The sequence below is a fragment of the Salvelinus namaycush genome, unplaced genomic scaffold (genome assembly GCF_016432855.1).
Source record: "Salvelinus namaycush isolate Seneca unplaced genomic scaffold, SaNama_1.0 Scaffold742, whole genome shotgun sequence".
In the NCBI taxonomy this organism is placed as follows: domain Eukaryota; kingdom Metazoa; phylum Chordata; class Actinopteri; order Salmoniformes; family Salmonidae; genus Salvelinus; species Salvelinus namaycush.
The window spans coordinates 1-71358 of record NW_024061467.1 but is presented as its reverse complement, the minus strand read 5'-3'; the positions used below and the strand labels follow the sequence as shown (position 1 = coordinate 71358).

General features: G+C 43.7%; 19 non-coding genes and 5 pseudogenes across 19 annotated transcripts; all 24 read right to left on the bottom strand.

The window, feature by feature from the left end:
- Positions 1 to 44582: 44582 nt before the first annotated feature.
- On the bottom strand, positions 44583 to 44732 carry LOC120042683 (annotated as a pseudogene).
- Positions 44733 to 45425: 693 nt separating this feature from the next.
- Positions 45426 to 45544, bottom strand: LOC120042662. Its single transcript, XR_005476197.1, has one exon. It is a non-coding gene; the product is annotated as a 5S ribosomal RNA (ribosomal RNA).
- Positions 45545 to 46241: 697 nt separating this feature from the next.
- Positions 46242 to 46399, bottom strand: LOC120042676. Its single transcript, XR_005476211.1, has one exon. It is a non-coding gene; the product is annotated as a U1 spliceosomal RNA (small nuclear RNA).
- A 693-nt stretch (positions 46400 to 47092) lies between these two features.
- Positions 47093 to 47211, bottom strand: LOC120042665. The gene has a single exon (XR_005476200.1). It is a non-coding gene; the product is annotated as a 5S ribosomal RNA (ribosomal RNA).
- Positions 47212 to 47908: 697 nt separating this feature from the next.
- On the bottom strand, positions 47909 to 48065 carry LOC120042681. Its single transcript, XR_005476212.1, has one exon. It is a non-coding gene; the product is annotated as a U1 spliceosomal RNA (small nuclear RNA).
- A 694-nt stretch (positions 48066 to 48759) lies between these two features.
- Positions 48760 to 48879, bottom strand: LOC120042668. Its single transcript, XR_005476203.1, has one exon. It is a non-coding gene; the product is annotated as a 5S ribosomal RNA (ribosomal RNA).
- Positions 48880 to 49576: 697 nt separating this feature from the next.
- Positions 49577 to 49734, bottom strand: LOC120042675. Its single transcript, XR_005476210.1, has one exon. It is a non-coding gene; the product is annotated as a U1 spliceosomal RNA (small nuclear RNA).
- A 693-nt stretch (positions 49735 to 50427) lies between these two features.
- Positions 50428 to 50546, bottom strand: LOC120042664. The gene has a single exon (XR_005476199.1). It is a non-coding gene; the product is annotated as a 5S ribosomal RNA (ribosomal RNA).
- A 697-nt stretch (positions 50547 to 51243) lies between these two features.
- Positions 51244 to 51401, bottom strand: LOC120042674. Its single transcript, XR_005476209.1, has one exon. It is a non-coding gene; the product is annotated as a U1 spliceosomal RNA (small nuclear RNA).
- Positions 51402 to 52094: 693 nt separating this feature from the next.
- LOC120042667 lies at positions 52095 to 52213 on the bottom strand. Its single transcript, XR_005476202.1, has one exon. It is a non-coding gene; the product is annotated as a 5S ribosomal RNA (ribosomal RNA).
- Positions 52214 to 52910: 697 nt separating this feature from the next.
- Positions 52911 to 53068, bottom strand: LOC120042672. The gene has a single exon (XR_005476207.1). It is a non-coding gene; the product is annotated as a U1 spliceosomal RNA (small nuclear RNA).
- Positions 53069 to 53761: 693 nt separating this feature from the next.
- Positions 53762 to 53880, bottom strand: LOC120042666. The gene has a single exon (XR_005476201.1). It is a non-coding gene; the product is annotated as a 5S ribosomal RNA (ribosomal RNA).
- Positions 53881 to 54577: 697 nt separating this feature from the next.
- LOC120042671 lies at positions 54578 to 54735 on the bottom strand. The gene has a single exon (XR_005476206.1). It is a non-coding gene; the product is annotated as a U1 spliceosomal RNA (small nuclear RNA).
- Positions 54736 to 55428: 693 nt separating this feature from the next.
- Positions 55429 to 55547, bottom strand: LOC120042669. The gene has a single exon (XR_005476204.1). It is a non-coding gene; the product is annotated as a 5S ribosomal RNA (ribosomal RNA).
- A 697-nt stretch (positions 55548 to 56244) lies between these two features.
- On the bottom strand, positions 56245 to 56402 carry LOC120042670. Its single transcript, XR_005476205.1, has one exon. It is a non-coding gene; the product is annotated as a U1 spliceosomal RNA (small nuclear RNA).
- A 693-nt stretch (positions 56403 to 57095) lies between these two features.
- On the bottom strand, positions 57096 to 57214 carry LOC120042663. Its single transcript, XR_005476198.1, has one exon. It is a non-coding gene; the product is annotated as a 5S ribosomal RNA (ribosomal RNA).
- A 7708-nt stretch (positions 57215 to 64922) lies between these two features.
- LOC120042677 lies at positions 64923 to 65108 on the bottom strand (annotated as a pseudogene).
- A 693-nt stretch (positions 65109 to 65801) lies between these two features.
- On the bottom strand, positions 65802 to 65920 carry LOC120042686. Its single transcript, XR_005476215.1, has one exon. It is a non-coding gene; the product is annotated as a 5S ribosomal RNA (ribosomal RNA).
- A 681-nt stretch (positions 65921 to 66601) lies between these two features.
- On the bottom strand, positions 66602 to 66751 carry LOC120042680 (annotated as a pseudogene).
- A 693-nt stretch (positions 66752 to 67444) lies between these two features.
- LOC120042685 lies at positions 67445 to 67563 on the bottom strand. The gene has a single exon (XR_005476214.1). It is a non-coding gene; the product is annotated as a 5S ribosomal RNA (ribosomal RNA).
- A 681-nt stretch (positions 67564 to 68244) lies between these two features.
- Positions 68245 to 68394, bottom strand: LOC120042679 (annotated as a pseudogene).
- A 693-nt stretch (positions 68395 to 69087) lies between these two features.
- On the bottom strand, positions 69088 to 69206 carry LOC120042684. The gene has a single exon (XR_005476213.1). It is a non-coding gene; the product is annotated as a 5S ribosomal RNA (ribosomal RNA).
- Positions 69207 to 69875: 669 nt separating this feature from the next.
- Positions 69876 to 70025, bottom strand: LOC120042678 (annotated as a pseudogene).
- A 692-nt stretch (positions 70026 to 70717) lies between these two features.
- LOC120042673 lies at positions 70718 to 70836 on the bottom strand. The gene has a single exon (XR_005476208.1). It is a non-coding gene; the product is annotated as a 5S ribosomal RNA (ribosomal RNA).
- Between the last annotated feature and the right edge of the window lie 522 nt (positions 70837 to 71358).

The window sequence follows — 71358 nt, the reverse complement described above, 5'->3', positions numbered from 1 at the left end:
TTGGAAATTGCTCTCAAGGATGAACCAGACTTGTGTGGGTCTACAATTTATTTTCTGAGGTTTTAGGTGATTTCTTTAGATTTTCCCATGAAGTCAAGCAAAGAGGCACTGTTTGAAGGTAGGCCTTGAAATACATCTACAGGTACACCTCCAATTGATTCAAATGATCTCAATTAGCCTATCAGAAGCTTCTAAAGCCATGACATAATTTTCTGGAATTTTCCAAGCTGTTTAACTTCTCTAGGGTGAATGAAAAGAATGAAAAGCATGCCCAAATTAAACTGCCTGCTTCTCGGGCCCAGAAGATATGATATGCATATAACTGGTAGATTTGGATAGAAAACACTCTAAAGTTTCCAAAACTGTTAAAATAGTGTCAGTGAGTGTAACAGAACTGATTTGGATCCATTTGATTTAAAGCATAATTTTTGGGGGTTTTGTAGTTGTTTATTCAATGCCATTACAGTATCCATTGACTTAGGACTCAAATTGCAGTTCCTATGCCTTCCACTAGATGTCAACAGTCTTTAGAAACTGTTTCAGGCTTGTATTCTGAAAAATTAGGAAGTAAGAGCAGTCTGAATGAGTGGACCCTAAAGTGTCACAGAGCTTTTTCATGCGCCCGACCGAGAGAGTGCCTTTCTTGTATACCTTTTATATTGACAAAGTTATTGTCCGGTTGAAATATTATCGATTATTTAGGCTACGAACAACCTGAGGATTGAATATAAACATCGTTTGACATGTTTCTATGAACTTTACGGATACAATTTGGATTTTTTTGTCTGCCTGTTTTGACTGCGTTTGAGCCTGTGGATTACTGAAGAAAACCCGTGAACAAAACGGAGGTTTTTGGATATAAAGAGAATTTATCGAACAAAAGGAACATGTATTGAGTAAATGAATGTCTGCTGAGTGCAACCATATGAAGATCATCAAAGGTAAGGGATTCATTTTATCTCTATTTCTGACTTGTGTAACTCTTCTACTTGGCTGGTTACTGTTTGTAATGATTTGTCTGCTGGACTATGTTCTCAAATTATCGTAAGGTATGCTTTTGCCGTAAAGCATTTTTTTAATCTGACACCGTGGTTGGATTCACAAGAAGTTAATCTTTAAACCTATGTAAAATATGTTTTGTTTTCTGAATTTTTATAATGAGTATTTCTGTATTTGAATTTGGCGCCCAGCAGTTTCACTGGCTGTTGAAGAGGTGGGACGCTAACGTCTCACGTACCCAAGAGAGGTTAAAGACACAGTCAACTTAGTGTGCCTTAGTGTGCCTTAGTGTGCCCTACCCCATCTGGACAAGAGGAATACCTATGTAAGAATGCTGTTCATCGACTACAGCTAAGCATTTAATACCATAGTACCCTCCAAACTCGTCATTAAGATCGAGACCCTGGGTCTCGACCCCTCCCTGTGCAACTGGGTCCTGGACTTCCTGACGGTCTGCCCCCAAGGTGGTGAGGGTAGGTAACAACATCCCCACCCCGCTGATCCTCAACACTGGGTCCCCACAAGGGTGCGTTCTCAGCCCTCTGCTGTACTCCCTGTTCACCCACGACTGTGTGGCCATGCACGCCTCCAACTCAATCATCAAGTTTGCAGACAACACCACAGTGGTAGGCTGATTACCAACAACAACGAGACGGCCTACAGGGAGGAGGTGAGGGCCCTTGGAGTGTGAAGTCAGGAAAATAACCTCACACTCAATGTCAACAAAACAAAGGAGATGATCGTGGACTTCAGGAAACAGCAGATAGAGCAGCCCCCTATCTACATTGACGGGACAGTAGTTGAGAGGGTGGAAAGTTTTACGTTCCTCGGCGTACACATCACGGACAAACTGAAATGGTCCACCCACATAGACAGCGTGGTGAAGAAGGCGCAGCAGCGCCTCTTCAACCTCAGGAGGCTGAAGAAATTTGGCTTGTCACCAAAAACACTCACAAACTTTTACAGATGCACAATCGAGAGCATCCTGTCGTGCTGTATCACCGCCTGGTACGGCAACTGCTCCGCACATTACCGTAAGGCTCTCCAGAGGGTAGTGAGGTCTGCACAATGCATCACCGGGTGCAAACTACCTGCCCTCCATGACACCTACACCACCAGATGTCACAGGAAGGCCAAAAAGATCATCAAGGACAACAACCACCCGAGCCACTGCCTGTTCACCCCGCTATCATCCAGAAGGCGAGGTCAGTACAGGTGCATCAAAGCGGGGACCGAGAGACTGAAAAACAGCTTCTATCTCAAGGCCATCAGACTGTTTATGTCACGCCCTGACCTTAGATATCCTTTTATTTCTCTATTTGGTTAGGTCAGGGTGTGATTGGGGTGGGCATTCTAGTTTTTCGTTTCTATGTTGGTCTGGTATGGTTCCCAATCAGGCAGCTGTCTATCGTGGTCTCTGATTGGGGATCATATTTAGGCAGCCTTTTCCCACCTGTTGTTTGTGGGATCTTGTTTTTGTGTAGTGCCTGTGAACACTGCCTTTACTTCACCTTTCGTTTGTTCTGTATTGTTTTTGTTGTTGTTGTGTTTAATTTATTAAAACATGTGGAACTCTACGCACACGGGAGGATTTATTGGACGGGAAGGGATCCTGGACGTGAGAGGAAATCCTGGCCGGAAAGGATCGCTTTCCATGGGAGGAGATGGAAGCAGCGAGGGAGCAACATCGACGACACCGGTGTTCGCTGCCACGACGGAAGCCAGAGAGGAAGCCTCAATTTATTTTTTGGGGGGCACACGGGGTGGTTGGCGGAGCCAAGTTGGGAACCAGAACCAACTCCCTGTACACACTGTGTGGAGTTGGTCACCGTTCAGGTGCCATGTTTTCCGGTTCTACGCACCTTGTCTCCAGTGCGCCTCCACAGCCCGGTGCGTTCTGTGCCAGCTCCCCGCACTTGTCGTGCTAAAGTGGGTATCTGTCCAGGACGGATGGGCCGGCTCAGCGCTCCTGGTCTCCAGTACGCCTCCACGGCCCAGTACATCCTGTGCCAGCTCCACGCACCAGGCCTCCGGCGACGGTCTGCAGCCCGGAACCTCCAGCAACGGTTCGCGGCCCGAAGCCTCCAGTGATGATCAATGACCCGAAGCCTCCAGTGATGATCCATGGCCCGAAGCCTCCAGTGATGATCCATGGCCCGAAGCCTCCAGTGATGATCCATGGCCCGAAGCCTCCAGTAATGAACCATGGCCCGGAACCTCCAGTGATGATCCATGGCCCGGATCCTCCAGTGATGATCCATGGCCCGGAGCCTCCAGTGATGATCCATGGCCCGGAGCCTCCAGTGATGATCCATGGCCCGGAGCCTCAGTGATGATCCATGGCCCGGAGCCTCCAGTGATGATCCGTGGCCCGGAGCCTCCAGTGATGATCCATGGCCCGGAGCCTCCAGTGATGATCCATGGCCCGGAGCCTCCAGAGAGGATCCAAGGTCTGGAGCCTCCAGCGACGGTTCCCAGTCCGGAGCCTCCAGCAACGGTTCCCAGTCCGGAGCCTCCTGCGAGGGTGCCCAGTCCAGAGCCTCCTGCGAGGGTTCCCAGTCCGGAGCCTCCTGCGAGGGATCCCAGTCCAGAGCCTTCAGCGAGGGTTCCCAATCCGGTGTCCCCGGCGACGAGCCACGGTCTGGAACCTCCGGCGACGATCTACGGTCCGGAGTCCCCGGCGACAATCCACGGTCCGGTTCCTCCGGCGACGATCCATGGTCTGGAGCCTCCGGTGACTCTACGCACGCTGCGCCTTGGTCCATTCATTCTAACAACGATCGTAACAGTTAAACAGCCATCACTAGCTGGCTAACACCCGGTTACTCTCCAGAGGGTGGTGCGGTCTGCCCAACAAATCACCGGGGGTACACTGCCTGCCCTCCAGGACACCTACAGCACCCGATATCACAGGAAGGCAAAAAAGATAATCAAGGACATTACCACCCGAGCCACAGCCTGTTCACCCCGCTAGCATCCAGAAGGTGAGGTCAGTACAGGTGCAAGAAAGCTGGGAACGAGAGACTGAAAAACAGCTTCTATCTCAAGGCCATCAGACTGTTTAACTTTTTATGGCTGCAGGGGCAGTATTGAGTAGCTCTGATTAAAGGTGCCCATTTCAAACGGCCTCGTACTCAATTCTTGCTCGTACAATATGCATATTATTATTACTATTGGATAGAAAACACTCTCTAGTTTCTAAAACCGTTTGAATTATATCTGTGAGTCAAACAGAACTCATTTGGCACAAACTTCCTGACCAGGAAGTGGAAAGTCTGAAATCGAGGCTCTGTTCTTCTTCCTGCCTATAAATGGACATGATACGTAAGAGTCTACGTGCACTTCATAGACCTTCCCCTGGATGTCAAGAGGCTGTGAGAGAAGACATTTAGTGTTTATCTTGGTCTGAAGTGGAATACAAGCTCTTTGTATGACGTGTCCCTCATTTCCGGTACTCTGGGGAGCGCGAGGTGGACAGTGGGATTGCCTTCTGTTTAGCTGCCGTTATGGACGACTACTATCTCCGGCTTTGATTTTATTTGATACATGTGACCATATCATCGTAAAGTATGTTTTTTCAATATAGTTTAATCAGATTATTTAAATTTTTTCGGGAGTTTTGCCGTGTTCCGTTCTCTGACTTTGTTGACGATGGAGAGATCCGTGCCACTTGGCTAGTGCCCATGCTAAATCAAGAGGGAAATTTGCCGTTCCAGATCCAAACAACGATTGTTCTGGACAAAGGACACCTTGTCCAACATTCTGATGAAAGATCAGCAAAAGTAAGAAACATTTTATGATGCTATTTCATATATCTGTCGTACATGTGAACTAGTCGTGGGCGCCCAACGTTTGGGTACTCTAGCTATACCGAAGCTGCATATCGTAATGAAGTTATTTTTAGAATTCTAACACTGCGATTTCATTAAGAACTAATGGATCTATCATTTCCTATACAACATGTATTTTTTAGTTATGTTTATGAATAGCTATTTGGTCAGAATATGTGTGTCAGAAAAAGTGTCAGGAAAAATCCGGACGTAGTGGGAAAAAGTAGCTAAGTTAGCACAATGTGTAACCATTGATTTCAGCTCTAAATATGCACTTTTTCGAACAAAACATAAGTGTATGTATAACCTGATGTTATAGGACTGTCATCTGTGGAGGAAAATCAAGGTTAGTCAAAAATTATATATCTTTTGCTTCTTTGTTACGATCGCTTACTTTTGCTGCTGGGAAATTGCTTGTGTTTTTGGCTATTGTGCTAAGCTAATATAACGCTATATTGTGTTTTCGCTGTAAAACACTTGATAAATCGGAAATATTGTCTGGAATCACAAGATGCCTGTCTTTCAATTGCTGTACACTATGTATTTTTCAGAAATGTTTTATGATGAGTATTTGGTTATTTGGCGTTGGTGTCTGTAATTATTCTGTCTGCTTTCGGTGCAATTTCTGATTGTAGCTGCAATGTAAACTATGATTTATACCTGAAATATGCACATTTTTCGAACAAAACATAGATTTATTGAATAACATGTTATAAGACTGTCATCTGATGAAGTTGTTTGTTGGTTAGTTTGGTTGGTTCTTGGTTAGTTAGGTTGGCTTTGTGCATGCTACCTGTGCTGTGAAAAATGTCTGTCCTTTTTTGTATTTGGTGGTGAGCTAACATAAATATACGTGGTGTTTTCGCTGTAAAACATTTAAAAAAACGGACATGTTGGCTGGGTTCACAAGATGTGTACCTTTCATATGCTGTATTGGACTTGTTAATGTGTGAAAGTTAAATATTTAAAAACTATATCTTTTGAATTTCGCGCCCTGCACTTGAGCTGGCTGTTGTCATAAGTGTACCGACGTCGGGCTGCAGCCATAAGAAGTTAACAGCCATCACTAGCTGGCTACCACCCGGTTACTCAAACCTGCACCTTAGAGGTTGCTGGCCTATACACATAGACATGGAATCACTGGCCACTTTAATAATGGAACACTAGTCACTTTAATAATGTTTACCTGCTGCTTTACTCATCTCATATGTTGTCCCTCCTCTATCACACTGGATCTAATCACCAAACATTTTGCTCCCTGCTTTTATATGACCATCTACTCTGGTCTGGATGTTAGCAATTTTTATTAAGGTTCTGGTTAGCGATTATATCACCAGTCTGGTACAGGTGCCCCCCCCCCCCCCCCCCCCGGTCTCTCTCCCAGTCTTGTACAGGTGCCCCTCCCCCCCCCCCCCCCCGGTCTCTCTCCCAGTCTGGTTCAGGTGCCCCCCCCGGTCTCTCTCCTAGTCTTGTACAGGTGCCCCCGCCCCCGGTCTCTCTCCCAGTCTTGTACAGGTGCCCCCCCCCCGGTCTCTCTCCCAGTCTTGTACAGGCGCCCCCCCCCCCCCGTCTCTCTCCCAGTCTTGTACAGGCGCCCCCCACCCCGTCTCTCTATCCCAGTCTGACAGTCTGGTACAGGCGCCCCCTGCCCTGGTTTGTCTCTCCCAGTCTTGTACAGGTGCCCCCGGTCTCTCTCCCAGTCTGGCTGGGAGAGAGCCCATTGCTCTGTGAATGAGGAAATATATGACTGTTTCTCCCTCCTGTTTTGGGAGAAACCACACGCTTTCTCCGTGAATGCTCGTGAGAACTATGCATTTTTAAATCAACATTCTCTAGATGCAGGCAGTTTATTTTAAAGCTTAAAGGCATGAGCCCCCTGTGAATTTACCTGACACCCCTGGGCACTCCTTCGCTAGGTCCTCCTTCTCATCCTTCTCTGTTTCAGAAGTGTGTTAAGCCCTGAAATAAATTGATAGAAAAAAATCCCCTGGCCCTGATGAACTCGACCCCCACCTCCTACACCTAGCTGCAGACATAATTTCTCCACCTTACATGTATTTTTAACCCTTCACTTGACATTAAGGAAATCCCTAAGTTATGGAAATCTGCTTTGTACTGCCTCTCCTGAAAGGTGGAGATCCTTCGCTACTTGACAACTATCGACCCATATCAACGCTGTCTGTACTGTCTAAGGTACTGGAGTCCTTAGTTAGTAGGCAGCTGAAGGCCTACCTCCAAGAAAACAACATCTTAAATGGAATGCAATCAGGTTTTAGGTCTGGCCACAGCACTGTTTCAGCAACATTGAAGGTTTTAAATGACATTCACTGTGCTCTTTTGTCAAGAAGTTACATTTTATGTCTGTCTTTATTGATTTTTCGAAGGCATTTGACACCGTGGACTATGCTGTGTTAGTGCAAAGGTTAAAATGTTGTGGAATTACTGGTCATGCGCTAGATTGGTTTATAAATTACCTATCAAATCGTACACAATGTGTAATGGCGGATGGTTGTAAATCCATAGAGTTGTGAGTTGTGCTCAGGTGTTCCACAGGGTTCTATTTTGGGCCCACTGTTGTTCATATTGTATATCAACAACATTGGGGATCTTATTGAAACAGCAGATGTTCATTTTTATGCAGATGATACTGTTCTTTGTTCAAGTGGTAGAAGTTTATCTTTAGCTTTTGAAAATGCCAAAAGAGCATTTGACACCATACAACAGAATCTGTGTGATTTGAAGCTGGTTCTGAATTCGGGTAAAAAAAGCGCATAGTATTTTCAAATGCCAAGCATGTTACTAATCATGTCATTGCTACATTGGCTGGACATACTATAGAGCAAGTTAAAGTGTACAAATATTTGGGTGTGTGGGTTGATGATAAGCTGAGCTTCACTGTGCATGTAGAGAACTTGATAAGGAAGCTCAAGCTGAAAATAGGTTTTTATTACCGGCATAAGGCTTGTTTTTCTCTGGAGGCCAGGAAGGAGCTGGTACGATGTACATTACTGTCGGTTTTAGATTGTAGTGATGTTATATATATGCAGGCCTCAACCACTACCCTGAGAGCACTTGATTCAGTGTATCATGCAGCCCTCAGCCACTACCCTGAGAGCACTTGATTCAGTGTATCATGCAGCCCTCAGCCACTACCCTGAGAGCACTTGATTCAGTGTATCATGCAGCCCTCAACCACTACCCTGAGAGCACTTGATTCAGTGTATCATGCAGCCCTCAGCCACTACCCTGAGAGCACTTGATTCAGTGTATCATGCAGCCCTCAGCCACTACCCTGAGAGCACTTGATTCAGTGTATCATGCAGCCCTCAGCCACTACCCTGAGAGCACTTGATTCAGTGTATCATGCAGCCCTCAGCCACTACCCTGAGAGCACTTGATTCAGTATATCATGCAGGCCTCAACCACTACCCTGAGAGCACTTGATTCAGTGTATCATGCAGCCCTCAGCCACTACCCTGAGAGCACTTGATTCAGTGTATCATGCAGCCCTCAACCACTACCCTGAGAGCACTTGATTCAGTGTATCATGCAGCCCTCAGCCACTACCCTGAGAGCACTTGATTCAGTGTATCATGCAGCCCTCAGCCACTACCCTGAGAGCACTTGATTCAGTGTATCATGCAGCCCTCAGCCACTACCCTGAGAGCACTTGATTCAGTGTATCATGCAGCCCTCAGCCACTACCCTGAGAGCACTTGATTCAGTGTATCATGCAGCCCTCAGCCACTACCCTGAGAGCACTTGATTCAGTGTATCATGCAGCCCTCAGCCACTACCCTGAGAGCACTTGATTCAGTATATCATGCAGGCCTCAACCACTACCCTGAGAGCACTTGATTCAGTGTATCATGCAGCCCTCAGCCACTACCCTGAGAGCACTTGATTCAGTGTATCATGCAGCCCTCAACCACTACCCTGAGAGCACTTGATTCAGTGTATCATGCAGCCCTCAGCCACTACCCTGAGAGCACTTGATTCAGTGTATCATGCAGCCCTCAGCCACTACCCTGAGAGCACTTGATTCAGTGTATCATGCAGCCCTCAGCCACTACCCTGAGAGCACTTGATTCAGTGTATCATGCAGCCCTCAGCCACTACCCTGAGAGCACTTGATTCAGTGTATCATGCAGCCCTCAGCCACTACCCTGAGAGCACTTGATTCAGTATATCATGCAGGCCTCAACCACTACCCTGAGAGCACTTGATTCAGTGTATCATGCAGCCCTCAGCCACTACCCTGAGAGCACTTGATTCAGTGTATCATGCAGCCCTCAACCACTACCCTGAGAGCACTTGATTCAGTGTATCATGCAGCCCTCAGCCACTACCCTGAGAGCACTTGATTCAGTGTATCATGCAGCCCTCAGCCACTACCCTGAGAGCACTTGATTCAGTGTATCATGCAGCCCTCAGCCACTACCCTGAGAGCACTTGATTCAGTGTATCATGCAGCCCTCAGGTTCATTACAAATCAGAAACGTCAAACACATCATTGTGATCTCTACAGCGCCGTTGGCTGGTCTTTATTGACGTTGCATAGACTTAACCACTGGTTTACACGGATTTCTAAGGCCATATTGGGTAAAATGCCACTTTATCTCTGTTATTTTTTAATCAGGTCAGTAAATAAATATCAATTATGGTCCCATTCTCATTTGCTTCTAACAGTACCAAAAAGTAGAACAGGTCATGGTAGAAATAGTTTTAGTTACTCAGCTCCGTGGTCCTGGAATTCTCTCCTGAACATTTTAAATGTGATGATCTAGTTTCGTTGGTGGAGTTTAAACACTTGATCGATGTAAATATCATTGAAGAGTTTAATTGTCTTAAGGACAGCTGTTTTTAAGTTATGACATTCGTGGTTTTTTACGTAATATGTCATTGTTGTACTTTATGTGTGTCTATAGTTTTGTTTAATGTTGTGTTAGTGTAAGTTGTTTTGTCTGAAACTTTGTTCCCCCTGATGCTGTTGGACCAGGTCTCTCTTGGAATAGAGATTTTATCTCAATGAGAAAAACCTGTATGAATAAAGGTCAAATCAAATAAAAATATATATACTGTATTCTATTCTACAGTATTTTAGTTAATGCCACCACCCTGTTACTCCACCCTGCACCTTAGAGGCTGCTGCCCAATATACATAGACTTGGAATCACTGGTCACTTTAATAAGGTTTACATACTGCTTTACTCATCTCATATGTATATACTGTATTCTGTTCTACTCTATTCTGTTCTACTGTATTTTAGTCAATGCCACTCCAACATTGCTCGTCCTAATATTTACATTTTTCTTAATAAAGTTATTTTACTTTTAGATGTGTGTGTTGTGAAATGTTAGATATTACTGCTGCACTGTTGGAGCTAGGATCACAAGCATTTTGCTACATCTGCTAAAAATGTGTACGTGACAAATACGATTTGATTTGAAGTTTTCCAGCTCCACAATGGTGGTAGGTCATACCATCGACGACGATGAGACAGCCTATAGGGAGGGAGTCAGAGACCTGGCAGCTGCTACTATGTGCTATCTGACACTTTCTTCCTAGTTATGTAGAGTGCCTTCGGAATGTATTCAGACCCCTTGACTTTGTCCACATTTTGTTATGTTACAGCCTTATTCTAAAGTTGATTCATATTTTCCCCCGTCCCCAATCTACACACATTACACCATAATGACAAAGCAAAAACAGGCTTTTAGAAATTGTTGCTATTTTATAAAAAATAAATAAAAATGAAATATCACATTTATATAAGTATTCAGACTCTTTATTCAGAACTTTGTTGAAGCACCTTTAGCAGCGATTACAGCCTTGAGTCTTCTTGGGTATGATGCTACAAGCTTGGCACACCTGTATTTGGGGAGTTTCTCCCATTCTTCTCTGCAGATCCTCTCAAGCTCTGTCAGGTTGGATGGGGTCTCTCCAGAGATGTTCGATAGGGTTCAAGTCCGGGCTCTGGCTGGGCCACCCACTCCCCAAGCCACTCCTGTGTTCTCTTGGCTGTGTGCATAAGGTAGTTGTCCTGTTGGGAGGAGTGGCTTCCGTCTGGCCACTGTCGTACAGGCCTGATTGGTGTAGTGCTGCAGAGATGGTTGTCCTTCTGGAAGGTTCTCCCATCTCCACAGAGGAGCTCTGGAGCTCTGTCTGAGTGACAATCAGATTCTTGGTCACCTCCCTGACCAAGGTCCTTCTTCCCCGATTGCTCAGTTTGGTCTGGCGGCCAGCTCTAGGAAGAGTCTTGGTGATTCCGAACTTCTTTCATTTAAGAATGATGGAGGCCACCGTGTTCTTGGTGACCTTCAATGCTGCAGACTTTTTTTGGTACCCTTCCCCAGATCTGTGCCTACAACACAATCTGTCTCGGAGCTCTACGGACAATTCCTTTGACCTCATGGCTTGGTTTTTGCTCTGACATGCACAGTCAACTGTGGGACCTTATATAGACAGGTGTGTGACTTTCCAAATCATGTCATCTCATGCTCTCAGAGCTCATCTTTAAATAGCCCATCTAATCCACCTCATCCCCATACTGTATTTATTTATTTATCTTGCTCCTTTGCACCCCAGTATCTCAACTTGCACATCCTACCATTCCAGTGTTTAATTGCTATATTGTAATTACTTTGCCACCATGGCCTATTTATTGCCTTACCTTTCTTATCCTACCTCATTTGCACATGCTGTATATATATTTTTCTACTGTATTATTGACTGTATGTTTGTTTTACTCCATGTGTAACTCTGTGTTGTTGTATGTGTCAAACTGCTTTGCTTTATCTTGGCCAGGTCGCAGTTGTAAATGAGAACTTGTTCTCAACTGGCCTACCTGGTTAAATAAAGGTGAAATAAAATAAAAAAATAAAAATGTCCAATCAATTGAATTTACCACAGTTGGACTCCAGTGAAGTTGTAGAAACATCTCAAGGATGATCAATGGAAACAGGATGCACCTGAGCTCCATTTAGAGTCTCATTGATAAGGGTCTGAATACTTATGTAAATAAGGTATTTTATGTTTTTTATACATTTGCAAACATTTCTAAAAACCTGTTTTCACCATGTCATTATGGGGTATTGTGATGTCATTATGGGGTATTGTGTGTAGATTGCTGAGGATTTTTTATTTATTTAATCCATTTTAGAATATGGCTGTGACGTAACAAAATGTGGAAAAAGTCACGGGGTCTGAATACTTTCCGAAGGCACTGTATACATTTCGACCAATTTCCTCGTACCCCTGCACATTGACTCAGTACTGGTACCCTGTGTATATAAACAAGTTATCGTTACTCAGTACTGGTACCATGTGTATATAAATAAGTTATAGTTACTCATTGTGTATTTATTATTACTTTTCTTATTATGTGTTTTACTTTTCTTAAATTGTTCTATTTTCTAACTCTCTGCATTGTTGGGCCTGTAACCATTTCCCTGTTAGTCCACACCGGTTGTTACCAAGCATGTGACAAATACAATGTGATACTGGTGGAGACAGTCTGATCTAGAGGGAACCTGAGATACTGGTGGAGACAGTCTGATTTAGAGGGAACCTGAAATACTGATGGAGACAGTCTGATCTAGAGGGAACCTGAGATACTGGTGGAGACAGTCTGATTTAGAGGGAACCTGAGATACTGGTGGAGACAGTCTGATTTAGAGGGAACCTGAGATACTGGTGGAGACAGTCTGATTTAGAGGGAACCTGAAATACTGGTGGAGACAGTCTGATTTAGAGGGAACCTGAGATACTGGTGGAGACAGTCTGATTTAGAGGGAACCTGAGATACTGGTGGAGACAGTCTGATTTAGAGGGAACCTGAGATACTGGTGGAGACAGTCTGATTTAGAGGGAACCTGAGATACTGGTGGAGACAGTCTGATTTAGAGGGAACCTGAGATACTGGTGGAGACAGTCTGATTTAGAGGGAACCTGAAATACTGGTGGAGACAGTCTGATCTGGAGGGAACCTGAGATACTGGTGAAGACAGTCTGATCTAGAGGGAACCTGAGATACTGGTGGAGACAGTCTGATTTAGAGGGAACCTGAAATACTGGTGGAGACAGTCTGATTTAGAGGGAACCTGAGATACTGGTGGAGACAGTCTGATTTAGAGGGAACCTGAGATACTGGTGGAGACAGTCTGATTTAGAGGGAACCTGAAATACTGGTGGAGACAGTCTGATTTAGAGGGAACCTGAGATACTGGTGGAGACAGTCTGATTTAGAGGGAACCTGAGATACTGGTGGAGACAGTCTGATTTAGAGGGAACCTGAGATACTGGTGGAGACAGTCTGATTTAGAGGGAACCTGAGATACTGGTGGAGACAGTCTGATTTAGAGGGAACCTGAGATACTGGTGGAGACAGTCTGATTTAGAGGGAACCTGAGATACTGGTGAAGACAGTCTGATCTAGAGGGAACCTGAGATACTGGTGGAGACAGTCTGATTTAGAGGGAACCTGAGATACTGGTGGAGACAGTCTGATTTAGAGGGAACCTGAGATACTGGTGGAGACAGTCTGATTTAGAGGGAACCTGAGATACTGGTGGAGACAGTCTGATTTAGAGGGAACCTGAGATACTGGTGGAGACAGTCTGATTTAGAGGGAACCTGAGATACTGGTGGAGACAGTCTGATTTAGAGGGAACCTGAGATACTGGTGGAGACAGTCTGATTTAGAGGGAACCTGAGATACTGGTGGAGACAGTCTGATTTAGACAGAAGGTGAATCTGCACAAGTTGTGGTTGTGGAAAAATCAACACCAAAATAGAGGTAATACTTGGAATGGAATGTTTTGTTATGCTCGTGATTCAATAATTACTTGGTTGATAATTGACCAAAATAGCTACATGAAGCTATGTTTGCCTGATCAGCACATTGCCTGTATATATGGTATGGCATTGATTCCTACATAGTGTGAACTGCCCCAACTCGAATGTCTGAATGAATATCCAACGTTGTCAGTCAAGTAAACAATAGCTCATCTGCATGACATATTGGTGGATCATGGGTCACCAAGTCATAGGATGGTAACATTAGCATGACACACGTAACACTGGTTACAGCACAACACCACATCCAATTTCTCTTTTGGGGTCGAGTTGATGCTCAGGGCTCAACTAAAGACTCACCTTGCCCAGAAGGCCAGCCCAAAGCGGCTCAGGTCTCAACTAAAGACTCACCTTGCCCAGAAGGCCAGCCCAAAGCGGCTCAGGTCTCAACTAAAGATTCAACTTGCCCAGAAGGCCAGCCCAAAGCGGCACAGGGCTCAACTAAAGACTCACCTTGCCCAGAAGGCCAGCCAAAAGCGGCTCAGGGCTCAACTAAAGACTCACCTTGCCCAGAAGGCCAGCACAAAGCGGCTCAGGGCTCAACTAAAGACTCACCTTGCCCAGAAGGCCAGCCCAAAGCGGCTCAGGTCTCAACTAAAGATTCATCTTGCCCAGAAGGCCAGCCCAAAGCGGCTCAGGGCTCAACTAAAGACTCACCTTGCCGAGAAGGCCAGCCCAAAGCGGCTCAGGGCTCACCTAAAGACTCACCTTGCCCAGAAGGCCAGCCCAAAGCGGCTCAGGTCTCAACTAAAGATTGAACTTGCCCAGAAGGCCAGCCCAAAGCGGCTCAGGGCTCAACTAAAGATTCACCTTGCCCAGAAGGCCAGCCCAAAGCGGCTCAGGGCTCAACTAAAGACTCACCTTGCCCAGAAGGCCAGCCCAAAGCGGCTCAGGGCTCAACTAAAGACTCACCTTGCCCAGAAGGCCAGCCCAAAGCGGCTCAGGGCTCAACTAAAGACTCACCTTGCCCAGAAGTCCAGCCCAAAGCGGCACAGGGCTCAACTAAAGACTCACCTTGCCCAGAAGGCCAGCCCAAAGCGGCACAGGGCTCAACTAAAGACTCACCTTGCCCAGAAGGCCAGCCCAAAGCGGCTCAGGGCTCAACTAAAGACTCACCTTGCCCAGAAGGCCAGCCCAAAGTGGCTCAGGGCTCAACTAAAGACTCACCTTGCCCAGAAGTCCAGCCCAAAGCGGCACAGGGCTCAACTAAAGACTCACCTTGCCCAGAAGGCCAGCCCAAAGCGGCACAGGGCTCAACTAAAGACTCACCTTGCCCAGAAGGCCAGCCCAAAGCGGCTCAGGGCTCAACTAAAGACTCACCTTGCCCAGAAGGCCAGCCCAAAGTGGCTCAGGGCTCAACTAAAGACTCACCTTGCCCAGAAGGCCAGCACAAAGCGGCTCAGGGCTCAACTAAAGACTCACCTTGCCCAGAAGGCCAGCCCAAAGCGGCTCAGGGCTCAACTAAAGACTCACCTTGCCCAGAAGTCCAGCCCAAAGCGGCACAGGGCTCAACTAAAGACTCACCTTGCCCAGAAGGCCAGCCCAAAGCGGCACAGGGCTCAACTAAAGACTCACCTTGCCCAGAAGGCCAGCCCAAAGCGGCTCAGGGCTCAACTAAAGACTCACCTTGCCCAGAAGGCCAGCCCAAAGTGGCTCAGGGCTCAACTAAAGACTCACCTTGCCCAGAAGGCCAGCCCAAAGCGGCTCAGGGCTCAACTAAAGACTCACCTTGCCCAGAAGGCCAGCCCAAAGCGGCTCATGGCTCAACTAAAGACTCACCTTGCCCAGAAGTCCAGCCCAAAGCGGCACAGGGCTCAACTAAAGACTCACCTTGCCCAGAAGGCCAGCCCAAAGCGGCACAGGGCTCAACTAAAGACTCACCTTGCCCAGAAGGCCAGCCCAAAGCGGCTCAGGGCTCAACTAAAGACTCACCTTGCCCAGAAGGCCAGCCCAAAGTGGCTCAGGGCTCAACTAAAGACTCACCTTGCCCAGAAGGCCAGCACAAAGCGGCTCAGGGCTCAACTAAAGACTCACCTTGCCCAGAAGGCCAGCACAAAGCGGCTCAGCGCTCAACTAAAGACTCACCTTGCCCAGAAGTCCAGCCCAAAGGGGCACAGGGCTCAACTAAAGACTCACCTTGCCCAGAAGGCCAGCCCAAAGCGGCACAGGGCTCAACTAAAGATTCAACTTGCCCAGAAGGCCAGCCCAAAGCGGCTCAGGGCTCAACTAAAGACTCACCTTGCCCAGAAGGCCAGCCCAAAGTGGCTCAGGGCTCAACTAAAGACTCACCTTGCCCAGAAGGCCAGCACAAAGCGGCTCAGGGCTCAACTAAAGACTCACCTTGCCCAGAAGGCCAGCACAAAGCGGCTCAGCGCTCAACTAAAGACTCACCTTGCCCAGAAGGCCAGCCCAAAGCGGCTCAGGTCTCAACTAAAGATTGAACTTGCCCAGAAGGCCAGCCCAAAGCGGCTCAGGGCTCAACTAAAGATTCACCTTGCCCAGAAGGCCAGCCCAAAGCGGCTCAGGGCTCAACTAAAGACTCACCTTGCCCAGAAGTCCAGCCCAAAGCGGCAGAGGGCTCAACTAAAGACTCACCTTGCCCAGAAGTCCAGCCCAAAGCGGCAGAGGGCTCAACTAAAGACTCACCTTGCCCAGAAGGCCAGCCCAAAGCGGCTCAGGTCTCAACTAAAGATTGAACTTGCCCAGAAGGCCAGCCCAAAGCGGCTCAGGGCTCAACTAAAGATTCACCTTGCCCAGAAGGCCAGCCCAAAGCGGCTCAGGGCTCAACTAAAGATTGAACTTGCCCAGAAGGCCAGCCCAAAGCGGCACAGGGCTCAACTAAAGACTCACCTTGCCCAGAAGGCCAGCCCAAAGCGGCTCAGGTCTCAACTAAAGATTGAACTTGCCCAGAAGGCCAGCCCAAAGCGGCTCAGGGCTCAACTAAAGATTCACCTTGCCCAGAAGGCCAGCCCAAAGCGGCTCAGGGCTCAACTAAAGACTCACCTTGCCCAGAAGTCCAGCCCAAAGCGGCTCAGGGCTCAACTAAAGATTCACCTTGCCCAGAAGGCCAGCCCAAAGCGGCTCAGGGCTCAACTAAAGATTCACCTTGCCCAGAAGGCCAGCCCAAAGCGGCACAGGGCTCAACTAAAGACTCACCTTGCCCAGAAGGCCAGCCCAAAGAGGCTCAGGTCTCAACTAAAGATTGAACTTGCCCAGAAGGCCAGCCCAAAGCGGCTTAGGGCTCAACTAAAGACTCACCTTGCACAGAAGGCCAGCCCAAAGCGGCACAGGGCTCAACCTCCTTGTTTTCATTCAAAGTTAAAACACAACACAAGAAGTGGGAGGCCTGGAGGGTGCCCAGGCATGCAAATTTGGCCTTAAAATGAATACGAATGAGGTTTTCATTTCAATTACTTCATGATTGTGTGATGGTGTGGATGTGGACCCTTCTCTGGTTTCAAACTGTCAAACATATGCTTACCTCAGCAGCTTCATCTGAAGTGTAATCTGTAAGGGGTTCAACACATACAAACACACCAAATAGTCTGAAGGAGAGGACAGGAGGAGCCGTGAGAGACTAGCTGTAAACAACCTCACCTGACAGCTGGTGCTGGCCAATGGAAACCAACGCTGTGTATCTCAGAGAAGGGTCCATAAAAGGGTCGGATTGGAAGTTACATTTGCATTCCGAGGAGGGATATTAATATTTAATATGCATTCTGTGTCGCCATGGGAACCAGCTAACCAGTAGAGGAGGATTAGTTTTTTTAGTCTGGATGAACAGCGTGAAATACGCTTCCCTGTCTGGTCTGTATGGCCCTTAATAGGCTCTGCTCCACAGCAGTCAGTCAGTCATCAAAACCGAGGTGTATGAAACCATCAAACCATCAAATCACTGCACACGAGTGAGTTAATAGAATTTAGGAAATGATTAGGGTGTCATTGAGCTCCATTTGATTCCTGTGTGATTCTCATGTCTATTGAGAGGACTGTGAGTGTGGTGGGTTTAATAAGTAAACTGAATGGTGGAGAATACATCATGGTGGAGTCAGATTCAGACATTAGAGTGTATCTCAGGGACGGAAGCCCATCTCATATTTTCACTAACAGAGCCATGCTCTGTTAGTGAGAACCTGTTAAGGGCCCTCCATGGGTGATGCAGCAGGAGACAAAATAGTGACCTGCTGAGTCATTCAAACAGGCCAATACATGGTTCTATTCAAACAAATCCCTCCTCCTGTCCTCCTCTCCTCCTGTCCTACTCTCCTCATGTCCTGTCCTCCAGTCCTCCTCCTGTCCTCCTCTCCTCCTCCTGACCTCCTCCTCTCCTCCCCCTGTCCTCCTCCTCCTCCTCTCCTCCCCCTGTCTTCCTCCTCCTTCTATCCTCCATTCCTCTTCCCCCTGTCCACCTCTCCTCCTCCTCTCCTCCTCCTCCTCTCCTCCTCCTCCTCTCCTCCTCCTCCTCTCCTCTCCTCCCCCTGTCCTCCTCCTCCTCCTCCTCCTCCTCCTCCTCCTCTCCTCTTCCCCCTGTCCTCCTCCTCCTCCTCCTCTCCTCCTCCTGTCCTCCTCTCCTCCTCCTGTCCTCCTCCTCCTGTCCTCCTCCTCCTGTCCTCCTCCTCCTCCTGTCCTCCTCCTCCTCCTCCTCCTCTCCTCTTCCCCCTGTCCTCCTCCTCCTCCTCCTCTCCCTGTCCACCTCTCCTCCTCCTGTCCTCCTCCTGTCCTTCTCCTGTCCTCCTCCTCCTCCTCCTCTCCTCCTCCTGTCCTCCTCCTCCTCCTGTCCTCCTCCTCCTGTCCTCCTCCTGTCCTCCTCCTCCTGTCCTCCTCCTGTCCTCCTCCTCCTCCTCTCCTCCTCCTGTCCTCCTCCTCCTCCTGTCCTTCTCCACCTCCTGTCCTCCTCCTCCTCCTCTCCTCCCCCCTTTGTCCTCCTCTCCTCCCCCTCTCCTCCCCCTGTCCTCCTCCTCCTCCTCCTCCTCTCCTCCCCCTGTCCTCCTCCTCCTGTCCTCATCTCCTCCCCCATTTGTCCTCCTCTCCTCCTCTTCCTGTCCTCTTCCTGTCCTCCTCTCCTCCTCCCTCTGTCCTGCGCTCCTCCTCCCCCTGTCCTCCTCCCCCTGTCCTTCCTCTCCTCCTCCTCTCCTCCTCCCTATGTCATGCGCTCCCTCCTCCCCCTGTCCTCCTCCCCCTGTCCTTCCTCTCCTCCTCCCCTTATACTCTTCTCCTCCTGTCCTCCTGTCCTGCCTTCCTCCTCCCCCTGCCCCTCCTCTCCCCTTATCCTTCTCCTCCTGTCCTCCTCCTGTCCTCCTCTCCTCCTCCTCCTGTCTTCCTCCTCCCCCTGTCCCTCTTCTCCTCCTCCCCTTATCCTCTTCTCCTCCTCCTCCTGTCCTCCTCCCCCTGTCCTCCTCTCCTCCTCCTCTTCTCCTCCTCCCGTCTTCCCCCTGTCCTCCTCTTCAAGTCCTCATCTCCTCCTCCTGTCCTCCTCCCCTCCTTCTCCTATTCCTCCTCTTTATCTTACTCATCTGCCGCCACTTCTTCCTCCTCAACCTAATCGTCTTCATCTTCTTCCTCCTCTTCCTCATCCTCCTCATATTCCTCCTCCTTTTTATCTTCCTCCTCCTCCTCTTCCTCCTTCTCCTCTTCCTCCATCCCTCCTCATCCCGTCAATATGAAAGGGGATTTTCAGTGTCATACCAATCACACAGTGTAACCCTCCAGGAGGCAAGCAGTGATCCGTGTCCAAGAGAGGTTGAGTGATAGTATCAGGAGGAGGGTTGAATGTGACCCTAACCCCAGGTATAGGATAAATGTACCCTAGCCGCAATCCTAACCTTAACCATTAGAGGATGAAACAAAATATGACCCTGGATCAGGGGATCAGGACTCTCTCTCACTCTCTCTCTCTTCTCCCTCTACCTCTCCCTCTACCTCTCTCTCTACCTCTCTCTCTACCTCTCTCTCTACCTCTCTCTCTACCTCTCTCTCTACCTCTCTGTCTCTGCCCCATATTCCCTACTGTCGACCTGAGAGATAATGAGCTCACCTCTGACAAAGACTTCAGCCTCAGCAAACACAGTGTCGGCGCTGGTCTGGGCCCGGCAGCTGTATTTCCCAGCATGCTGCAGTAAGATGCTTCTGATCATCAGGTCCACCATGGAGGACTGCTGTGTGACAGGCATAAAGTCAACAACAACATCAAGTTAGAGTGTGTGTGTGTGGGGGGTGGAGGGGTATGTGTGTGTGGGGGGGGTATGTGTGTGTGTGTGTGGGGGGGGGTGGAGGGGTATGTTTGTGTGTGGGGGGGAGGGGTATGTGTGTGTGGGGGGGTATGTTTGTGTGTGTGTGGGGGGGGTGGAGGGGTATGTTTGTGTGTGGGGGGGAGGGGTATGTGTGTGTGGGGGGGGTATGTTTGTGTGTGTATCTGTGTGCACATGTATAATTGTTTAAGTGTGTAACATAAAGTTAGCAGAGAGATATCCAAGTCCGGCCTCTCTGTACTTGGCGCCTGAGAAATGTGATGCTGCTAACATCCTGTACTAATGCAGGCTTAAAAGAGATTCTTGTCAAGTTCAGGTGGTTGCTTGCTGTTGCTTTTCTTCCACTCCTCACTCGTCTTTCTTCACTCTCTCTCTCTCTTGAAATGAGAAATGCCTAAGGCAAGACTGGGGAATCATTCAGACTAAAGACCTGTTTAGCACAAAACCTGATTACAATGACATCCCATGAAGCAGACAGATAGGATTCCTGTGTGCCAGGAGACTGTTGTCACTGCTAGCACCTGAGGTCTCCAGAGGATGGGTGATAGGATGTCTGGCCATCTGGAGACAGGGGAGGTTGGGTGATAGGATGTCTAGCTATCTGGAGACAGGGGAGGATGGGTGATAGGATGTCTGGCTATCTGGAGATAGGGGAGGATGGGTGATAGGATGTCTAGCTATCTGGAGACATGGGCGGATGGGTGATAGGATGTCTGGCTATCTGGAGACATGGGAGGATGGGTGATAGGATGTCTGGCCATCTGGAGACAGGGGAGGATGGGTGATAGGATGTCTGGCCATCTGGAGACAGGGGAGGATGGGTGATAGGATGTCTGGCCATCTGGAGACAGGGGAGGATAGGTGATATGATGTCTGGCTATCTGGAGACAGGGGAGGATGGGTGATAGGATGTCTGGCTATCTGGAGACAGGGGAGGTTGGGTGATAGGATGTCTAGCTATCTGGAGACATGGGAGGATGGGTGATAGGATGTCTGGCTATCTGGAGACAGGGGAGGATGGGTGATAGGATGTCTAGCTATCTGGAGACATGGGAGGATGGGTGATAGGATGTCTGGCTATCTGGAGACAGGGGAGGATGGGTGATAGGATGTCTAGCTATCTGGAGACAGGGGAGCCTCCCGGCCTCCCGGGTGGCGCAGTGGTCTAGGGCACTGCATCGCAGTGCTAGCTGCGCCACCAGAGTCTCTGGGTTCGCGCCCAGGCTGGGCTGGGTTCGCGCCCAGGCTCTGTCGCAGCCGGCCGCAACCGGGAGGTCCGTGGGGCGACGCACAATTGGCATAGCGTCGTCCGGGTTAGGGAGGGTTTGGCCGGTAGGGATATCCTTGTCTCAGTATGTAAAAATGTAATAAAATGTATGCACTCTACTGTAAGTCGCTCTGGATAAGAGCGTCTGCTAAATGACTAAAATGTAAAAATGTAAGGGGAGGATGGGTGATAGGATGCCTAGCTATCTGGAGACATGGGCGGATGGGTGATAGGATGTCTAGCTATCTAGAGACATGGGAGGATGGGTGATAGGATGTCTGGCTATCTGGAGACATGGGCAGTTGGGTGATAGGATGTCTAGCTATCTGGAGACAGGGGAGGATGGGTGATAGGATGTCTAGCTATCTGGAGACATGGGCAGATGGGTGATAGGATGTCTAGCTATCTGGAGACAGGGGAGGATGGGTGATAGGATGTCTGGCTATCTGGAGACATGGGCGGTTGGGTGATAGGATGTCTAGCTATCTGGAGACATGGGAGGATGGGTGATAGGATGTCTAGCTATCTGGAGACAGGGGAGGATGGGTGATAGGCAGGGTTTTGGTCAGGTAGCGGCTCCCATTACCTCACTGAGGCGGACAGGGCTTTTAGTCACCTGACAGGGCTTTTAGTCACCTGTTTACCTCGGCCCCCGTGCTGGCCCATCCGGATCCCTCTTTGGCGTTCATATTGGAGGTGGACGCGTACGAGGCTGGGATAGGAGCTGTGCTCTCTCAGCGCTCGGGTACGCCACCGAAGCACCACCCTTGTGCCTTCTTCTCGAAGAAGCTCAGTCCGGCGGAGCGAAACTATGACGTGGGGGACCGGGAGTTGTTGGCTGTCGTCAAGGCCTTGAAGGGGTGGAGACATTGGCTTGAGGGGGCTAGACACCCTTTTCTCATCTGAACTGACCACCGCAATCTGGAGTACACCCGGGCGGTGAGGAGACTGAACCATCGCCAGGCAAGGTGGGCCATGTTTTGTCACCCGTTTTGTGTTTACCCTTTCCTACAGACCATGCTCCCAGAACGTTAAGGCAGACGCATTGTCCTGGCTGTATGACACAGAGGAGCGGTCCATGGATCCCACTCCCATACTCCCCGCCTCTTGCCTGGTGGCGCCGGTAGTGTGGGAGCTGGACGCAGACATTGAGCAGGCGTTGCATACAGAGCCCGCTCCCCTTCAGTGTCCGGCTGGGCGTATGTACGTTCCGTCTGCTGTCCGCGACCGGCTGATGTATTAGGCCCATACGTCACCCTCCTCTGGTTATCCTGGTATCGGTCGGACGGTGCGCTGTCTTAGTGGGAAGTACTGGTGGCCCACTTTAGCTAAGGACGTGAGGGTTTATGTTTCCTCCTGCTCTGTGTGCGCCAAGTGCAAGGTTCCTAGACACCTGCCCAGAGGTAAGTTACCCGTTCCACAACGGCCATGGTCGCACCTGCCAGTGGATTTCCTGACTGATCTTCCTCGCTCACAGGGTAACACCACGATGCTGGTCGTTGTGGATTGTTTTTCTAAGTCCTGTTGTCTCCTCTCATTGCCCGGTCTCCCTACGGCCCTACAGACTGCGAAGGCTCTATTTACACACGTCTTCCGGCACTACGGGGTGCCTGAGGATATCGTGTCTGATCGGGGTCCCCAGTTCACGTCGAGGGTCTGGAAGGTGTTCATGGAACGTCTGGGGGTCTCGGTCAGCCTTACCTCAGGTTTTCACCCCGAGAATAAGGGGCAGGTGGAGAGAGTTATTCAGGATGTAGGTAGGTTTCTGAGGTCTTATTGCCAGGACCGGCCAGGGGAGTGGGCAGCGTTCGTGCCCTGGGCAGAGATGGCCCAGAACTCGCTCCGCCAATCCTCAACTAACCTTTCTCCCTTCCAGTGTGTATTGGGGTATCAGCCGGTTCTGGCTCCGTGGCATCAGAGTCAGACCGAGCTCCTGCGGTGGACGACTGGTTCCGGCGCGCGGAGGAGACATGGGAGGCTGCCCATGTCCACCTTCAGCGTGCCGTACTGCGCCAGAAAGTGGGCGCAGACCGTCACCGCAGTGAGTCCCCGGTGTTCGCACTGGGGGATCGGGTCTGGCTCTCGACCCGAAACCTGCCCCTCCGCCTGCCCTGCCGGAAGCTGGGTCCGCGGTTTGTGGGGCCATTTAAAGTCCTGTGGAGAGTGAACGAGGTATGTTACATCTTCCCCCAGATTACTGCATTAACCCCTCGTTCCATGTTTCTCTCCTCAGGCCGGTGGTGGCTGGCCCGCTCCAGGAGTCTGAGGTACGGGAGGTTCCTCCTCCCCCTCTGGGCATCGAGGGGGTCCCGGCATACTCCGTTCCTTTCCATACAGGTTTTGAGACATCGGGTGAGGGCCATTCAGTACCTAGTGGACTGGGAGGGGTACGGTCCGAAGGAGAGATGCTGGGATCCGGTGGAGGACGTGTTGGATCCTTCTATGCTGCGAGATTTCCACCATCTCCATCCGGATCGCCCTGCGCCTCGCCCTCCGGGTCATCCCCGAGGTCGGTGAAGACGCACAGTTGGAGCCGCGCGTCAGGGGGTGGTACTGTCACGACTTTCGCCGAAGTCGGTCCCTCTCCTTGTTCGGGCGGTGTTCGGCGGTCGACGTCACCGGCGTTCTGGCCATCACCGATCCATTTTTCATTTTCCATTTGTTTTGTCTTGTCTTCCTTCACACCTGGTTCCAATCCCATCAATTACATGTTGTGTATTTAACCCTCTGTTTCTCCTCATGTCCTTGTCGGAGATTGTTTGATTGCATGCGATGTGCATGTATTGTGTTGGTGTGCGACAGGTCTTGTACCCACTTTTGTTTTTTGGAGTTTTATCAGCATTTATTAAACAACTCCGTTTATACCAAGTTCGTTCTCCTGCGCCTGACTCCTGCGCCTGACCAATTTGATGTAAAATACCAGTTAAAGAAAAGTTATCCTGCAACAGGTTTATCAAATTAAGATCCTACATCTTTATGAAACCCTGCATCTCACCTTTAGTTTCAGTACCTAACATGGCAGAAATGGAAGTACCAACTGTGTACTTTCATTACATGCAGTTTCTAATTAAGGGAAAGGGAAATGTAGAGTGTCTACCGATAGAGTGTCTACCGATTCATCAAATCTGTTTTAGTTTATATTAGCTCTCCTGTCAAACAGCCCATCTCTTCTACAAACAGCACATGCTCTTCAGTTTCATTAACATCACTCCATCTTTATTACCCAGAGTCTAATCAAGGGTTAATAAATTAGCCAACCCCATCTGACTGCCAGCTTTTAAAACTTAGCCATCCCAATTAATGAGCTCAATGAGTCCTTCATAGCTCAGCAATGATACGTGAAGATGGTATAAAATTAACAATATTAAAGGCATAAGCCTGAAGGAAGAGGCAGAGAGGCAGATCTGTCTGAAATGTGCTAGTGAGGTGTGAGTTGCTGCTGTATGGGAGCCAATGGCATTAGGCCTGGGAGGAGAACAGGGAGATTCATCCCCATTAGGCCTGGGAGGAGAACAGGGAGATTCATCCCCATTAGGAACGGAAGGAGAACAGGGAGATTCATCCCCATTAGGAACGGAAGGAGAACAGGGTGATTCATCCCCATTAGGACAGGGATGAGAACAGGGAGATTCATCCCCATTACGACAGGGAGGAGAACAAGGAGATTCATCCCCATTAGGACAGGGATGAGAACAAGGACATTCATCCCCATTAGGACAGGGATGAGAACAGGGTGATTCATCCCCATTACGACAGGGAGGAGAACAAGGAGATTCATCCCCATTAGGAACGGAAGGAGAACAGGGAGATTCATCCCCATTAGGAACGGAAGGAGAACAGGGAGATTCATCCCCATTAGGAACGGAAGGAGAACAGGGAGAATCATCCCATCAGGACAGGGATGAGAACAGGGAGATTCATCCCCATTAGGACAGGGATGAGAACAGGGAGATTCATCCCCATTAGGAACGGAAGGAGAACAGGGAGATTCATCCCCATTAGGAACGGAAGGAGAACAGGGAGAATCATCCCATCAGGACAGGGATGAGAACAGGGAGATTCATCCCCATTAGGACAGGGATGAGAACAGGGAGATTCATCCCCATTAGGAACGGAAGGAGAACAGGGTGATTCATCCCCATTAGGAACGGAAGGAGAACAGGGAGATTCATCCCATCAGGACAGGGATGATGATAACAGGGATGATTTCTTTGAGTGGGAGCTGATAGAGTTAAACCTAATGCCATATGGGGTGTGTTTGTGTGTGTCTCTGCTCACAAGTGTGCATACATGTGATGTGTGTGTGGGATCATGAGTATGTGCGTGCTAGCGCATTTGTGAGTTTGTGTGTCTGTCTGTCTGTCTGTGTGTTTCGCCTGGCACCGCCTGGTTGTGTCTGTCTGTGTGTTTCGCCTGGCACCGCCTGGTTTCTGTACCCTCCCCTGAATCAATACTTGAAGAATGTGTTAACCTTCTCATTTCCCTGCCAATGTCATTTAAGCCATCAGCCCTTCCTACTCCATCCTCGGCAAAGGGAGAATGACACTTTCTAACCATGAACATATAACGGCTCATATAATTTTCAGTTGCATCTTGGTCTGGTCAGCAGGTAGGAAGCATTTTTCATGTGACGTCAACCTTGGTCTGGTCAGCAGGTAGGAAGCATTTTTCATGTGACCAGTCAACCTTGGTCTGGTCAGCAGGTAGGAAGCATTTTTCATGTGACCAGTCAACCTTGGTCTGGTCAGCAGGTAGGAAGCATTTTTCATGTGACCAGTCAACCTTGGTCTGGTCAGCAGGTAGGAAGCGCTGGGCTGTTTGAAGATGAGAGTATCACCTACTTGGGTCTGTGTTGTAGATGTGTATCATCCCCTGTGTTGTAGATGTGTATCATCCCCTGTGTTGTAGATGTGTATCATCCCCTGTGTTGTAGATGTGTATCATCCCCTGTGTTGTAGATGTGTATCATCCCCTGTGTTGTAGATGTGTATCATCCCCTGTGTTGTAGATGTGTATCATCCCGTGTTGTAGATGTGTATCATCCCGTGTTGTAGATGTGTATCATCCCGTGTTGTAGATGTGTATCATCCCCTGTGTTGTAGATGTGTATCATCCCCTGTGTTGTAGATGTGTATCATCCCCTGTGTTGTAGATGTGTATCATCCCGTGTTGTAGATGTGTATCATCCCCTGTGTTGTAGATGTGTATCATCCCCTGTGTTGTAGATGTGTATCATCCCCTGTGTTGTAGATGTGTATCATCCCCTGTGTTGTAGATGTGCATCATCTCCTGTGTTGTAGATGTGTATCATCCCCTGTGTTGTAGATGTGCATCATCTCCTGTGTTGTAGATGTGTATCATCCCCTGTGTTGTAGATGTGTATCATCCCCTGTGTTGTAGATGTGTATCATCCCCTGTGTTGTAGATGTGTATCATCCCCTGTGTTGTAGATGTGTATCATCCCCTGTGTTGTAGATGTGTATCATCCCCTGTGTTGTAGATGTGTATCATCCCCTGTGTTATAGATGTGTATCATCCTCTGTGTTGTAGATGTGTATCATCCTCTGTGTTGTAGATGTGCATCATCTCCTGTGTTGTAGATGTGTATCATCCCCTGTGTTGTAGATGTGTATCATCCCCTGTGTTGTAGATGTGTATCATCCCCTGTGTTGTAGATGTGTATCATCCCCTGTGTTGTAGATGTGTATCATCCCCTGTGTTGTAGATGTGTATCATCCCCTGTGTTGTAGATACCCATCTCCTGTGTTGTAAATGTGTATCATCCCCTGTGTTGTAGATGGGAATCATCCTCTGTGTTGTAGGTGTGTATCATCCCCTGTGTTGTAGGTGTGTATCATCCCCTGTGTTGTAGATGTGTATCATCCCCTGTGTTGTAGATACCCATCTCCTGTGTTGTAAATGTGTATCATCCCCTGTGTTGTAGATGTGTATCATCCCCTGTGTTGTAGATGTGTATCATCCCCTGTGTTGTAGATGTGTATCATCCCCTGTGTTGTAGATGGGAATCATCCTCTGTGTTGTAGGTGTGTATCATCCCCTGTGTTGTAGGTGTGTATCACTGTGTCTCTGTAGACGTTATTAAAATTAACTGTGTGTTTCACTCTGTCTCTGTGTCTCTTTTTCTCTGTGTAGACATTGATACACTTGATTGTGTGATTTACTGCGTCTTTAATCATGGTGACATTAGGAATTATGTGACCTTGACATTAATTGATCCTAATTCAAGTTTAACAAGTCTTTGGTGCAATGAGCCGTGCCTAAACTCAGTAACTATAAACCCTCCCCCTCAAACCTACCAAATGCTTGGGTAAATTGTAATTGTTGAGAAAATGGATTTTAGGCATATGGCACTTCTAGTGTAGGAAAATAGAGGTTAGATCATCCAATAAACTGCTTTAGTCAATATAATCTACAATTCTACTAAATGTTTATCCATTACACAGAAACAATGAGGTCTTTCATTATACTTTTTTATTTATCGAGGTTTGTCCATTTATCCTCACTGAAATTAATCCTCTTTACAGGAGAGACTACGTGTTTTTTCCATAACCATTATAAATGAGAAAAATCTAAATGATAGACAATTTAGGTGTAACGACCTACTGTATTGAGGTATTATGAGCTAATGTATTGAGGTATAACGACCTACTGTTTTGAGGTATAAGGGGCTACTGTATTGAGGTATAACAGCCAACTGTATTGAGGTATATTGACCTACTGTATTGAGGTATAACGGCCCACTGTATTGTGGTATAACATCCTACTGTATTGAGGTATAACATCCTACTGTATTGAGGTATATTGGCCTACTGTATTGAGGTATAATAACCTACTGTATTGGGGTATATTGGCCTACTGTATTGAGGTATTACGACCTACTGTATTGAGGTATACCGATCTACTGTATTGAGGTATATTGGTCCTACTGTATTGAGGTATATTGGCCTACTGTATTGAGGTATTACGACCTACTGTATTGAGGAATAACGATCTACTGTATTGAGGCATAACAGCCTACTGTATTGAGGCATAACAGCCTACTGTATTGAGGTATAACGACCTACTGTATTGAGGTATAACGACCTACTGTATTGAGGTATAACAGTATACTGTATTGAGGTATATTGGCCTACTGTATTGAGGTATAGCGACATACTGTATTGAGGAATAACGACCTACTGTATTGAGGTATAACAGCCTACTGTATTGAGGTATAACGACCTACTGTATTGAGGTATAACGACCTACTGTATTGAGGTATAACAGTATACTGTATTGAGGTATATCGGCCTACTGTATTGAGGTATAGCGACATACTGTATTGAGGAATAACAACCTACTGTATTGAGGAATAACGACCTACTGTATTGAGGTATAACGACCTACTGTATTGAGGTATAACAGTATACTGTATTGAGGTATATTGGCCTACTGTATTGAGGTATATTGGCCTACTGTATTGAGGAATAACGCTCTACTGTATTGAGGTATAGCAACCTACTGTATTGAAGTATAACAGCCTACTGTATTGAGGTATATTGGCCTACTGTATTGAGGTATAACGGCCTAATGTATGGAGGTATAACGGCCTAATGTATGGAGGTATAACGGCCTACTGTATTGCGGTATTATGGTCTACTGTATTGAGGTATACGCCTGCTATATTCAGGTATAACAGTCTACTGTATTGAGGTATAACGATCTACTGTATTGAGGTATAACGATCTACTGTATTGAGGTATAATGGCCTACTGTATTGAGATACACAGTACCTTCGGAAAGTATTCAAACCCCTTGACTTATTTCACATTTTGTTACGTTACAACCTTAACTTCTCTATGGTAGGGGGCAGCATTCGGAATTTTGGATGCCCAAATTAAACTGCCTGCTTCTCGGGCCCAGAATATATGATATGCATATAACTGGTAGATTTGGATAGAAATCACTCTAAAGGTACCAAAACGGTTAAAATAGTGTCTGTGAGTATAACAGAACTGATTTGGCAGGCGAAAACCTGAGAAAAATCCATTCAGGAAGTAGTTTTTTGGGGGGTTTTGTAGTTTTCTATTCAATGCCATTACAGTATCCATTGACTTAGGACTCAAATTGCAGTTTCTCTGCCTTCCACTAGATGTCAACAGTCTTTAGAAATAGTTTCAGGCTTGTATTCTGAAAAATGAGGAAAGTAAGAGCAGTCTGAATGAGTAGAAAATAAGTCAAACACTGGAGCTGAATGTCAACATTAAAGATGAAGAAGCAGAGCTTTTTGTCACAGAGCTTTTTCATGCACGAGACCGAGAGAGTGCCTTTCTTGTTTACCTTTTAAATTGACGACGTTATTGTCCGGTTGAAATATTATCGATTATTTCGGCTAAAAACAACCTGAAGATTGAATATAAACATCGTTTGACATGTTTCTATGAACTTTACGGATACAATTAGGATTTTTTTTGTCTTCCTGTTTTGACTGCATTTGAGCCTGTGGATTACTGAAGAAAACGTGCAAACAAAACAGAGGTTTTTAGATATAAAGAAAATTTTATCAAATCAAAGAATTTATCGAACAAAAGGAACATTTATTGAGTAAATGAATGTCTGCTGATTGCAACCATATGAAGATCATCAAAGGTAAGGGATTAATTTTATCTCTATTTCTGACTTGTGTAACTCTTCTACTTGGCTGGTTACTGTTTGTAATGATTTGTCTAGTGGGCTATGTTCTCAAATAATCATAAGGTACAGTGGGGCAAAAAAGTATTTAGTCAGCCACCAATTGTGCAAGTTCTCCCACTTAAAAAGATGAGAGAGGCCTGTAATTTTCATCATAGGTACACTTCAACTATGACAGACAAAATGAGAAAAAGAAATCCAGAAAATCACATTGTAGGATTTTTAATGAATTTATTTGCAAATTATGGTGGAAAATAAGTATTTGGTCAATAACAAAAGTTTATTTCAATACTTTGTTATATACCCTTTGTTGGCAATGACAGAGGTCAAATGTTTTCTGTAAGTCTTCACAAGATTTTCACACACTGTTGCTGGTATTTTGGCCCATTCCTCCATGCAGATCTCCTCTAGAGCAGTGATGTTTTGGGGCTGTTGCTGGGCAACACGGACTTTCAACTCCCTCCAAAGATTTTCTACGGGGTTGAGATCTGGAGACTGGCTAGGCCACTCCAGGACCTTGAAATGCTTCTTACGAAGCCACTCCATTGCCTGGGCGGTGTGATTGGGATCATTGTCATGCTGAAAGACCCAGCCACGTTTCATCTTCAATGCCCTTGCTGATGGAAGGAGGTTTTCACTCAAAATCTCACGATACATGGCCCCATACATTCTTTCCTTTACACAGATCAGTCGTCCTGGTCCCTTTGCAGAAAAACAGCCCCAAAGCATGATTTTTCCACCCCCATGCTTCACAGTAGGTATGGTGTTCTTTGGATGCAACTCAGCATTCTTTGTCCTCCAAACACGACGAGTTGAGTTTTTACCAAAAAGTTCTATTTTGGTTTCATCTGACCATATGACATTCTCCCAATCTTCTTCTGGATCATCCAAATGCTCTCTAGCAAACTTCAGACGGGCCTGGACATGTACTGGCTTAAGCAGGGGGACACGTCTGGCACTGCAGGATTTGAGTCCCTGGCAGCGTAGTGTGTTACTGATGGTAGGCTTTGTTACTTTGGTCCCAGCTCTCTGCAGGTCATTCACTAGGTCCCCCCGTGTGGTTCTGGGATTTTTGCTCACCGTTCTTGTGATCATTTTGACCCCACGGGGTGAGATCTTGCTTGGAGCGCCAGATCGAGGGAGATTATCAGTGGTCTTGTATGTCTTCCATTTCCTAATAATTGCTCCCACAGTTGATTTCTTCAAACCAAGCTGCTTACCTATTGCAGATTCAGTCTTCCCAGCCTGGTGCAGGTCTACAATTTTGTTTCTGGTGTCCTTTGACAGCTCTTTGGTCTTGGCCATAGTGGAGTTTGGAGTGTGACTGTTTGAGGTTGTGGACAGGTGTCTTTTATACTGATAACAAGTTCAAACATGTGCCATTAATACAGGTAACGAGTGGAGGACAAAGGAGCCTCTTAAAGAAGAAGTTACAGGTCTGTGAGAGCCAGAAATCTTGCTTGTTTGTAGGTGACCAAATACTTATTTTCCACTATAATTTGCAAATAAATTCATTAAAAATCCTACAATGTGATTTTCTGGATTTTTTTTTCTCAAATTTTGTCTGTCATAGTTGAAGTGTACCTATGATGAAAATTACAGGCCTCTCTCATATTTTTAAGTGGGAGGACTTGCACAATTGGTGGTTGACTAAATACTTTTTTGCCCCACTGTATGCTTTCGCCGTAAAGCATTTTTTTAAATCTGACACCGTGGTTGGATTCACAAGAAGTGGATCTTTAAACCTATGTAAAATAAGTTTTGTTTTCTGAATTTTTATAATGAGTATTTCTATATTATTTGAATTTGGCGCCCAGCAGTTTCACTGGCTGTTGAAGAGGTGGGACGCTAACGTCTCACGTACCCAAGAGAGGTTAATCTAAAATTGATTAAATAAAAAAAATCCTCAGCAGTCTACACACAATACACCCATAATGATAAAGTGAAAACAGGTTTTTGAAATAAAATAATAATAAAAAACAGATACTTACACCACACTTATTTACGTAAGTATTCAGACCCTTTGCTATGCGACTCAATTGAGCTCAGGTGCCTTCTGTTTCCATTGATCATTCCTAAAATATTTCTACAACCTGATTGGCGTCCACCGGTTTGACAGCTTACACCCTGTCATAAATTTAAAGGAAAGGAGATCAGTGAGATCTATGTCTCAAAACTCCACCAACTCTCCATCTGAAATGTATCAACGATAAGTGTCCCTGTCACAACTTCCGCCGAAGTTGGTCCCTCTCCTTGTTCGGGCGGCGTTCGGCGGTCGAAGTCACCGACCTTCTAGCCATCACTGATCCATTTTTCATTTTTCATTGGTTTTGTCTTTTCTTCCGTCACACCTGGTTCCAATCCCATCAATTACATGTTGTGTATTTAACCCTCTGTTCCCCCTCATGTCCTTGTCGGTGATTGTTTATTGTAAGTGCTTGTGCACGTCTGTCCTGGTGTGTGTCGGGTTATGTACCCATTATTTGATTGTTCTGTTTTCCGGTGGGTTATTTTTGTTATTAAACTGCGCCGTTTGGAAACAGTTTTTGCTCTCCTGCGTCTGACTTCTCTCCCGCCAGTACAGTCTCTTTTTCTCTCTCTCTCCCCCCTCTTCTTCATTTTCTTTGTAACAAGCCGCCATATGTTTTCAGTCCGCAAGGGACCTTTTTATCATTAAGTGTGTATGTTTATTCTGTGTTATTACTTAGTTAGCTAGAAAATAAATAATTAAACCAATTTGTGTAGTACTGAATCATAAGTAAGGCTGGTGTTTTTGCAGATGCAGGAAGTTACGTCTGTTCAGAATGATGATATGATAAGAGGTTATGATTTAATACGTTGACTGTTCTAACGGATGTTTTAGGTAAAGACCTTTGGAGTTTAATTCAGGAGATGGTAACTTTAACTTCTTTGATATAGGGGGCAGCATTTTCACTTTTGGATGAATTGCGTGCCCATAGTGAACTGCCTCATACTCTGTCCCAGATGCTAATATATGCATATTATTATTACTATTGGATAGAAAACACTCTGAAGTTTCTAAAACTGTTTGAATGATGTCTGTGAGTATAACAGAACTCATATGGCAGGCAAAAACCTGAGAAAAAAATCCAAACAGGAAGTGAAAATTCTGAGAGTGGTCGTTGTTAAAGTCATCGCCTATTCAATTCCCTGTAATATATGGATCTGTGTGCACTTCATACGCCTTCCACTAGATGTCATCAGTCAGTAGAACGTGGAATGAAGTTTAAGCTGTGTTGTGGGACCGGATGGGAGGTGTTTGAGTCAGTGGTCTGGCAGATTGCCAGTTCTTGGTCACACGCTTTCCTCATTATATCGCCTTGCGTTCCATTACTTATACAGACATGAAAGAATGCTTTGGTTGGAACGTTCTTGGATATAAATGATAACAACATCCTGAAGACTGATTCTCTACTAAATTTGACCAGTTTATTCGACCTGGAATATAACTTTTTGAAGTTTTCGTCCGACGTTTGCCTGCATCTGCGCGAGCGTTTGGACACGTGTACTACACATGATAGCCAAATTAGCTAATTGGACATGAGTAATGGACATTATCGAACAAAACAACGATTTATTGTGGAACTAGGATTCCTGGCACTGCATTCTGATGAAGATAATCAAAGGTAAGGGAATATTTATGATGTCATTTTGTATTTCTGTTGACTCCAACATGGCGGAGAAATTTTGTTTTTATCTGAGCGCCGTCTCAGATTATTGCATGGTGTGCTTTTTACCTAAAGTTTTTTTTAAATCTGACACAGTGGTTGCATTAAGAACAAGTGTATCTTTAATTATATGTAAAACATGTACCTTTCATCAAAGTTTATGATGATTATTTCTGTTATTTGACGTGGCTCTCTGTAATTACTCCGGATATTTTGGAGGCATTTCTGAACATGGCGCCAATGTAAACCGAGATTTGTGGATATAAATATGCACATTATCGAACAAAACATCAATGTATTGTGTAACATGATGTCATATGAGTGTCATCTGATGAAGATGTTCAAAGGTTAGTGATTAATTTTATCTCTATTTCTGGTTTTTGTTACTACTATCTTTTGCTGGGAAAATGGCTGTGTTTTTCTGTGGCTATGTACTGAGCTAACATAATTGTTTGGTGTGCTCTTCCCGTAAATCCTTTTTGAAATCAGACATGTTGGCTGGATTCACAACATGTGTAGCTTTAATTTGGTGTCTTTCATGTGTGATTTCATGAAAGATTGATTTTTATAGTAATATTTGAATTTGGCGCACTACATTTTTTCAGGATTTTGGCCAAGTGGGACGCTACCGTCCCACCTATCCTAGAGAAGTTAAACAACCACTCTCGTGGTGCCCCAAATTCCTAATTAGTTAATTGTTTCATTATTCATTTAATCGGCTAACAATTAAACATAGTCAGTGGATTGAATAAATAAGGGGTCATCAGATTAATGAAAGTCACGTCACGACACAGTGCATGTCAGAGCAAAAACCAAGCCATGAGGTCGAAGGAATTGTCCGTAGAGCTTTGTGTTGAGGCACAGATCTGGGGAAGGGTTCCAAAATATTTCTGCAGCATTGAAGGTCCCTAAGAACACAGTGGCCTCCATCATTCTTAAATGGAAGAAGTTTCGAACCACCAAGACTATTCCTAGAGCTGGCTGCCTGGCCAAACTGAGCAATCGGGGGAAAGGGGCCTTGGACAAGGAGGTGACGAAGAACCAAATGGTCACTCTGATTACCAAAAGTCACATCTGGAGGAAACCTGGCACCATCCCTACAGTGAAGCATGGTGTTGGCAGCATCATGTTGTGGGAATGTTTTTCAGCGGCAGGGACTGTGAGACTAGTCAGGATCGAGGCAAAGATGAACAAAGCAAAGTACATAGAGCTCCTTGATGAAAACCTGCTCCAGAGCGCTCAGGACCTCAGACTGAGGGCAAAGGTTCACCTTCCAACAGGACAACGACCCTAAGCACACAGCCAAGACAACGCAGGAGTGGCTTTGGGACTCTGAATGTCCTTGAGTGGCCCAGCCAGAGCCCAGACTCGAACCTGATTTAACATCTCTGGAGAAACCTGAAAATAGCTGTGCAGTGAAGCTCCTCATACAACCTTGGAGAAACTCCACAAATACAGGTGTGCCAAGCTTGTAGCGGCCTACCCAAGAAGACTTGAGGCTGTAATTGCTGCCAAAGGTGCTTCAACAAAGTACTGAGAAAACGGTCTGAATACTTCTGTGATATTTCATTTTTTTTTTTTTTTTAATATTTGCTTTTAAATATTTGCTCAAATAAAATATAAAAAGGTTTTTGCTTTGTCATTATGGGGTATTGTGTGTAGATTGATGAGTAAAATAAACAATTTAATCAATTTTAGAATATGGCTTTAACGTAACAAAATGTGGAAAAGTCAAGGGGTCAGAATACTCTATCGAGTTATATTTACTTAATGTAACAAAGTGTATTTCATTACTGTATAGAGTTATATTTACTGACTGTATGGAGTTATAACTAGCTACTGTATTCAGTTATAACTAGCTACTGTATTGAGTTATATTTACTTACTGTATTGAGTTATAACTAGCTACTGTACTGAGTTATATTTACTTACTGTATTGAGTTATAACTAGCTACTGTATTGAGTTATAACTAGCTACTGTATTGAGTTATAACTAACTACTGTACTGAGTTCTAACTAGCTACTGTATTGAGTTCTAACTAGCTACTGTATTGAGTTCTAACTAGCTACTGTATTGAGTTCTAACTAGCTACTGTATTGAGTTCTAACTAGCTACTGTATTGAGTTCTAACTAGCTACTGTATTGAGTTATAACTAGCTACTGTATTGAGTTATATACTTACTCTTTGGATGTATTCAAAATGTCCACCCTCCTGTTGGAAGTTGAGGGGCTGCTGGTTGAGGAGCCACTGGAAGGCCACTTCCAGAGACGGGTCATGTGACACCTTACAGCTGAGCACCACGCTCTCCCCCACCGTCACCTCCACGTTGCTGGGGCTCAATTCCACACGCATGGCATCTGGAAGCACAGCACTGCTATATCTTATCACTGTCATCACAACACTGCTACATCTTAGCACTTCCATCACAACACCTCTGAACAGGACACAACACTGCTGCAGTGTTAGGATACAACACTAACCTAGACTCAGTCCTCTTCACATGCTAACACTGCTTCAGTGTTAGGATACAACACTAACCTAGACTCAGTCCTCTTCACATGCTAACACTGCTGCAGTGTTAGGATACAACACTAACCTAGACTCAGTCCTCTTCACATGCTACCACTGCTGCAGTGTTAGGATACAACACTAACCTAGACTCAGTCCTCTTCACATGCTAACACTGCTGCAGTGTTAGGATACAACACTAACCTAGACTCAGTCCTCTTCACATGCTACCACTGCTGCAGTGTTAGGATATAACACTAACCTAGACTCAGTCCTCTTCACATGCTAACACTGCTGCAGTGTTAGGATACAACACTAACCTAGACTCAGGCCTCTTCACATACTAACACTGCTGCAGTGTTAGGATACAACACTAACCTAGACTCAGTCCTCTTCACATGCTACCACTGCTGCAGTGTTAGGATACAACACTAACCTAGACTCAGTCCTCTTCACATGCTACCACTGCTGCAGTGTTAGGATACACCACTAACCTAGACTCAGTCCTCTTCACATGCTACCACTGCTGCAGTGTTAGGATACAACACTAACCTAGACTCAGTCCTCTTCACATACTAACACTGCTGCAGTGTTAGGATACAACACTAACCTAGACTCAGTCCTCTTCACATGCTACCACTGCTGCAGTGTTAGGATACAACACTAACCTAGACTCAGTCCTCTTCACATGCTACCACTGCTGCAGTGTAAGGGAAGTCCCCCCTCAATTGTACAAAATAACATGGCAACTTATTGGCACCGAGCGGACCATATACACGATGGGATTGTGTGGGATTTCACATTACATCCGGCGCTGTTTCGTCCAAAGTTGATGACAAATGCCATATTGTAAATGAGCTGTGTAACACCCCAAAAATCCTATAGTGGGCGAGTGTGTTCCATCTTAATTTTTCATAGGCTTACTGTAACGCAAGTCAAGACCCAAGAGTCATATTTTGAAATTTTGAAATATTGAAAGTTTTGGCAAAAACTTATCACCCCCTTAAAAAAGTGCTTTCTGGACCGTTTTTCGAATTTTTTTCGATTTTTATGTCAATTACACATGTGTAAGAACTGTATGAAAATACTTTTGTCAAATTTTATTAACATAATTTTTTTTACATTTTTATTTGGACTTAAGGAATATGTTTTGTGCATTTGGAATGTGATTTCTTAGGAAGTCAAAAGTCAAAAGTCAAAAATGTCAAAAATTTGGAAAAAACGTATCACCCCCTTTAAAAAAGTGCTTTCTGGACCGTTTTTCGAAATTCTTTCGATTTTTATGTCAATTACACATGTGTAAGAACTGTATGAAAATACTTTTGTCAAATTTTATTAAAATAATTTTTTGGACATTTTTATTTGGACTTAAGGAATATGTTTTGTGCATTTGGAATGTGATTTCATAGGAAGTCAAAAGTCAAAAGTCAAAAATGTCAAATATTTGGAAAAAATTTATCACCCCCTTTAAAAAAGTGCTTTCTGGACCGTTTTTCGAAATTCTTTCGATTTTTATGTCAATTACACATGTGTAAGAACTGTATGAAAATACTTTTGTCAAATTTTATTAACATAATTTTTTGGACATTTTTATTTGGACTTAAGGAATATGTTTTGTGCATTTGGAATGTGATTTCATAGGAAGTCAAAAGTCAAAAGTCAAAAATGTCAAATATTTGGAAAAAATTTATCACCCCCTTTAAAAAAGTGCTTTCTGGACCGTTTTTTGAAATTCTTTCGATTTTTATGTCAATTACACATGTATAAGAACTGTATGAAAATACTTTAGTCACATTTTACTGTCATCATTTTTTATAAATGTTTACTTGTACTTAAGGAATATGTTTTATGCATTTGGAATGTGATTTCATAGGAAGTCAAAAGTCAAAAGTTACAAGTCAAAAATGTTAAAAATGTGGAAAAAACGTATATTCCATTTAAAAAAGTGCTTTCTGGACCGTTTTTTGAAATTCTTTCGATTTTTACGTCAATTACACATATATAAGAACTGTATGAAAATACTTTAGTCACATTTTACTATCATAATTTTTTATAAATGTTTACTTGTACTTAAGGAATATGTTTTGTGCATTTGCAATCTGATTTAATACGAAGTCAAAAATGTGAATAAATTAGAAAAAACGTATCACCCCCCCAAACCTCCATAAATCACTCAGGCCAGCACCCATTGATTTGGGGCCGTAGTATAGTGCTCCCATGGACGTCTGGATGACACCTAAAAGCATTTAAAACCGTTTTGAAAAATGACGCCTGGTAACCCAAAACATGAAACATAGAATATTTTTTGACTTTGTTTGGAAACCTCCATAAATCACTCAGGCCGTACCCCATTGACTCGAGAAGAAAAAACATAAAATATTTTCCAGAAAAAAAACAGAATATTTTCTGAGTTTTTGTGAAAACCTCCATAAAACACTCAGGCCAGCCCCCATTGATTTTTGGCCGTAGAATAGTGCTCCCAGAGCGGGTATGGAGGTCTGGATGCTCCCTAAACGCAATTTCAACCATCTTGAAACATGGCACCTGGTAACCCCAAAAAAATACCAGGTGCACGAACAGTTTGGACTTGTGTGTGTGTGTGTGAGCTTTTCTTTGACATCTGTTTAGAGAAATGACTGATTTACAGTTCATGAAGTTTGCCTAATCACACACTTAAAGTTTTGGAAAGATCTGACTTTTTTAACCCTTTGAAACAGCACCTATGACCCCATTTTAAGGCACTTCCGGTTGGCACAGGAAGCTATAAGTAAATACCTATCCTGATCGGGGTATGCTTTTACAGAATCCTGAGTTTTAAGTCTATACGTTAAGAACTGACTGATTTACACAGGGTTGAATGCACTATATATCACAAACTGCTGGTTGGGTATGGCAAAACACTTTTAGGGTGATTTTATCACTTCCGGTTGCTCCAGGAAGCTTAGAATCAACACAGGTAGACCTCATAGTGGCTTGATGGATTGTCATTGAAGACAGGTTCATAAGACATTCATAACCCACATAGGGTTATTTAAAGAATGCACGTTACATTTGCATATGATTCAACAGTGAAAAACACCACATCATATTGCAAACATAACACACTGTTGAATCATATTGCAAACACACACTGTTATATTTGCAATATGATGTGTTGAATCATATTGCAAACATAACACACAGTGTTACAGTTTGTAATATGATGTGTTGGATCATATTGCAAACATAACACACAGTGTTACATTTGCAATATGATGTGTTGAATCATATTGCAAACATAACACACACTGTTACGTTTGCAATATGATGTGTTGAATCATATTGCAAACATAACACACACTGTTACATTTGCAATATGATGTGTTGAATCATATTGCAAATCTAACGTGCATTTGCAATATGATGTGATGTTGAATCATATTGCAAATGTAACGTACATTCTCTTAAATACTTTAGAAATGCAAAAGTCAACGTCCTGATGACCTCAGGATGGCCGGGCAGTGATAGTGGTTCCTCTCCATCGCTCGTTGTGTTAAATTTCATCATGTCGCTTTTTGTGATGGTACCCCCCCGTTGAAACATATTGCAAATGTACAAAAGTCAAGTAGCAAGTCGGTGTCCATCAGTCAATTAGATATATTCAGACACCAAACTGATACCATCTGACACCAAACTCACTTTTACCAACTCCTTTAGAAGCCAACTATCACATATTTCAGAGCAGGCCCAAAATTCACAGCGCCTTCCATTTAAACCATAATAAAACAAATAATACGTAGTTATGTTCTAGCTGCGGGTCCAATATTCACATTATGTTTAGCCCTATGTGAGGCGACCTGGAATCCCAAGTTTCGGCTCGATAGGTCATTCGGTGCCCGAGCAAAACCCTAATTGGTGCTGAAAATCCACTTTTTTCCATGCCTTGCTACGGGGTGCTTGAATGAGCAATCGGACAGAATCGTTGAGGTCCGTCTCTATGGGCCGAGCCGGTTTCAATGCACCTAGTCTTGAGACTCTGGGACTTTTCTAAATGTCGCCAGTTTCGTTGAGCTCAAAATGAATTGAAAACATTGCAAATACACGAGGCTGTTTATCGGTCTGAGAACCTTCTAGAGCCACATAACTCACCGTGCACAATCGACCTGAGGTCTAGAACAGGTTTGTAAAGTTTCAGAACTCTAGGTCTGACGGTTCTTTAAAAGTTGGAACAAAACTAACTACTACAGGCACTGTCTGCCTCTTAGCCCCTCAGTGTGTCCCTCCATCATTTCTGTGTGGGTGTGTATTTTTTTTTTTTAAATCTGATGGGATGAATGACTGATTTACAGTTCAGGAGGGTTGTCTATTCACATATATGAAGTTTTGGAAAGATTTGACATTTTATCCCTTTGAAAACAGCCCATTTGACACCAATTAAGGCACTTCCGGTTTGCACAGGAAGCTAAAAGTAAACACTTATCATCACTGGAGTATGCTTTTACAGAATCCTGAGTTTTATGTCTGTATGTTAAAAATTGACTGATTTACATAGGGTTGAATGCACTATTTCTCTCAAACTGCAGGTTGGGTATGGCAAACACTTTTAGGGTGATTTAACCACTTCCGGTTGTTCCAGGAAGCTTAGAATCGACACAGGTAGACCTCATGGTGGCCTGATGGACTGACATCAAAGACAGGTTCATAAGACATTCATAACCCACATAGGCTTCAGGTTGAATTTAGAGGAGCAGTCAATGTATTCCTATGGGGCGAAATGTCATTGTAAAATGTTTGATGTAAACGCCTTCTTTTAACTGTGAAGGGTTAATGCCACAAGGTCAAGGTTAGGCTTGCACAAATCGGGAGGACCTTAGGATTGTTCCTGAGGTGAAATTGTGCTTCTAACCTTAACGGTTCTCTCTCTGTCTCCCAAAAGCAAATAAAATTGACATTGAGGTCAAAAGGTCATTCGTGTCCGTTCTCTTGTAACGGTCGCTGCGCTCAGACCGAGCGAGCTACGGTCAAGCGGGGCATCCCGTTGAACTCGGCACGGCCTGGAGAATATGGCGATGTCATTTTAGTGGTGATTTCAGAATGCTATTTTGGTGCATTCATGGAAGGCGCTGTGAATTTTGGGCCTGCTCTGAAATATGTGATAGTTGGCTTCTAAAGGAGTTGTAAAAAGTGAGTTTGGAGTCAGATGGTATCAGTTTGGTGTCTGAAAATATCCAATTGACTGATGGACACTTGCTAGTTGACTTTTGTTGACACTTGCTAGTTGACTTGCTAGTCGACTTTTGTACATTTGCAATATGTTTCAACGGGGAGGTACCATGAGGAAAAAGCGACATGATGAAATTTCACGCAACGAGCGTTGGAGAGGAACCACTATCACTGCCCGGCCATCCTGAGGTCATCAGGACGTTGACTTTTGTATTTCTAAAGTATTTAAAGAATGCACGTTACATTTGCAATATGATTCAACATCACATCATATTGCAAATGTAACGTGCATTTGCAATATGATGTGATGTTGAATCATATTGCAAATGTAACGTACATTCTCTTAAATACTTTAGAAATGCAAAAGTCAACGGTCTGATGACCTCAGGATGGCCGGGCAGTGATAGTGGTTCCTCTCCATCGCTCGTTTCGTGAAATTTCATCATGTCGCTTTTTCCTCATGGTACCTCCCCGTTGAAACATATTGCAAATGTACAAAAGTCAACGAGCAAGTCAGTGTCCATCAGTCAAATAGATATTTTCAGACACCAAACTGATACCATCTGACTCCAAACTCACTTTTTCCAACTCCTTTAGAAGCCAACTATAACATATTTCAGAGCAGGCCCAAAATTCACAGCGCCTTCTATTTAAACCATAATAAAACAAATAATACGTAGTTATGTTCTAGCTGCGGGTCCAGTTCACACATTATGTTTAGCCCTATGTGAAGCGACCTCGAATCCCAAGTTTCGGCTCGATAGGTCATTCGGTGCCCGAGCAAAACCCTAATTGGTGCTGAAATGCCACTTTTTTCATTGCCTTGCTACGGGGTCCTTGAATGAGCAATCAAACAGGCTCGTTGGGGTCTGTCTCTATGGGCCGAGCCGGTTTCAACGCACCTAGTCTTGAGACTCTGGGACTTTTCTAAATGTCGTCCGTTTCGTTGAGGTCAAAATGAATTGAAAACATGGCAAATACACGATGCTTTTTATCGATCCGAGAACCTTCTAGAGCCATATAATTCACCGTGCACAATCGACCTGAGGTCTAGAACAGGTTTGTAAATTTTCAGAACTCTAGGTCTGACGGTTCTTTAAAAGTTGGAACAAAAGTAACTACTGCAGGCACTGTCTGCCTCTTAGCCCCTCAGTGTGTCCCTCCATCATTTCTGTGTCGGTGTGTATTTTTTATTTTTGAAATCTGATGGGATGAAGGACTGATTTACAGTTCATGAGGGTTGTCTATTCACATATATGAAGTTTTGGAAAGATTTGACATTTTTAACCCTTCGAAACAGCCCATTTGACACCAGTTATGGCACTTCCGGTTGTCACAGGAAGCTATAAATAAACACATATCATCACTGGAGTAGGCTGTTACAGAATCCTGAGTTTTAAGTCTGTATGTTAAAAATTGACTGATTTACATAGGGCTGAATGCACTATTTCTCTCAAACTGCAGGTTGGCTATGGCAAACACTTTTAGGGTGATTTAACCACTTCCGGTTGCTCCAGGAAGCTTAGAATCGACACAGGTAGACCTCATGGTGGCCTGATGGACTGACATCAAAGACAGGTTCATAAGACATTCATAACCCACATAGGCTTCAGGTTGAATTGAGAGGTGCAGTCAATGTATTCCTATGGGGCGACATGTCATTGTAAATTGTTTGATGTAAACACCAGCTTTTAACTGTTAAGGGTTAATGCCACAAGGTCAAGGTTAGGCTTGCACAGATCGGGAGGACCTTAAGAACATTCCTGAGGTGAAATTGTGCTTCTAACCTTAACGGTTCTCTCTCTGTCTCCCAAAAGCAAATAAAATTGACATGAGGTCAAAAGGTCATTTGGGTCCATTTTCTTGTAACGGTCGCTGCGCTCAGACCGAGCGAGCTACGGTCAAGCGGGGCATCTCGTTGAACTCGGCACGGCCTGGAGATAATAGTCATGCCATTGCAGGCTTTGTGTGTCTTTAAGCACCGTACTTTTTCACTCCATCCTTCCTTTTTGTGTGTGTGTGTGTTTGTGTGAGAGAGCTTTTCTTTGACATCTGTTGGGAAAAATGACTGATTACACTTCATGAGGGTTGTCTAATCACACAAGTGAAGTTTTGAAAAGATCTGACCTTTATTACCCTTCAAACCTGACCCTATGCACCATTTTAAGGTACTTCCAGTTGACATAGGAAGCTGAACGTGAACACATACCCTCCTTGGGGTAGGCTCTTATTTAATATTGAGTTTTAAGTCTTTATGTTAAGAACTGACTTATTAACAGAGGGTTAAATGAGTGTGTGTTACTTCATAAAATCACATAAAATCACAGAATTCTCGCAGAGCTTCGAGACCCACTTTAAAAATGTTCGTGTGAACAAACTGCAACTGGATCTGTGAATTTTTGGAAAAAAAAATTCCTCTTCGTGAACATCACCAAATGGACAATGTACGATTTCTCTTAAATTACGATAGATAAACGGCTGGTTCTTTTTTTCCTGACACCGTATGCTTATGTACTTTGACGTGAAGCGGTCAAATTGCACCCTACTTTGCGTTTTTGACCTTTAATCCCAGAAAAATGGCCATAACTCAAAAAGCGCAGAGGCCTCGACGCCATCTTGTTCGGGGCCAACTTCCCTTTACTCCAAACCTACGCTCGCCGAGTTTCGTCTTCGAAATATTTTCAGTTTAGGAGAAAAGGCCGCGCTCGTTTGCCCCGTGTTCGTGCGCCTGCAATATGATTTATTTGCCCCCTTGTGGGAATTTTCGAGAATGCGGAGTCCAAGTCAAAAATTTGTTATTTTTATAAAACGGTGACCGAACGTCCGAGACGATTTCTTCGATGACTTCCTGAAAGAGCTCCCCCCCGCCCTCGGCCCGACGCCGTCCGCGATTTTCTGAGACGAAGTCGGACGTCTAGTAAGGGACCGTACATTCGCAATGGGAGAATCTTCACCGATCATATGGCTCCCGTCTCACACTTCCCTTAATGTATGGAAGCGCATGGGGCGCGTATGACACATCATGACCGGGGGGGGTTAGAGTGGCTTCTCAACTATCTCTTGATTGAAGTACCAGCGTGGCATAAATACAATGCTGCATTTCGCAACATAATGTTTCGACAAAATGCCAACAATGTTTTGCTACAAACAAATGTTTCCACCTTTCGATTGGTCCACAAAGTCTCTTTCACAACTGACTTCAAATATCTCCATAAGCACAGTCGGTTGACTCAAGTCATCCTTAAGCCTGCCGCCAAGCAACGATTTATCATTAACAAAGATATCAGGGTAAAGCGCAAACGACCACTACCATAAATTTTGCATTCGAGATTCCCACATTTGGAAAATTCAAAAGGGGTCAGCCCAGCCAGAGTGGAATGGCTGAGCCCCAAACTGGGTCAACCACATTCTTGATCACAGTATCTCTTCTGCTTAGTGGAGGGCAAGTCTCTCCAGTGCCAACATTTTCCGGTAACGGGAACCACTTTTTGTTGTGATAATATCATATCACATCGACCTGCGTTAAATGCCGTTTAGGAATGCACTTGCACACAGCGTGGTGAAAAAGTAGTTTATTTTGTTTACTAGATTATATCAGTGAACCACTAGATTCCCATCATGCAACACTGTCGAAAAAATCACCAATTACTTTTTAATATCTTAACCTATCTGATATCACAAATGTTTGCGATATGACGAAATACAATCACATTCAGACACACACACACACACAGAGACAAATGCATGAAACCAATTGATTTATTATCGATAACATCTCACATTCTCTTGTGCTTTTGATTTACTCCATAAAAGAAGGGTTGTAATTCCAACATGGAAAACACAGGGCCATCAGACACCAGTCCAGTTCCACTCCTCACCAGCATTATTTCCTTTGATCATTTGAACAGGGCGAGGGAGCACAGAGCACACACAAGCTGCATTCAGTAACAATATTCTTATTTGTCTTATAAATAAAAGGCAGTTGCTCCCTGACAACACAAGGAACTTTGATCGTATTAAAAGGGCAGGGGAGACTAGCCCATAGAAGCTGCATTTAGTCAATTCAGCATCAAATGCTTACTACAAGGCAGTGTTGCTGATGAAATAATGCCACACCCCCTAGTGGACAAAAGGCTTACAGCACCTGGTATTCCCAGGTGGTCTCCCATCCAAGTACTAACCAGGCCCGACCCTGCTTAGCTTCCGAGATCAGACGAGATCGGGCATATTCAGGCTGGTATGGCCGTAAGCAAAGGTACATCTCTTGGTACACCATATAAAGTCAAAGTGAGTCTGATAAACAGACATTGCATTCTCACCAATTAGATAAGCAGCTTGAACTTTGGCTCACTCAAAAAGTGGAAGAAATTACATATACTGTAGCCATCACTTTTTAGCACAGATAGTTGGATGAAATACAAACAAACCTTGCTAACATTTCAAAGCGAGGGCACATATTTCAGCCTTGTGGGAAAAAACGGACAAATACAATGACTTCTGACAAATACATCATCAGCAACAGTTTCCCATGCAGCTATCCTACTAGCCACAATAAATACACAAAAGCTCTGGATGTTGAAAACCTATTGCATTGTTCTGTGCTAAGGAGGAACGCATGTATGGACAATTTCATATTGGAAGCGCATGACACATCATGACCGGGGGGGGGTTAGAGTGGCTTCTCAACTATCTCTTGATTGAAGTACCAGCGTGGCATAAATACAATGCTGCATTTCGCAACATAATGTTTCGACAAAATGCCAACAATGTTTTGCTACAAACAAATGTTTCCACCTTTCGATTGGTCCACCAAGTCTCTTTCACAACTGACTTCTAAGATCTCCATAAGCACAGTCAGTTGACTCAAGTCATCCCTAAGCCTGCCGCCAAGCAAAGGTTTATCATTAACAAAGACATCAGGATAAAGCGCAAACGACCACTACCATAAATTATGCAATCGAGATTCCCACATTTGAAAAAAAATTATGCAATCGAGATTCCCACATTTGAAAAATTCACAAGGGGTCAGCACAGCCAGAGTGCAATGGCTGAGCACCACACTGGGTGAACCACCTTCTTGATCACGGTATCTCTTCTGCTTAGTGGAGGAAAAGTCTCTCCAGTGCCAACATTTTCCGCTAACGGTAACCACTTTGTGTTCTGATAATATCGTATCACATCGACCTGCGTTAAATGCCGTTTAGGAATGCACTTGCACACAGAGTGGTGAAAAAGTAGTTTATTTTGTTTACTAGATTATATCAGTGAACCACTAGATTCCCATCATGCAACACTGTCGAAAAAATCACCAATTACTTTTTAATATCTTAACCTATCTGATATCACAAATGTTTGCGATATGACGAAATACAATCACATTCAGACACACACACACACACAGAGACAAATGCATGAAACCAATTGATTTATTATCGATAACATCTCACATTCTCTTGTGCTTTTGATTTACTCCATAAAAGAAGGGTTGTAATTCCAACATGGAAAACACAGGGCCATCAGACACCAGTCCAGTTCCACTCCTCACCAGCATTATTTCCTTTGATCATTTGAACAGGGCGAGGGAGCACAAAGCACACACAAGCTGCATTCAGTAACAATATTCTTATTTGTCTTATAAATAAAAGGCAGTTGCTCCCTGACAACACAAGGAACTTTGATGGTATTAAAAGGGCAGGGGAGACTAGCCCATAGACGCTGCATTTAGTCAATTCAGCATCAAATGCTTACTACAAGGCAGTGTTGCTGATGAAATAATGCCACACCCCCTAGTGGACAAAAGGCTTACAGCACCTGGTATTCCCAGGCGGTCTCCCATCCAAGTACTAACCAGGCCCGACCCTGCTTAGCTTCCGAGATCAGACGAGACCGGGCATATTCAGGCTGGTATGGCCGTAAGCGAAGGTACATCTCTTGGTACACCATATAAAGTCAAAGTGAGTCTGATAAACAGACATTGCATTCTCACCAATTAGATAAGCAGCTTGAACTTTGGCTCACTCAAAAAGTGGAAGAAATTACATATACTGTAGCCATCACTTTTTAGCACAGATAGTTGGATGAAATACAAACAAACCTTGCTAACATTTCAAAGCGAGGGCACATATTTCAGCCTTGTGGGAAAAAACGGACAAATACAATGACTTCTGACAAATACATCATCAGCAACAGTTTCCCATGCAGCTATCCTACTAGCCACAATAAATACACAAAAGCTCTGGATGTTGAAAACCTATTGCATTGTTCTGTGCTAAGGAGGAACGCATGTATGGACAATTTCATATTGGAAGCGCATGACACATCATGACCGGGGGGGGGTTAGAGTGGCTTCTCAACTATCTCTTGATTGAAGTACCAGCGTGGCATAAATACAATGCTGCATTTCGCAACATAATGTTTCGACAAAATGCCAACAATGTTTTGCTACAAACAAATGTTTCCACCTTTCGATTGGTCCACAAAGTCTCTTTCACAACTGACTTCAAAGATCTCCATAAGCACAGTCGGTTGACTCAAGTCATCCTTAAGCCTGCCGCCAAGCAAAGGTTTATCATTAACAAAGACATCAGGATAAAGCGCAAACGACCACTACCATAAATTATGCAATCGAGATTCCCACATTTGAAAAAAATTATGCAATCGAGATTCCCACATTTGAAAATTCACAAGGGGTCAGCACAGCCAGAGTGGCAATGGCTGAGCACCACACTGGGTGAACCACCTTCTTGATCACGGTATCTCTTCTGCTTAGTGGAGGGAAAAGTCTCTCCAGTGCCAACATTTTCCGCTAACGGTAACCACTTTGTGTTCTGATAATATCGTATCACATCGACCTGCGTTAAATGCCGTTTAGGAATGCACTTGCACACAGAGTGGTGAAAAAGTAGTTTATTTTGTTTACTAGATTATATCAGTGAACCACTAGATTCCCATCATGCAACACTGTCGAAAAAATCACCAATTACTTTTTAATATCTTAACCTATCTGATATCACAAATGTTTGCGATATGACGAAATACAATCACATTCAGACACACACACACACACAGAGACAAATGCATGAAACCAATTGATTTATTATCGATAACATCTCACATTCTCTTGTGCTTTTGATTTACTCCATAAAAGAAGGGTTGTAATTCCAACATGGAAAACACAGGGCCATCAGACACCAGTCCAGTTCCACTCCTCACCAGCATTATTTCCTTTGATCATTTGAACAGGGCGAGGGAGCACAGAGCACACACAAGCTGCATTCAGTAACAATATTCTTATTTGTCTTATAAATAAAAGGCAGTTGCTCCCTGACAACACAAGGAACTTTGATCGTATTAAAAGGGCAGGGGAGACTAGCCCATAGAAGCTGCATTTAGTCAATTCAGCATCAAATGCTTACTACAAGGCAGTGTTGCTGATGAAATAATGCCACACCCCCTAGTGGACAAAAGGCTTACAGCACCTGGTATTCCCAGGCTGGTCTCCCATCCAAGTACTAACCAGGCCCGACCCTGCTTAGCTTCCGAGATCAGACGAGATCGGGCATATTCAGGCTGGTATGGCCGTAAGCAAAGGTACATCTCTTGGTACACCATATAAAGTCAAAGTGAGTCTGATAAACAGACATTGCATTCTCACCAATTAGATAAGCAGCTTGAACTTTGGCTCACTCAAAAAGTGGAAGAAATTACATATACTGTAGCCATCACTTTTTAGCACAGATAGTTGGATGAAATACAAACAAACCTTGCTAACATTTCAAAGCGAGGGCACATATTTCAGCCTTGTGGGAAAAAACGGACAAATACAATGACTTCTGACAAATACATCATCAGCAACAGTTTCCCATGCAGCTATCCTACTAGCCACAATAAATACACAAAAGCTCTGGATGTTGAAAACCTATTGCATTGTTCTGTGCTAAGGAGGAACGCATGTATGGACAATTTCATATTGGAAGCGCATGACACATCATGACCGGGGGGGGGTTAGAGTGGCTTCTCAACTATCTCTTGATTGAAGTACCAGCGTGGCATAAATACAATGCTGCATTTCGCAACATAATGTTTCGACAAAATGCCAACAATGTTTTGCTACAAACAAATGTTTCCACCTTTCGATTGGTCCACCAAGTCTCTTTCACAACTGACTTCTAAGATCTCCATAAGCACAGTCAGTTGACTCAAGTCATCCCTAAGCCTGCCGCCAAGCAAAGGTTTATCATTAACAAAGACATCAGGATAAAGCGCAAACGACCACTACCATAAATTATGCAATCGAGATTCCCACATTTGAAAAAAAATTATGCAATCGAGATTCCCACATTTGAAAAATTCACAAGGGGTCAGCACAGCCAGAGTGCAATGGCTGAGCACCACACTGGGTGAACCACCTTCTTGATCACGGTATCTCTTCTGCTTAGTGGAGGAAAAGTCTCTCCAGTGCCAACATTTTCCGCTAACGGTAACCACTTTGTGTTCTGATAATATCGTATCACATCGACCTGCGTTAAATGCCGTTTAGGAATGCACTTGCACACAGAGTGGTGAAAAAGTAGTTTATTTTGTTTACTAGATTATATCAGTGAACCACTAGATTCCCATCATGCAACACTGTCGAAAAAATCACCAATTACTTTTTAATATCTTAACCTATCTGATATCACAAATGTTTGCGATATGACGAAATACAATCACATTCAGACACACACACACACACAGAGACAAATGCATGAAACCAATTGATTTATTATCGATAACATCTCACATTCTCTTGTGCTTTTGATTTACTCCATAAAAGAAGGGTTGTAATTCCAACATGGAAAACACAGGGCCATCAGACACCAGTCCAGTTCCACTCCTCACCAGCATTATTTCCTTTGATCATTTGAACAGGGCGAGGGAGCACAAAGCACACACAAGCTGCATTCAGTAACAATATTCTTATTTGTCTTATAAATAAAAGGCAGTTGCTCCCTGACAACACAAGGAACTTTGATGGTATTAAAAGGGCAGGGGAGACTAGCCCATAGACGCTGCATTTAGTCAATTCAGCATCAAATGCTTACTACAAGGCAGTGTTGCTGATGAAATAATGCCACACCCCCTAGTGGACAAAAGGCTTACAGCACCTGGTATTCCCAGGCGGTCTCCCATCCAAGTACTAACCAGGCCCGACCCTGCTTAGCTTCCGAGATCAGACGAGACCGGGCATATTCAGGCTGGTATGGCCGTAAGCGAAGGTACATCTCTTGGTACACCATATAAAGTCAAAGTGAGTCTGATAAACAGACATTGCATTCTCACCAATTAGATAAGCAGCTTGAACTTTGGCTCACTCAAAAAGTGGAAGAAATTACATATACTGTAGCCATCACTTTTTAGCACAGATAGTTGGATGAAATACAAACAAACCTTGCTAACATTTCAAAGCGAGGGCACATATTTCAGCCTTGTGGGAAAAAACGGACAAATACAATGACTTCTGACAAATACATCATCAGCAACAGTTTCCCATGCAGCTATCCTACTAGCCACAATAAATACACAAAAGCTCTGGATGTTGAAAACCTATTGCATTGTTCTGTGCTAAGGAGGAACGCATGTATGGACAATTTCATATTGGAAGCGCATGACACATCATGACCGGGGGGGGGTTAGAGTGGCTTCTCAACTATCTCTTGATTGAAGTACCAGCGTGGCATAAATACAATGCTGCATTTCGCAACATAATGTTTCGACAAAATGCCAACAATGTTTTGCTACAAACAAATGTTTCCACCTTTCGATTGGTCCACCAAGTCTCTTTCACAACTGACTTCTAAGATCTCCATAAGCACAGTCAGTTGACTCAAGTCATCCCTAAGCCTGCCGCCAAGCAAAGGTTTATCATTAACAAAGACATCAGGATAAAGCGCAAACGACCACTACCATAAATTATGCAATCGAGATTCCCACATTTGAAAAAAAATTATGCAATCGAGATTCCCACATTTGAAAAATTCACAAGGGGTCAGCACAGCCAGAGTGCAATGGCTGAGCACCACACTGGGTGAACCACCTTCTTGATCACGGTATCTCTTCTGCTTAGTGGAGGAAAAGTCTCTCCAGTGCCAACATTTTCCGCTAACGGTAACCACTTTGTGTTCTGATAATATCGTATCACATCGACCTGCGTTAAATGCCGTTTAGGAATGCACTTGCACACAGAGTGGTGAAAAAGTAGTTTATTTTGTTTACTAGATTATATCAGTGAACCACTAGATTCCCATCATGCAACACTGTCGAAAAAATCACCAATTACTTTTTAATATCTTAACCTATCTGATATCACAAATGTTTGCGATATGACGAAATACAATCACATTCAGACACACACACACACACAGAGACAAATGCATGAAACCAATTGATTTATTATCGATAACATCTCACATTCTCTTGTGCTTTTGATTTACTCCATAAAAGAAGGGTTGTAATTCCAACATGGAAAACACAGGGCCATCAGACACCAGTCCAGTTCCACTCCTCACCAGCATTATTTCCTTTGATCATTTGAACAGGGCGAGGGAGCACAAAGCACACACAAGCTGCATTCAGTAACAATATTCTTATTTGTCTTATAAATAAAAGGCAGTTGCTCCCTGACAACACAAGGAACTTTGATGGTATTAAAAGGGCAGGGGAGACTAGCCCATAGACGCTGCATTTAGTCAATTCAGCATCAAATGCTTACTACAAGGCAGTGTTGCTGATGAAATAATGCCACACCCCCTAGTGGACAAAAGGCTTACAGCACCTGGTATTCCCAGGCGGTCTCCCATCCAAGTACTAACCAGGCCCGACCCTGCTTAGCTTCCGAGATCAGACGAGACCGGGCATATTCAGGCTGGTATGGCCATAAGCGAAGGTACATCTCTTGGTACACCATATAAAGTCAAAGTGAGTCTGATAAACAGACATTGCATTCTCACCAATTAGATAAGCAGCTTGAACTTTGGCTCACTCAAAAAGTGGAAGAAATTACATATACTGTAGCCATCACTTTTTAGCACAGATAGTTGGATGAAATACAAACAAACCTTGCTAACATTTCAAAGCGAGGGCACATATTTCAGCCTTGTGGGAAAAAACGGACAAATACAATGACTTCTGACAAATACATCATCAGCAACAGTTTCCCATGCAGCTATCCTACTAGCCACAATAAATACACAAAAGCTCTGGATGTTGAAAACCTATTGCATTGTTCTGTGCTAAGGAGGAACGCATGTATGGACAATTTCATATTGGAAGCGCATGACACATCATGACCGGGGGGGGGTTAGAGTGGCTTCTCAACTATCTCTTGATTGAAGTACCAGCGTGGCATAAATACAATGCTGCATTTCGCAACATAATGTTTCGACAAAATGCCAACAATGTTTTGCTACAAACAAATGTTTCCACCTTTCGATTGGTCCACCAAGTCTCTTTCACAACTGACTTCTAAGATCTCCATAAGCACAGTCAGTTGACTCAAGTCATCCCTAAGCCTGCCGCCAAGCAAAGGTTTATCATTAACAAAGACATCAGGATAAAGCGCAAACGACCACTACCATAAATTATGCAATCGAGATTCCCACATTTGAAAAAAAATTATGCAATCGAGATTCCCACATTTGAAAAATTCACAAGGGGTCAGCACAGCCAGAGTGCAATGGCTGAGCACCACACTGGGTGAACCACCTTCTTGATCACGGTATCTCTTCTGCTTAGTGGAGGAAAAGTCTCTCCAGTGCCAACATTTTCCGCTAACGGTAACCACTTTGTGTTCTGATAATATCGTATCACATCGACCTGCGTTAAATGCCGTTTAGGAATGCACTTGCACACAGAGTGGTGAAAAAGTAGTTTATTTTGTTTACTAGATTATATCAGTGAACCACTAGATTCCCATCATGCAACACTGTCGAAAAAATCACCAATTACTTTTTAATATCTTAACCTATCTGATATCACAAATGTTTGCGATATGACGAAATACAATCACATTCAGACACACACACACACACAGAGACAAATGCATGAAACCAATTGATTTATTATCGATAACATCTCACATTCTCTTGTGCTTTTGATTTACTCCATAAAAGAAGGGTTGTAATTCCAACATGGAAAACACAGGGCCATCAGACACCAGTCCAGTTCCACTCCTCACCAGCATTATTTCCTTTGATCATTTGAACAGGGCGAGGGAGCACAAAGCACACACAAGCTGCATTCAGTAACAATATTCTTATTTGTCTTATAAATAAAAGGCAGTTGCTCCCTGACAACACAAGGAACTTTGATGGTATTAAAAGGGCAGGGGAGACTAGCCCATAGACGCTGCATTTAGTCAATTCAGCATCAAATGCTTACTACAAGGCAGTGTTGCTGATGAAATAATGCCACACCCCCTAGTGGACAAAAGGCTTACAGCACCTGGTATTCCCAGGCGGTCTCCCATCCAAGTACTAACCAGGCCCGACCCTGCTTAGCTTCCGAGATCAGACGAGACCGGGCATATTCAGGCTGGTATGGCCATAAGCGAAGGTACATCTCTTGGTACACCATATAAAGTCAAAGTGAGTCTGATAAACAGACATTGCATTCTCACCAATTAGATAAGCAGCTTGAACTTTGGCTCACTCAAAAAGTGGAAGAAATTACATATACTGTAGCCATCACTTTTTAGCACAGATAGTTGGATGAAATACAAACAAACCTTGCTAACATTTCAAAGCGAGGGCACATATTTCAGCCTTGTGGGAAAAAACGGACAAATACAATGACTTCTGACAAATACATCATCAGCAACAGTTTCCCATGCAGCTATCCTACTAGCCACAATAAATACACAAAAGCTCTGGATGTTGAAAACCTATTGCATTGTTCTGTGCTAAGGAGGAACGCATGTATGGACAATTTCATATTGGAAGCGCATGACACATCATGACCGGGGGGGGGTTAGAGTGGCTTCTCAACTATCTCTTGATTGAAGTACCAGCGTGGCATAAATACAATGCTGCATTTCGCAACATAATGTTTCGACAAAATGCCAACAATGTTTTGCTACAAACAAATGTTTCCACCTTTCGATTGGTCCACCAAGTCTCTTTCACAACTGACTTCTAAGATCTCCATAAGCACAGTCAGTTGACTCAAGTCATCCCTAAGCCTGCCGCCAAGCAAAGGTTTATCATTAACAAAGACATCAGGATAAAGCGCAAACGACCACTACCATAAATTATGCAATCGAGATTCCCACATTTGAAAAAAAATTATGCAATCGAGATTCCCACATTTGAAAAATTCACAAGGGGTCAGCACAGCCAGAGTGCAATGGCTGAGCACCACACTGGGTGAACCACCTTCTTGATCACGGTATCTCTTCTGCTTAGTGGAGGAAAAGTCTCTCCAGTGCCAACATTTTCCGCTAACGGTAACCACTTTGTGTTCTGATAATATCGTATCACATCGACCTGCGTTAAATGCCGTTTAGGAATGCACTTGCACACAGAGTGGTGAAAAAGTAGTTTATTTTGTTTACTAGATTATATCAGTGAACCACTAGATTCCCATCATGCAACACTGTCGAAAAAATCACCAATTACTTTTTAATATCTTAACCTATCTGATATCACAAATGTTTGCGATATGACGAAATACAATCACATTCAGACACACACACACACACAGAGACAAATGCATGAAACCAATTGATTTATTATCGATAACATCTCACATTCTCTTGTGCTTTTGATTTACTCCATAAAAGAAGGGTTGTAATTCCAACATGGAAAACACAGGGCCATCAGACACCAGTCCAGTTCCACTCCTCACCAGCATTATTTCCTTTGATCATTTGAACAGGGCGAGGGAGCACAAAGCACACACAAGCTGCATTCAGTAACAATATTCTTATTTGTCTTATAAATAAAAGGCAGTTGCTCCCTGACAACACAAGGAACTTTGATGGTATTAAAAGGGCAGGGGAGACTAGCCCATAGACGCTGCATTTAGTCAATTCAGCATCAAATGCTTACTACAAGGCAGTGTTGCTGATGAAATAATGCCACACCCCCTAGTGGACAAAAGGCTTACAGCACCTGGTATTCCCAGGCGGTCTCCCATCCAAGTACTAACCAGGCCCGACCCTGCTTAGCTTCCGAGATCAGACGAGAACGGGCATATTCAGGCTGGTATGGCCATAAGCGAAGGTACATCTCTTGGTACACCATATAAAGTCAAAGTGAGTCTGATAAACAGACATTGCATTCTCACCAATTAGATAAGCAGCTTGAACTTTGGCTCACTCAAAAAGTGGAAGAAATTACATATACTGTAGCCATCACTTTTTAGCACAGATAGTTGGATGAAATACAAACAAACCTTGCTAACATTTCAAAGCGAGGGCACATATTTCAGCCTTGTGGGAAAAAACGGACAAATACAATGACTTCTGACAAATACATCATCAGCAACAGTTTCCCATGCAGCTATCCTACTAGCCACAATAAATACACAAAAGCTCTGGATGTTGAAAACCTATTGCATTGTTCTGTGCTAAGGAGGAACGCATGTATGGACAATTTCATATTGGAAGCGCATGACACATCATGACCGGGGGGGGGTTAGAGTGGCTTCTCAACTATCTCTTGATTGAAGTACCAGCGTGGCATAAATACAATGCTGCATTTCGCAACATAATGTTTCGACAAAATGCCAACAATGTTTTGCTACAAACAAATGTTTCCACCTTTCGATTGGTCCACCAAGTCTCTTTCACAACTGACTTCTAAGATCTCCATAAGCACAGTCAGTTGACTCAAGTCATCCCTAAGCCTGCCGCCAAGCAAAGGTTTATCATTAACAAAGACATCAGGATAAAGCGCAAACGACCACTACCATAAATTATGCAATCGAGATTCCCACATTTGAAAAAAAATTATGCAATCGAGATTCCCACATTTGAAAAATTCACAAGGGGTCAGCACAGCCAGAGTGCAATGGCTGAGCACCACACTGGGTGAACCACCTTCTTGATCACGGTATCTCTTCTGCTTAGTGGAGGAAAAGTCTCTCCAGTGCCAACATTTTCCGCTAACGGTAACCACTTTGTGTTCTGATAATATCGTATCACATCGACCTGCGTTAAATGCCGTTTAGGAATGCACTTGCACACAGAGTGGTGAAAAAGTAGTTTATTTTGTTTACTAGATTATATCAGTGAACCACTAGATTCCCATCATGCAACACTGTCGAAAAAATCACCAATTACTTTTTAATATCTTAACCTATCTGATATCACAAATGTTTGCGATATGACGAAATACAATCACATTCAGACACACACACACACACAGAGACAAATGCATGAAACCAATTGATTTATTATCGATAACATCTCACATTCTCTTGTGCTTTTGATTTACTCCATAAAAGAAGGGTTGTAATTCCAACATGGAAAACACAGGGCCATCAGACACCAGTCCAGTTCCACTCCTCACCAGCATTATTTCCTTTGATCATTTGAACAGGGCGAGGGAGCACAAAGCACACACAAGCTGCATTCAGTAACAATATTCTTATTTGTCTTATAAATAAAAGGCAGTTGCTCCCTGACAACACAAGGAACTTTGATGGTATTAAAAGGGCAGGGGAGACTAGCCCATAGACGCTGCATTTAGTCAATTCAGCATCAAATGCTTACTACAAGGCAGTGTTGCTGATGAAATAATGCCACACCCCCTAGTGGACAAAAGGCTTACAGCACCTGGTATTCCCAGGCGGTCTCCCATCCAAGTACTAACCAGGCCCGACCCTGCTTAGCTTCCGAGATCAGACGAGACCGGGCATATTCAGGCTGGTATGGCCGTAAGCGAAGGTACATCGTCTTGGTACACCATATAAAGTCAAAGTGAGTCTGATAAACAGACATTGCATTCTCACCAATTAGATAAGCAGCTTGAACTTTGGCTCACTCAAAAAGTGGAAGAAATTACATATACTGTAGCCATCACTTTTTAGCACAGATAGTTGGATGAAATACAAACAAACCTTGCTAACATTTCAAAGCGAGGGCACATATTTCAGCCTTGTGGGAAAAAACGGACAAATACAATGACTTCTGACAAATACATCATCAGCAACAGTTTCCCATGCAGCTATCCTACTAGCCACAATAAATACACAAAAGCTCTGGATGTTGAAAACCTATTGCATTGTTCTGTGCTAAGGAGGAACGCATGTATGGACAATTTCATATTGTAAGGGAAGTCCCCCCTCAATTGTACAAAATAACATGGCAACTTATTGGCACCGAGCGGACCATATACACGATGGGATTGTGTGGGATTTCACATTACATCCGGCGCTGTTTCGTCCAAAGTTGATGACAAATGCCATATTGTAAATGAGCTGTGTAACACCCCAAAAATCCTATAGTGGGCGAGTGTGTTCCATCTTAATTTTTCATAGGCTTACTGTAACGCAAGTCAAGACCCAAGAGTCATATTTTGAAATTTTGAAATTTTGAAAGTTTTGGCAAAAACTTATCACCCCCTTAAAAAAGTGCTTTCTGGACCGTTTTTCGAAATTCTTTCGATTTTTATGTCAATTACACATGTGTAAGAACTGTATGAAAATACTTTTGTCAAATTTTATTAACATAATTTTTTTTACATTTTTATTTGGACTTAAGGAATATGTTTTGTGCATTTGGAATGTGATTTCTTAGGAAGTCAAAAGTCAAAAGTCAAAAGTCAAAAATTTGGAAAAAACGTATCACCCCCTTTAAAAAAGTGCTTTCTGGACCGTTTTTTCGAAATTCTTTCGATTTTTATGTCAATTACACATGTATAAGAACTGTATGAAAATACTTTAGTCACATTTTACTGTCATCATTTTTTATAAATGTTTACTTGTACTTAAGGAATATGTTTTATGCATTTGGAATGTGATTTCATAGGAAGTCAAAAGTCAAAAGTTACAAGTCAAAAATGTTAAAAATGTGGAAAAAACGTATATTCCATTTAAAAAAGTGCTTTCTGGACCGTTTTTTGAAATTCTTTCGATTTTTACGTCAATTACACATATATAAGAACTGTATGAAAATACTTTAGTCACATTTTACTATCATAATTTTTTATAAATGTTTACTTGTACTTAAGGAATATGTTTTGTGCATTTGCAATCTGATTTAATACGAAGTCAAAAATGTGAATAAATTAGAAAAAACGTATCACCCCCCAAACCTCCATAAATCACTCAGGCCAGCACCCATTGATTTGGGGCCGTAGTATAGTGCTCCCATGGACGTCTGGATGACACCTAAAAGCATTTAAAACCGTTTTGAAAAATGACGCCTGGTAACCCAAAACATGAAACATAGAATATTTTTTGACTTTGTTTGGAAACCTCCATAAATCATTCACGTACCCCATTGACTCGAGAAGAAAAAGCGTAAAATATTTTCCAGAAAAAAAACATTGAATATTTTCTGAGTTTTTGTGAAAACCTCCATAAATCAACTCAGGCCAGCCCCCATTGATTTTTGGCCGTAGAATAGTGCTCCCAGAGCGGGTATGGAGGTCTGGATGCCCCTAAACGCAATTTCAACCATCTTGAAACATGGCACCTGGTAACCCCAAAAAAATACCAGGTGCACGAACAGTTTGGACTTGTGTGTGTGTGTGTGAGCTTTTCTTTGACATCTGTTTAGAGAAATGACTGATTTACACTTCATGAGGGTTGCCTAATCACACACTTAAAGTTTTGGAAAGATCTGACTTTTTTAACCCTTTGAAACAGCACCTATGACCCCATTTTAAGGCACTTCCGGTTGGCACAGGAAGCTATAAGTAAATACCTATCCTGATCGGGGTATGCTTTACAGAATCCTGAGTTTTAAGTCTATACGTTAAGAACTGACTGATTTACACAGGGTTGAATGCACTATATATCACAAACTGCTGGTTGGGTATGGCAAAACCCTTTTAGGGTGATTTTATCACTTCCGGTTGCTCCAGGAAGCTTAGAATCAACACAGGTAGACCTCATAGTGGCTTGATGGATTGTCATTGAAGACAGGTTCATAAGACATTCATAACCCACATAGGGTTTATTTAAAGAATGCACGTTACATTTGCATATGATTCAACAGTGAAAAACACCACATCATATTGCAAACATAACACACTGTTGAATCATATTGCAAACACACACTGTTATATTTGCAATATGATGTGTTGAATCATATTGCAAACATAACACACACTGTTACGTTTGCAATATGATGTGTTGGATCATATTGCAAACATAACACACACTGTTACATTTGCAATATGATGTTGTTGAATCATATTGCAAACATAACACACACTGTTACGTTTGCAATATGATGTGTTGAATCATATTGCAAACATAACACACACTGTTACATTTGCAATATGATGTGTTGAATCATATTGCAAATCTAACGTGCATTTGCAATATGATGTGATGTTGAATCATATTGCAAATGTAACTGTACATTCTCTTAAATACTTTAGAAATGCAAAAGTCAACGTCCTGATGACCTCAGGATGGCCGGGCAGTGATAGTGGTTCCTCTCCATCGCTCGTTGTGTTAAATTACATCATGTCGCTTTTTGTGATGGTACCCCCCCGTTGAAACATATTGCAAATGTACAAAAGTCAAGTAGCAAGTCGGTGTCCATCAGTCAATTAGATATATTCAGACACCAAACTGATACCATCTGACACCAAACTCACTTTTACCAACTCCTTTAGAAGCCAACTATCACATATTTCAGAGCAGGCCCAAAATTCACAGCGCCTTCCATTTAAACCATAATAAAACAAATAATACGTAGTTATGTTCTAGCTGCGGGTCCAATATTCACATTATGTTTAGCCCTATGTGAGGCGACCTGGAATCCCAAGTTTCGGCTCGATAGGTCATTCGGTGCCCGAGCAAAACCCTAATTGGTGCTGAAAATCCACTTTTTTCCATGCCTTGCTACGGGGTGCTTGAATGAGCAATCGGACAGAATCGTTGAGGTCCGTCTCTATGGGCCGAGCCGGTTTCAATGCACCTAGTCTTGAGACTCTGGGACTTTTCTAAATGTCGCCAGTTTCGTTGAGCTCAAAATGAATTGAAAACATTGCAAATACACGAGGCTGTTTATCGGTCTGAGAACCTTCTAGAGCCACATAACTCACCGTGCACAATCGACCTGAGGTCTAGAACAGGTTTGTAAAGTTTCAGAACTCTAGGTCTGACGGTTCTTTAAAAGTTGGAACAAAACTAACTACTACAGGCACTGTCTGCCTCTTAGCCCTCAGTGTGTCCCTCCATCATTTCTGTGTGGGTGTGTTTTTTTTTTTTTTTTTTAATCTGATGGGATGAATGACTGATTTACAGTTCAGGAGGGTTGTCTATTCACATATATGAAGTTTTGGAAAGATTTGACATTTTATCCCTTTGAAACAGCCCATTTGACACCAATTAGGCACTTCCGGTTTGCACAGGAAGCTAAAAGTAAACACTTATCATCACTGGAGTATGCTTTTACAGAATCCTGAGTTTTATGTCTGTATGTTAAAAATTGACTGATTTACATAGGGTTGAATGCACTATTTCTCTCAAACTGCAGGTTGGGTATGGCAAACACTTTTAGGGTGATTTAACCACTTCCGGTTGTTCCAGGAAGCTTAGAATCGACACAGGTAGACCTCATGGTGGCCTGATGGACTGACATCAAAGACAGGTTCATAAGACATTCATAACCCACATAGGCTTCAGGTTGAATTTAGAGGAGCAGTCAATGTATTCCTATGGGGCGAAATGTCATTGTAAAATGTTTGATGTAAACGCCTTCTTTTAACTGTGAAGGGTTAATGCCACAAGGTCAAGGTTAGGCTTGCACAAATCGGGAGGACCTTAGGATTGTTCCTGAGGTGAAATTGTGCTTCTAACCTTAACGGTTCTCTCTCTGTCTCCCAAAAGCAAATAAAATTGACATTGAGGTCAAAAGGTTCATTCGTGTCCGTTCTCTTGTAACGGTCGCTGCGCTCAGACCGAGCGAGCTACGGTCAAGCAGGGCATCCCGTTGAACTCGGCACGGCCTGGAGAATATGGCGATGTCATTTTAGTGGTGATTTCAGAATGCTATTTTGGTGCATTCATGGAAGGCGCTGTGAATTTGGGCCTGCTCTGAAATATGTGATAGTTGGCTTCTAAAGGAGTTGTAAAAGTGAGTTTGGAGTCAGATGGTATCAGTTTGGTGTCTGAAAATATCCAATTGACTGATGGACACTTGCTAGTTGACTTTTGTTGACACTTGCTAGTTGACTTGCTAGTCGACTTTTGTACATTTGCAATATGTTTCAACGGGGAGGTACCATGAGGAAAAAGCGACATGATGAAATTTCACGCAACGAGCGTTGGAGAGGAACCACTATCACTGCCCGGCCATCCTGAGGTCATCAGGACGTTGACTTTTGTATTTCTAAAGTATTTAAAGAATGCACGTTACATTTGCAATATGATTCAACATCACATCATATTGCAAATGTAACGTGCATTTGCAATATGATGTGATGTTGAATCATATTGCAAATGTAACGTACATTCTCTTAAATACTTTAGAAATGCAAAAGTCAACGGTCTGATGACCTCAGGATGGCCGGGCAGTGATAGTGGTTCCTCTCCATCGCTCGTTTCGTGAAATTTCATCATGTCGCTTTTTCCTCATGGTACCTCCCCGTTGAAACATATTGCAAATGTACAAAAGTCAACGAGCAAGTCAGTGTCCATCAGTCAAATAGATATTTTCAGACACCAAACTGATACCATCTGACTCCAAACTCACTTTTTCCAACTCCTTTAGAAGCCAACTATAACATATTTCAGAGCAGGCCCAAAATTCACAGCGCCTTCTATTTAAACCATAATAAAACAAATAATACGTAGTTATGTTCTAGCTGCGGGTCCAGTTCACACATTATGTTTAGCCCTATGTGAAGCGACCTCGAATCCCAAGTTTCGGCTCGATAGGTCATTCGGTGCCCGAGCAAAACCCTAATTGGTGCTGAAATGCCACTTTTTTCATTGCCTTGCTACGGGGTCCTGAATGAGCAATCAAACAGGCTCGTTGGGGTCTGTCTCTATGGGCCGAGCCGGTTTCAACGCACCTAGTCTTGAGACTCTGGGACTTTTCTAAATGTCGTCCGTTTCGTTGAGGTTCAAAATGAATTGAAAACATGGCAAATACACGATGCTTTTTATCGATCCGAGAACCTTCTAGAGCCATATAATTCACAGTGCACAATCGACCTGAGGTCTAGAACAGGTTTGTAAATTTTCAGAACTCTAGGTCTGACGGTTCTTTAAAAGTTGGAACAAAAGTAACTACTGCAGGCACTGTCTGCCTCTTAGCCCCTCAGTGTGTCCCTCCATCATTTCTGTGTCGGTGTGTATTTTTTATTTTTGAAATCTGATGGGATGAAGGACTGATTTACAGTTCATGAGGGTTGTCTATTCACATATATGAAGTTTTGGAAAGATTTGACATTTTTAACCCTTCGAAACAGCCCATTTGACACCAGTTATGGCACTTCCGGTTGTCACAGGAAGCTATAAATAAACACATATCATCACTGGAGTAGGCTGTTACAGAATCCTGAGTTTTAAGTCTGTATGTTAAAAATTGACTGATTTACATAGGGCTGAATGCACTATTTCTCTCAAACTGCAGGTTGGCTATGGCAAACACTTTTAGGGTGATTTAACCACTTCCGGTTGCTCCAGGAAGCTTAGAATCGACACAGGTAGACCTCATGGTGGCCTGATGGACTGACATCAAAGACAGGTTCATAAGACATTCATAACCCACATAGGCTTCAGGTTGAATTGAGAGGTGCAGTCAATGTATTCCTATGGGGCGACATGTCATTGTAAATTGTTTGATGTAAACACCAGCTTTTAACTGTTAAGGGTTAATGCCACAAGGTCAAGGTTAGGCTTGCACAGATCGGGAGGACCTTAAGAACATTCCTGAGGTGAAAATTGTGCTTCTAACCTTAACGGTTCTCTCTCTGTCTCCCAAAAGCAATAAAATTGACATGAGGTCAAAAGGTCATTTGGGTCCATTTTCTTGTAACGGTCGCTTGCGCTCAGACCGCGCGAGCTACGGTCAAGCGGGGCATCTCGTTGAACTCGGCACGGCCTGGAGATAATAGTCATGCCATTGCAGGCTTTGTGTGTCTTTAAGCACCGTACTTTTTTCACTCCATCCTTCCTTTTTGTGTGTGTGTGTGTTTGTGTGAGAGAGCTTTTCTTTGACATCTGTTGGGAAAAATGACTGATTACACTTCATGAGGGTATGTCTAATCACACAAGTGAAGTTTTGAAAAGATCTGACCTTTATTACCCTTCAAACCTGACCCTATGCACCATTTTAAGGTACTTCCAGTTGACATAGGAAGCTGAACGTGAACACATACCACTCCTTGGGGTAGGCTCTTATTTAATATTGAGTTTTAAGTCTTTATGTTAAGAACTGACTTATTAACAGAGGGTTAAATGAGTGTGTGTTACTTCATAAAATCACATAAAATCACAGAATTCTCGCAGAGCTTCGAGACCCACTTTAAAAATGTTCGTGTGAACAAACTGCAACTGGATCTGTGAATTTTTGGAAAAAAAAATTCCTCTTCGTGAACATCACCAAATGGACAATGTACGATTTCTCTTAAATTACGATAGATAAACGGCTGGTTCTTTTTTTCCTGACACCGTATGCTTATGTACTTTGACGTGAAGCGGTCAAATTGCACCCTACTTTGCGTTTTTGACCTTTAATCCCAGAAAAAATGGCCATAACTCAAAAAGCGCAGAGGCCTCGACGCCATCTTGTTCGGGGCCAACTTCCCTTTACTCCCAAACCTACGCTCGCCGAGTTCGTCTTCGAATATTTTCAGTTTAGGAGAAAAGGCCGCGCTCGTTTTGCCCCGTGTTCGTGCGCCTGCAATATGATTTATTTGCCCCCTTGTGGGAATTTTCGAGAATGCGGAGTCCAAGTCAAAAATTTGTTATTTTTATAAAACGGTGACCGAACGTCCGAGACGATTTCTTCGATGACTTCCTGAAAGAGCTCCCCCCCGCCCTCGGCCCGACGCCGTCCGCGATTTTCTGAGACGAAGTCGGACGTCTAGTAAGGGACCGTACATTCGCAATGGGAGAATCTTCACCGATCATATGGCTCCCGTCTCACACTTCCCTTAATGTATGGAAGCGCATGGGGCGCGTATGACACATCATGACCGGGGGGGGTTAGAGTGGCTTCTCAACTATCTCTTGATTGAAGTACCAGCGTGGCATAAATACAATGCTGCATTTCGCAACATAATGTTTCGACAAAATGCCAACAATGTTTTGCTACAAACAAATGTTTCCACCTTTCGATTGGTCCACAAAGTCTCTTTCACAACTGACTTCAAAGATCTCCATAAGCACAGTCGGTTGACTCAAGTCATCCTTAAGCCTGCCGCCAAGCAACGGTTTATCATTAACAAAGATATCAGGGTAAAGCGCAAACGACCACTACCATAAATTATGCAATTGAGATTCCCACATTTGAAAAAAAATTATGCAAATCGAGATTCCCACATTTGAAAAATTCACAAGGGGTCAGCACAGCCAGAGTGCAATGGCTGAGCCACCACACTGGAAGAACCACCTTCTTGATCACGGTATCTCTTTTGCTTAGTGGAGGGCAACTCTCTCCAGAGCCACATTTTCTGCTAACGGTAACCACTTTGTGTTCTGATAATATCATATCACATCGACCTGCGTTAAATGCCGTTTAGGAATGCACTTGCACACAGAGTAGTGAAAAGTAGTTTATTTTGTTTACTAGATTATATCAGTGAACCACTAGATTCCCATCATGCAACACTGTCGAAAAAATCACCAATTACTTTTTAATATCTTAACCTATCTGATATCACAAATGTTTGCGATATGACGAAATACAATCACATTCAGACACACACACACACACAGAGACAAATGCATGAAACCAATTGATTTATTATCGATAACATCTCACATTCTCTTGTGCTTTTGATTTACTCCATAAAAGAAGGGTTGTAATTCCAACATGGAAAACACAGGGCCATCAGACACCAGTCCAGTTTCCACTCCTCACCAGCATTATTTCCTTTGATCATTTGAACAGGGCGAGGGAGCACAGAGCACACACAAGCTGCATTCAGTAACAATATTCTTATTTGTCTTATAAATAAAAGGCAGTTGCTCCCTGACAACACAAGGAACTTTGATCGTATTAAAAGGGCAGGGGAGACTAGCCCATAGAAGCTGCATTTAGTCAATTCAGCATCAAATGCTTACTACAAGGCAGTGTTGCTGATGAAATAATGCCACACCCCCTAGTGGACAAAAAGGCTTACAGCACCTGGTATTCCCAGGCGGTCTCCCATCCAAGTACTAACCAGGCCCGACCCTGCTTAGCTTCCGAGATCAGACGAGATCGGGCATATTCAGGCTGGTATGGCCGTAAGCGAAGGTACATCTCTTGGTACACCATATAAAGTCAAAGTGAGTCTGATAAACAGACATTGCATTCTCACCAATTAGATAAGCAGCTTGAACTTTGGCTCACTCAAAAAGTGGAAGAAATTACATATACTGTAGCCATCACTTTTTAGCACAGATAGTTGGATGAAATACAAACAAACCTTGCTAACATTTCAAAGCGAGGGCACATATTTCAGCCTTGTGGGAAAAAACGGACAAATACAATGACTTCTGACAAATACATCATCAGCAACAGTTTCCCATGCAGCTATCCTACTAGCCACAATAAATACACAAAAGCTCTGGATGTTGAAAACCTATTGCATTGTTCTGTGCTAAGGAGGAACGCATGTATGGACAATTTCATATTGGAAGCGCATGGGGCGCGTATGACACATCATGACCGGGGGGGGTTAGAGTGGCTTCTCAACTATCTCTTGATTGAAGTACCAGCGTGGCATAAATACAATGCTGCATTTCGCAACATAATGTTTCGACAAAATGCCAACAATGTTTTGCTACAAACAAATGTTTCCACCTTTCGATTGGTCCACAAAGTCTCTTTCACAACTGACTTCAAAGATCTCCATAAGCACAGTCGGTTGACTCAAGTCATCCTTAAGCCTGCCGCCAAGCAACGGTTTATCATTAACAAAGATATCAGGGTAAAGCGCAAACGACCACTACCATAAATTTTGCATTCGAGATTCCCACATTTGGAAAATTCAAAAGGGGTCAGCCCAGCCAGAGTGGAATGGCTGAGCCCCACACTGGGTCAACCACCTTCTTGATCACAGTATCTCTTCTGCTTAGTGGAGGGCAAGTCTCTCCAGTGCCAACATTTTCCGCTAACGGGAACCACTTTTTGTTGTGATAATATCATATCACATCGACCTGCGTTAAATGCCGTTTAGGAATGCACTTGCACACAGAGTGGTGAAAAAGTAGTTTATTTTGTTTACTAGATTATATCAGTGAACCACTAGATTCCCATCATGCAACACTGTCGAAAAAATCACCAATTACTTTTTAATATCTTAACCTATCTGATATCACAAATGTTTGCGATATGACGAAATACAATCACATTCAGACACACACACACACACACAGACAAATGCATGAAACCAATTGATTTATTATCGATAACATCTCAGATTCTCTTGTGCTTTTGATTTACTCCATAAAAGAAGGGTTGTAATTCCAACATGGAAAACACAGGGCCATCAGACACCAGTCCAGTTCCACTCCTCACCAGCATTATTTCCTTTGATCATTTGAACAGGGCGAGGGAGCACAGAGCACACACAAGCTGCATTCAGTAACAATATTCTTATTTGTCTTATAAATAAAAGGCAGTTGCTCCCTGACAACACAAGGAACTTTGATCGTATTAAAAGGGCAGGGGAGACTAGCCCATAGAAGCTGCATTTAGTCAATTCAGCATCAAATGCTTACTACAAGGCAGTGTTGCTGATGAAATAATGCCACACCCCCTAGTGGACAAAAGGCTTACAGCACCTGGTATTCCCAGGCGGTCTCCCATCCAAGTACTAACCAGGCCCGACCCTGCTTAGCTTCCGAGATCAGACGAGATCGGGCATATTCAGGCTGGTATGGCCGTAAGCGAAGGTACATCTCTTGGTACACCATATAAAGTCAAAGTGAGTCTGATAAACAGACATTGCATTCTCACCAATTAGATAAGCAGCTTGAACTTTGGCTCACTCAAAAAGTGGAAGAAATTACATATACTGTAGCCATCACTTTTTAGCACAGATAGTTGGATGAAATACAAACAAACCTTGCTAACATTTCAAAGCGAGGGCACATATTTCAGCCTTGTGGGAAAAAACGGACAAATACAATGACTTCTGACAAATACATCATCAGCAACAGTTTCCCATGCAGCTATCCTACTAGCCACAATAAATACACAAAAGCTCTGGATGTTGAAAACCTATTGCATTGTTCTGTGCTAAGGAGGAACGCATGTATGGACAATTTCATATTGGAAGCGCATGGGGCGCGTATGACACATCATGACCGGGGGGGGTTAGAGTGGCTTCTCAACTATCTCTTGATTGAAGTACCAGCGTGGCATAAATACAATGCTGCATTTCGCAACATAATGTTTCGACAAAATGCCAACAATGTTTTGCTACAAACAAATGTTTCCACCTTTCGATTGGTCCACAAAGTCTCTTTCACAACTGACTTCAAAGATCTCCATAAGCACAGTCGGTTGACTCAAGTCATCCTTAAGCCTGCCGCCAAGCAACGGTTTATCATTAACAAAGATATCAGGGTAAAGCGCAAACGACCACTACCATAAATTTTGCATTCGAGATTCCCACATTTGGAAAATTCAAAAGGGGTCAGCCCAGCCAGAGTGGAATGGCTGAGCCCCACACTGGGTCAACCACCTTCTTGATCACAGTATCTCTTCTGCTTAGTGGAGGGCAAGTCTCTCCAGTGCCAACATTTTCCGCTAACGGGAACCACTTTTTGTTGTGATAATATCATATCACATCGACCTGCGTTAAATGCCGTTTAGGAATGCACTTGCACACAGAGTGGTGAAAAAGTAGTTTATTTTGTTTACTAGATTATATCAGTGAACCACTAGATTCCCATCATGCAACACTGTCGAAAAAATCACCAATTACTTTTTAATATCTTAACCTATCTGATATCACAAATGTTTGCGATATGACGAAATACAATCACATTCAGACACACACACACACACACAGACAAATGCATGAAACCAATTGATTTATTATCGATAACATCTCAGATTCTCTTGTGCTTTTGATTTACTCCATAAAAGAAGGGTTGTAATTCCAACATGGAAAACACAGGGCCATCAGACACCAGTCCAGTTCCACTCCTCACCAGCATTATTTCCTTTGATCATTTGAACAGGGCGAGGGAGCACAGAGCACACACAAGCTGCATTCAGTAACAATATTCTTATTTGTCTTATAAATAAAAGGCAGTTGCTCCCTGACAACACAAGGAACTTTGATCGTATTAAAAGGGCAGGGGAGACTAGCCCATAGAAGCTGCATTTAGTCAATTCAGCATCAAATGCTTACTACAAGGCAGTGTTGCTGATGAAATAATGCCACACCCCCTAGTGGACAAAAGGCTTACAGCACCTGGTATTCCCAGGCGGTCTCCCATCCAAGTACTAACCAGGCCCGACCCTGCTTAGCTTCCGAGATCAGACGAGATCGGGCATATTCAGGCTGGTATGGCCGTAAGCGAAGGTACATCTCTTGGTACACCATATAAAGTCAAAGTGAGTCTGATAAACAGACATTGCATTCTCACCAATTAGATAAGCAGCTTGAACTTTGGCTCACTCAAAAAGTGGAAGAAATTACATATACTGTAGCCATCACTTTTTAGCACAGATAGTTGGATGAAATACAAACAAACCTTGCTAACATTTCAAAGCGAGGGCACATATTTCAGCCTTGTGGGAAAAAACGGACAAATACAATGACTTCTGACAAATACATCATCAGCAACAGTTTCCCATGCAGCTATCCTACTAGCCACAATAAATACACAAAAGCTCTGGATGTTGAAAACCTATTGCATTGTTCTGTGCTAAGGAGGAACGCATGTATGGACAATTTCATATTGGAAGCGCATGACACATCATGACCGGGGGGGTTAGAGTGGCTTCTCAACTATCTCTTGATTGAAGTACCAGCGTGGCATAAATACAATGCTGCATTTCGCAACATAATGTTTCGACAAAATGCCAACAATGTTTTGCTACAAACAAATGTTTCCACCTTTCGATTGGTCCACAAAGTCTCTTTCACAACTGACTTCAAAGATCTCCATAAGCACAGTCGGTTGACTCAAGTCATCCTTAAGCCTGCCGCCAAGCAACGGTTTATCATTAACAAAGATATCAGGGTAAAGCGCAAACGACCACTACCATAAATTTTGCATTCGAGATTCCCACATTTGGAAAATTCAAAAGGGGTCAGCCCAGCCAGAGTGGAATGGCTGAGCCCCACACTGGGTCAACCACCTTCTTGATCACAGTATCTCTTCTGCTTAGTGGAGGGCAAGTCTCTCCAGTGCCAACATTTTCCGCTAACGGGAACCACTTTTTGTTGTGATAATATCATATCACATCGACCTGCGTTAAATGCCGTTTAGGAATGCACTTGCACACAGAGTGGTGAAAAAGTAGTTTATTTTGTTTACTAGATTATATCAGTGAACCACTAGATTCCCATCATGCAACACTGTCGAAAAAATCACCAATTACTTTTTAATATCTTAACCTATCTGATATCACAAATGTTTGCGATATGACGAAATACAATCACATTCAGACACACACACACACACACAGACAAATGCATGAAACCAATTGATTTATTATCGATAACATCTCAGATTCTCTTGTGCTTTTGATTTACTCCATAAAAGAAGGGTTGTAATTCCAACATGGAAAACACAGGGCCATCAGACACCAGTCCAGTTCCACTCCTCACCAGCATTATTTCCTTTGATCATTTGAACAGGGCGAGGGAGCACAGAGCACACACAAGCTGCATTCAGTAACAATATTCTTATTTGTCTTATAAATAAAAGGCAGTTGCTCCCTGACAACACAAGGAACTTTGATCGTATTAAAAGGGCAGGGGAGACTAGCCATAGAAGCTGCATTTAGTCAATTCAGCATCAAATGCTTACTACAAGGCAGTGTTGCTGATGAAATAATGCCACACCCCCTAGTGGACAAAAGGCTTACAGCACCTGGTATTCCCAGGCGGTCTCCCATCCAAGTACTAACCAGGCCCGACCCTGCTTAGCTTCCGAGATCAGACGAGATCGGGCATATTCAGGCTGGTATGGCCGTAAGCGAAGGTACATCTCTTGGTACACATATAAAGTCAAAGTGAGTCTGATAAACAGACATTGCATTCTCACCAATTAGATAAGCAGCTTGAACTTTGGCTCACTCAAAAAGTGGAAGAAATTACATATACTGTAGCCATCACTTTTTAGCACGATAGTTGGATGAAATACAAACAAACCTTGCTAACATTTCAAAGCGAGGGCACATATTCAGCCTTGTGGAAAAACGGACAAATACAATGACTTCTGACAAATACATCATCAGCAACAGTTTCCCATGCAGCTATCCTACTAGCCACAATAAATACACAAAAGCTCTGGATGTTGAAAACCTATTGCATTGTTCTGTGCTAAGGAGGAACGCATGTATGGACAATTTCATATTGGAAGCGCATGACACATCATGACCGGGGGGGGGTTAGAGTGGCTTCTCAACTATCTCTTGATTGAAGTACCAGCGTGGCATAAATACAATGCTGCATTTCGCAACATAATGTTTCGACAAAATGCCAACAATGTTTTGCTAC